Source organism: Dipodomys merriami, unplaced genomic scaffold (genome assembly GCF_024711535.1).
Source record: "Dipodomys merriami isolate MVZ:Mamm:240054 unplaced genomic scaffold, mDipMer1.0.p SCAF_1322, whole genome shotgun sequence".
Taxonomy (NCBI): Eukaryota; Metazoa; Chordata; class Mammalia; order Rodentia; family Heteromyidae; genus Dipodomys; species Dipodomys merriami.
The window spans coordinates 69,704-141,792 of record NW_027202630.1 but is presented as its reverse complement, the minus strand read 5'-3'; the positions used below and the strand labels follow the sequence as shown (position 1 = coordinate 141,792).

At 43.4% G+C, this 72,089-nt stretch overlaps 1 long non-coding RNA gene across 6 annotated transcripts; it reads left to right on the top strand.

Moving 5' to 3' along the window:
• Positions 1-25,539: 25,539 nt before the first annotated feature.
• LOC138825027 (uncharacterized) lies at positions 25,540-66,158 on the top strand. 6 transcript variants are annotated; one of them, XR_011371296.1, is made up of 12 exons: positions 25,540-25,572; positions 25,801-25,878; positions 27,284-27,646; positions 31,778-31,899; positions 33,405-33,443; positions 39,776-39,842; positions 40,103-40,206; positions 42,857-43,021; positions 46,780-46,942; positions 48,040-48,124; positions 64,354-64,574; positions 65,626-66,158. It is a non-coding gene; the product is annotated as an uncharacterized lncRNA (long non-coding RNA). The 6 variants fall into 6 exon arrangements; XR_011371298.1 differs by lacking the exon at positions 33,405-33,443; XR_011371299.1 differs by lacking the exon at positions 40,103-40,206.
• Positions 66,159-72,089: the final 5,931 nt, after the last annotated feature.

The following is a 72,089-nucleotide window of genomic DNA, read 5'->3' as shown; positions in this document are numbered from 1 at the left end:
CCTAAGACTACTTTTCATTTCCTTAAAGAAAAGACCTTCTTTAGACAGACTCTCTCCCATGGTTAGTTGACAGCAATCTTTACCTCAAGACCTTTCCGGGGTGGACGAGAGATGCGGTCCGGACGTCTCTACCTCGCGTGTCAGGAGCTCCTTGTTTGTCCGCTGTCCGGTAGGTCACCGTGTCTCGGGCCCCACGTTGGGCGCCACTTGACCGGTCCAGCAGGCCAGGTAATTTGGTGGGGGATCCGAGAGGGCACCTCCTAAAAGAACCAAGGGGGGCGAGAGAGGATCGAGACCAAGCGCATAAAGAAATACAGGGTCAGTCTGAGTCGCGTCAAGGTCTCATATATTGGCAAAGAAACTTAGGCTTTTATAAGGAAAGAAGGGGAAGTACTGTATGGAAGGGAGGGGCGGACGGAAATTTCTTTACGGTGAAGTCAGGGCAGGGTCTTTTTGGTCCACCGGTTTCGGTAATTGGCCCAGCCTGTTTTAGGAAGTAATTTAAATGTACACCTTGGAATTCCCAAGAACGGCTATTTGTCATGGCTTAATCAGGTGTTTGAAAAAGGCCAGAGCATTCTCAGGCAGGTTTCAGGTCTCCAACACATGATCATCCATCTAGAGAAGGACTCGTGTTCTGTCCACTGCATCCTGTCTTCCCTTCATAGTAGAGGACGGATATCCTTCTCCACTGTGGTCACATTTGGGAGGGATTGCTTTGTGGGGAGTGGAGGCATGGTGTAACAATGCTTTGTGTATGAAGACAGCAAGCTATTTTCTCTTCTGGACTCTGTGATCTGTATCATGGTTTGATTGGCTAGAAGCCAGTGTCAAGCGAAATTCCTACCCTATCCCACCTCCCCTTGGAATACAGAGGTCATTTTGTGGTACTAATTGTGCATTTCTGTATTAACTCCATTCCTGTCTCCATTGTATGCTGCTATCCATACCTTTCTACTTTCCCGTTCTCTCCTACACCTAGTTTATCAGAGCAGTTCTGGAATACAGCAAGTTATAAATAATTAAAATATAATTAAATTGCCTGGGCCTAGGGTGGAATTTGAGAGCTTTGCTTTGCTCTTCTCTGCTGCTGAGGGGCAAGCTTTCCTGTTGCTCTCCTGACTTCCACTCACTTGACATTCCCTAGGACCTCGGCAGTTTTTGCTCCTGGGTTTGCCATCCAGGCTGACTTGTGCAGAGCATACAGGACAGGCTTGGTTTAGGTTCTCCCCGAATCTTTGATAGTAACCTTGGTCTAAGGAGCCTGAGCGTCTTTTCCCCTGAACTCATACTTGAGTCATTTCACAGGTTTGTCTTGCCTTTCTTGTCTTCATAAATTGTAATTGCTTCTTTTGTCTTAGACACAGAGGTACAAGGAAGAGTTAAGAGCTGTGGAATGCTGGGTGCTTGCTCCCCAAATGATTCCCTATAGTCTGAAGCAAAAAGATAGATTAAATTTTGAAAATCTCTTTACAAGTCTGGTTGAAAATAAGAACCTCCTTACCTTTCTTAGAGGGATAGATCTGTCTGATAGTGACCCTGAGTTTGTAGCCAAAGGCGACTTTTAGAAACCCTGAGTGGTATTGGGCTCTGTCACTGACTGGTAACTCCAGGCTGTACAGTTTCCTTGTTCTCAGTAGAGTGTTAGCTCTTCCCCATAGTCCAGGGGATAAATGGTGAATTGTTTGGTATAATATCTAATGATCAATATATATAACTTACTATCATTAGCCTGCCTTCTGCTTATTTGTCACATTAGTTAGTTGGTCTATCTTCTGTAAAGATTATAGCAATTATGGTAATTACTATATCCACCATAAAGGAACCACATGAATACACACTTAATATCTTATTTTTTTTTCTGTAAACTCGCCTTTTATAAGTGCTCACTCCTTCCTTTCTTCCCTTCCCTCCCTGCTTTTTCTTCCCCTTTTTTGTACTTGAGCTGAGTCTTGAACTTATGGCCTCTTGCTCTTGTTTGGCTCTTTTGTTTATGGATGATGCTTAGTCCTTTGAGTCTCATTGACTTTATCTGTCAAGGACTTTGAACCGGGATCCTTAGATCTCAGCCTCATGAGTTGTCAGGAGTACAGGGGTGAGATAACAGTACCAGGCAACTCTTTGCTTTTACTTTTAAAAGCAATGTATTCTTTTATTTATTATCTTTAAGGAGTTATACAAAGGAGTTGCTATCTAACTCAGCAGTTTAGGAATACAATATATCTTCATCAATATCACCCCTTTCAACTGTTGTTTTGATTCTTCTTTACTTCCTTTCCCTTAGCACTTCTCATGACCAATTACTGTATATTCACTTCTGTGGATTTACTGCACACACATGTGTATGTATGTGCATGCATGTGTATGTCTGTGTTTGGTGTGCACACTCGGTTCCCACCACAGTCTTTTTAGAACATTGCTTGGTACGTCGTAGCCATGCAAATCTATATTCAATCAGTGAATAGTCTTCAGACACCACCACAGTTTCATTAATGCGGCTTTGGATGATACTTGAAACAGAAAGGGCATTCCTTTGACTGAAGACAGAAGCTCTTCCCAGGGAAGTGTGTGCTTGAAAGACCCAGGGAAGACATGGGCTGCATTACTCTTTAATGGGGCTGCTTGCTCAGGATTCTGTCACGAATTACCACTAGTCTTTTTGTCACCAGATTGTGGACTGCCCACTGAGAGCTAGGGAGAAACCAAATGGGAAACCTCGCAGGTGCCCACAGAATGATGTCCCTTTTGATTTCTGTGCAGGGACAACATTTTGGTAGGATCAATACATGTGAGTATCTTAGAATCCTCATATGTCAAGAGCATTTTTCAAAAGCAGTCTCTGATCTGCTGACCTCTCTGGGATTAAGAAAGCTGACTTATGTAAGCACATAGCTAACAATACCCTATGTCCTGATGCATAGAAGAATTCTAAGATGAAGTTGACTCAACACAGGTTCACACTGCATACACTATGTGTGGAAATTCTGCAAAGCAAGGCTGGGGTACCATGGAGCTACTTACCCCTGAGGGGGAGCAAGAAGCTGACATCCAGGGAAAGACAATCAAACCACTTCCTTCTTTCAGAGCTGAAGACCTTACTGTTAGGCAAGTGCACTTCCACTAAGCTAAATCCCCATCCCCCACTGCCTCTTGTCTCTATATTTCCTCAATATTTTCCTGACTCTTTCAGAATGTCTTTTGATTAAAAAAAATCTTAACTGAGGATCATTTCCTTGAGTATGCACAAGTAAAAGTGAAAGTTCTTATGTTCTGTATACTTCCGGAATTCTGAATGAATGCATGCTACCCTGCTGCACTCTGAATGTGCACGCTACCCTGCTGCACTCTGAATGTGCACGCAGCTTTCTCATCCATTATTTCACTGATGCTCTGCAGTTTCATTGTGAATCAAAAGTCACCAATTGCTAAACAGAGAAAGCAAAGCAGAGCGGTTAAGTTTTGCCCCAGGTCATTAGTGTACAAGTTCAGTAAAAGGAAATTATATTCACTTTTTTTTTTGGTTGTGGGGCCTGAACTCTGGGCCTGGGCGCTGTCCCTCAGCTCTTCAGCTCAAGACTAACGCTGTACCACTTGAGCCACTTCTGGCGTTGTCTGCTTATGTAGTACTGAGGAATCAAACCCACGGCCTCATGCATGCAAGGCAAGCACTCTACCACTGAGCTACCTTCCCACATTTACATTCACTTTTTATCTATTAAATCCTGAGTTCTTTTCCTCCCCTTTTTTTTCTAACTACATCCTACTTCCGCAAATGTAGAGGCTCTACTCTCACAGCAATATTATAGCATCCTCTTCGAGAAAGAATATTAGCAGCAGCCATTATATACTCAGGAAACATGGTCTACCCTACCCTGACTCCTACTGGTAACTCCTCTATGAGATGAGTTCCTGGGCAGGTTTTGGACTTTAAGCTACAAGTTAGTTCTGCTATGGCAAAGGGGCCACAGGCAGGACCAGGAAGCAATGCTGCTGTGCAGACTGTGGGGAGCCTGTATATGCTGAAGGTCAGATGCTGACCCAGGCAGGAACAAGATGAGGGGAAAGCACATCATCAGGCATTTGCTTTGCCTGTCTGCTTGTGCTCAGGACATCAATGAAGAAATAGATTCCGTTGTGCAACATATGTTTTAGATTATAGCCTGAAAGCTGTCTATGTGGCACCACAAATATCTTGGCCGGCATAGCAAATTTGAGGGTAGTCTCGTGTAAACAGTATGAAATTTGAACTAAAGAAGACATCTAAAATAAATGGGCTTCAGTTATTTTCAAAAACTTATATTGGAAACCTAAAATGATAAGGGCTCTAGGAAAGGTTCTGGTGTATTGCTGGTGGAGCCCAGCTATTTGGGAGGAGGTAATGGGAGGGTCACGGTCCATAGATCAGTTGGATAAAGCTATGAGAACTTACCTGAAAAAGCCAAATTAAAGCTGGGTGCTCGTGGCTCACACCTGTAATCCTAGCTACTCAGGAGGCTGAGATCTGAGGATCACGGTTCAAAGCCAGCCCAGGCAGGAAAGTGCATAAGACTCTTATCTCATATTTTCCAGAAAACCAGAAGTGGTGCTGTGGCTCACCTGGGTTCAATTCTTCAGCAACACATAAGCAGAGAAAGCTGGAAATGGTGCTATGGCTCAAGTGGTAGAGTGCCAGCCTTGAGCTGAAGAGCTCAAGGGAAAGTGCCCAGACCCAGATTTCAGGCCCCACAACTGACCAAAAAAAAAAGCCAGAAGTGGTACTGTGGCTCAAGTGGTAGAATGCTCACCTTGAACAAAAGACATCTGGAGACAGCACCCAGGCCTTGGCTCCAAGCCTGAGGGCAGACAAAAAAAAAAAGGAAAAGAAACAAAAAGAATAATTTTTAAAATTATGCTATGGTGGTCACGGGACGGAGATAAGACATTTACCAAGAAATGCCCTCCAACCAAGTCCATGAATTATTGAGAAAACCTGGAGATGCTGGTGGCTCATACCTGTAATCCTAACTATTCAGGAGGTTGGGCTCTGAGGATCGCAGTTCAAAGCCAGCTTGGGCAGAAAAATCCTGAAAGACACTTATCCACAATTAATCAGTAAACTAGAGGAAGCAGAGCTGTGGATCAAGTGGTAGAGCACCAGCCTTGAGCAAAAAGGCTCAGAAAGAGCACAAGACCCCAAGTAAAAGGAGAAGGAAGGAAGGAAAAAAGGAAGAAAGGAAGATAGGAAGGAAGGAAGGAAGGAAGGAAGGAAGGAAGGAAGGAAGGAAGGAAGGAAGGAAGGAAGGAAGGAAGGAAGGAAAGAAGGCAGGCAGAGAGGCAGGCAGGCAGGTAGGCTTATCACATGTCTTCCTGAACAGAGAGCCAGGCAAGGTGGTGTGTGTCTGTAATCCCAGCATTCATAAGGCAGAAGCAGGAGAATTATAAGTTCCAGGCCACCTGGAACTCCATAGCAAGACCCTGTTTAAAAGAACAGGAGAGGAAGCCAGGTGCTGGTGGCTCCCATCTATTAACCTTGCTACTCAGGAGACTGAGATATGAGGATCACAGGTTAAAGCCAGCCAAGGTAGAAAAGTCTGTGACATTTCCAATTAACCCAAAAAAGGCAAAAATGGAGCTCAAATGGTAGAGTAACAGCTTTGAGTGAAAAAACAGGGACAGCACCTAGACTCTGTTCAACCCCCAGGACTGGCATGAGTGTGTGCATGCACGCACGCACGCACGCACGCACGCATACACACACACACACCACACACACACAAACTCACACCACCACCACCATGACAACCACCATCCAAGCCCCTCAACAGGCAGACACTTCAGACAGCAAAATGAAGCTGCCATCACTAGTGCTTTCTCTGAAACCCACATTGCTAAGTGGCTGGGTGTATTTTCCAAAGATGGCTAAAAGAATAGTTTCACCTCTATACTGTTCCTTAATGTTTGTTTTGATTTTGAAACAGTGTCTCACTATATAGCCCAGACTGGCCTGGAACTTCTGATTCTCCTAATTACCAGCACATACCACCATACTTGGCTTTGAATAGTTTTTACCAAGACCCATATTAAGAAATGGTTAGGCCGGGCACATGCCTGTAATCTTAGCTACTCAGTAGGCTGAGATCTGAGGATCATGATTCAAAGCCACCCCAGGAAGGAAAGTCCAAGAGACTCTTATCTACAATTAATCAGCAAAAATCCATAAGTGGCACTGTGGCCCAAGTGGTAGAGCATTTGCTGTGAGCTGAAGAGCTCAGGTACAGAGTCCAGGCCCAGAGTTCAAGCCCCATGACCACCACCACCAACAACAACAAAAACACGTTTAGGCTAGGCAATGGTGGCTCCCACCTATAATCCTAGTTACTGAGGATTGTGGTTGGAAACCAGGCAGGAAAATCAACGAGACTCTTATCTCCAATTAACCACTAGAAAACTGGAAGTGGAGCTGTGTCTCAAGTGGTAGAGTGCTAGACTTGAGACTAAAAGCTCAGGTACAGCACTCAGGCTCTAAGTTCAAACCTCACAACTGACAAAAATGATAGAAAAAGAAAGATGGACGTTTAGGCCAGGTGCCGCTGGCTCACACCTGTAATCCCAGCTACTTAGGAAGCTGAGGTCTGAGGATCAAGGTTCAAAACCAGCCTTGACAGACAAATCTGAGATTCTTCTTCTTCTTCTTTTTTTTTTTTTGCTGGTCATGGGTCTTTCTTTCGTGTATGTGGGTGTATGTGTGTGTGTGTGCTGGTAGTAGGGCTTTAACTCAGAGAATGAGCTTTTGCTTGACTGTTCTGCTCAATGCTGGCATAGCACAACTCAAGCCAGAGCTATACATCTGGCTTTTTGGTGATTAATTGGAGATAAAAGCCTCAAGAATTTTTCTGCTCTGGCTAGCTTGGAACTACGAGTCTTACTTCTTACACTCTTGAGTAGCTCAGAAAACAGGCATGAGCCACAGGCACCCAGCTAGCTCCATGATATATTTATCTAGTTAGACAGTTTATGATGTTTCCAGGTTAGTTTTTGTTTTTTTGTTTTTTTTTTTTTGCCTTTTAAAAAGGATCTGAAATAGCACAGTGGTAGCTCAGTAATGAAAGCACATGCGATTCTTTCTACAGGGTGATTTCTTAGTGCTAGAATTTCTAGGCTAAAGGAGCAAATGCTTTTCTTAAACAAACAAACTTATTTTCTGGAGGCACCACTATAATCCGAGCTACTCAGGAGGCTGAGATCTGAAGATCACAGTTTGAAGACAGTCAAAGCAGGAATGTCCGTGACTCTTGTCTCCAATTAACCACCAGAAAATCCAGAGTGGCTGTGGCTCAAGTGGTAAGTGCTAGCCTTTAACTGAAGAGCTGAGGGACAGCACCCAGGCACAGAGTTCAAGCCCCATGACTGACAAAAAAATTTAATAACTCTATACACTTCAGAAACACACACATATACATATAACCTTACAATTTCAAAAGGGTGTTCTCATACTCTCAGTCACTAGTTCGTTCAATGCTCATGACTCCTCCAGAGGGAGGAGACCATTATGATTCACAATTTTTCAGAGAAAGCAAAGAGGTTTCATTGAGTGAGGCTATTCGCTTAGTGTGACACACACAACCAGCCAGTGGCTGAGCCTGCCTGCCCTTCATGTCACCTGTTCCACACCCCTCCATTCCACCACCTCATGTCCACTCCTCACTTCATAACATTCCTGTGATAAAGACCTTCTAGACCCTTCTAGATCCACAATGGATGGCTGACCTTGCAACCCCCATGAATGGAGCCAGAACAGTTTCTGTAAGATCAAATGGATCTTGGCCAATTTAATTTTGTAGGATGATGTTCAGGGGCTCCATTCAGCAAGAAGTAGATATTTCCTGGGGCTCAGATGGTTCTAGCACTGCTTTCAAGGAGCCCAGAGAGATCACTTTGGTCAATAGATCCTTGTCAGTTCACTAGTATAAATTAAAAATTCCACCATAAGATTTATTTACTTATTTATTTATTTTTCCCCAAAGAAGATAATTGTGATTCTGGTTAAAATGCAAACCTGCACAAAAGGGAACAGAGTCTGACCATTCACTTACACGCCTCGATCTCCTTCTAGCTGTCTTGGTTTACTGATTGTCAATGCTACAGCACTGGAACCATAGTACCTGTCATACATTACTGAAGGCAGTGCAGGTGTAGCCCTCAGCAAGGTGCTCACGACAGTCCCTAAGTGCTAAGTAAAACCAGGTCTTCTGGGTGCTGCTTGGTTGTGGTAGCTGCTGGGGAAAGAAGCTGCAGAAGGGTCAGGACCGAAGAAATAGCAGTGCACCTGGGAGGAGCAGCTCGTGGGCAGAGGAGGCCCTGGCCATGTGAGAATGGATGTGGCCCAGGTGGGAGAAGGTGGTTGGTAGAGAGGATAGATGGATGGTAGGAAATTCCAAGTGCTGTTGTCCTGTTGTCTAGGAAAATCATAAAGGTGACAGACCAAGGCTGCTTTCCTCTTTCCTTCCCATCTCAGCATGTGGGGCCTACCCTGGGTGGCAGGAGGAGGGAGGGGAGGAGGAGGAGGAGGAAAGCAATCAGGTTCTGGCTAAGTATGGGTTCACACTCTCCATGGAACTATAACATGGGCTCTAGAACAGCCTGGTTCAGAATGTGGAGCAGTGCGGCCAGGTGGGGTGCATGGCTGTGTATGATGGCAGGCGTGGGTGTTTTATGGCTGTGGTGGTGCAGGTTTGCTGGTTTATATGACTTGCCTTTTAATGTTCTGCATCTCAGGCATTGTTTCTGCAGTGCTCGCTCTTCCCCTCTCTCTCTCTCTCTCTCTCTCTCTCTCTCTCTCTCTCTCTCTCTCTCTCTCTCTCTCTCTCTCTCTGCTCCTGTCATCTTCCCTTTGTTTCTGATCTTTTGGAAATGCAGAGACATCACGTAGAAGGGCAGAAGCAATGCATTTCCTATGGCGTGCACCACACGTCTGTACACACAGGTGACCATTGTGGCCCACTTCATCCTGCAGCTCAAGGACATCCACACACATAGGACCAAGGATCAGGCTTTGTTATAGCATGAAGCAGGCTACTTGCAACTCAGACTTTGCCCTTCACCCTTCTCTCCTCCAAAGATCTATTAAATGTGCAGACAAAGAAATATGCTTATGCTGGCAATGAGGCTTGAACTCTGAACCACATGCTCTTGCTTAGCTTGTTTTGCTCTAGACTAGTGCTTTACCCACCATTCGACTGACCCCTTCAATTTTGACCTTTTTCTGGTTAATTAGAGAGAAATTTTCCATGGATTTGTCTGCCCTGGCTGGTTTTCAACCTTGATCCTCAGATCTCAGCCTCTTGAGTGGCTAGAATTAGAGACATGTGCTATTAGCACTAATGTGAGAAAAAGTCTTTTCTATCAAAGGAGTTTTCTTCATTTCTGTTAATATTGAGCGATTTTTCTTTTCTTTTTCCATTTTGTCCACTATGGGTCTTTAACTCTGAGCCTGGGTGCTGTCTCTGAGCTCTTCAGCTCAAGGTGAGAGCTCTACCACTTGAGCCATAACGCCACTTCTGGTTTTCTGGTGGTTTATTGGAGATAAAGATTCTCATTGACTTTCCTGTCCAGGCTTGCTTTGAACTGTGATCCTCAGATCTCAGCCTCCTGAGTAGCTAGGTTTACAGGTGTTTTTTTCTGAAGTGTCCCTGCTTTGGCCAGGTGGCTTGGCCCTTGTTATGTACACTTTACTTACAAACTTCCTTTTCCTCAGCACCTGAGAAGCTCCTTGAATTTTAATTACATCTACATCTCTTTCCACATTATGAGCCTGATCTCAGCCAATGGGAGCAGAGGGGTGGGGCCTCCTGGATCTGGGATAAAAAGGGAGCAGCCAGCCTGCCTGCTCTGTGCGGTTGCTTGCCAGCTTTTTGACTGATGGTGCATTCTTCTGCAGAAATAAACTTAGCCTTGGTGAGTTCCTTTCCAGACACCCAGGAACTGAAAATCCACTTTACCATCCAGGTCCTTAACCTACACAACCTGGAAGTCTGCATGTACACAGAAGAGGTAGGGCTTGCTGCTTGTCCTGAGCACAGCAGGGTTGCACTGTAACTGACCATAATGCAGTTGCACTGAGACGGGAGACAGCATGGGCTAGACTAGAATCTCCATCAGCTCTGTGACCTTGTTTCTGTCTCCTGGCTGTTTGTTTGCCCATTCAAACAATGGAGTTCATGCTTAGCAATCTCTATGTTCTTCTCCAGTCCCATTGGCCTTGTCCTCTTTCTTTTCCCACTCTTGTCCTCTTGCTTTTCTATCACTATATATTTAAAACATTTAAAAAATTTGTTTATTCCTGGTGCCAGTTATGAGACTTGAACTCAGGACCTGGGCACTGTCCTTTGTCTTTTACTCTCAAAGCTGGTGCTCTACCACTTGAGCCACAGCCTCACTTCTGGCCCTTTTTTTACTGGTTAATTGGAGATAAGAATTGCACAGTCTTTTCTGTCCAGACTGGCTTTGAACAGCAAGAGGTCTCAGCCTCTTGAGTAGCTAGGATTACAGAAATGAGATATTAGTGGCCAGCAATCAATTATATCTCTAAATGAAGTTAAACAAACATAAAATATTAATTTCAATGTTGGACAATAAAGTGCTAAAATGAATCCTCAATCTTAGACTGTCTCTTTGTCTAGCATATAACTTTCTACTCTGTCATGTCCCTTAATAATGGCAGCCTTTATGGTCAAATGGTTCCTAACAGGTGACGGCCTCCTCTCCCCCCCACCCGTGCACTGGGGAGGGTAGAGGGAGACACATATTTTGTAAGGCAGACATTCATACAATGGCACTCATTTGTGCCCCTAAACCATGTCTTTTCTACTTGCAAAACACATTAACTCACCTGGCTCCAGTGGCTCACACTTGCAATCCTGGCTACTCAGAAAGCTGAGATCTGAGGATCATGGTTCAAAGGCAGCGCAGGCAGGAAAGTCCATGAAATTCTTATCTCCAATTAACCACCAGAAAACCAAAAGTGGTGCTGTGGCTCAAGTGATAAAGTGCTTGCCTTGAGCTGAAGAGCTGAGGGACAGTGTCTGGACCTAGAGTTCATGCCCCATGACCAAAAAAAACCCCCCAAGAAAACAAAATAGATACATTAACTTCATCCTAGTATTCCCTATCCCTCCACCCACAAAAAAGTAAATTTCGCCACTTATTCCAGCATCAACTTTAAAGTCTAAAATCCCTAGTATGACCTAAGTCACATACAGACCAGCTTTAAATCATGCTCCTTCTGAGGTTGTATGCCAGCGGAACCCAATGTATATTTCTAAAACACAACGGCGGATTGGCATAGAATAGACATCCCCATTTCTAGAGGGCTACATAGAACAGAAGAAAGGAATAGCCATTAAGTCTCCCAAATCCAACAGAGTAAGCAACATTAAATCTCAAAGCTGGAGATGAGTCATCTTAATGAAATTCCATTTCATGGACACTCAAGGCCTCAGGAAGACTTTCCTTGGTCATGCTCAAGTTTCTGCTCATGCTGAAATTTCATGCCTATGACTTCTTTAGGTTGAGGCTGTACATTGAAGCTCTATGCTTGTTTGTGTGTGTGTGTGTGTGTGTGTGTGTGTGTGTGTGTGTGTGTGTGTGTGTGTAGCCGGTTTTCCATCAGTCCTCTCAATATTGTCCTAGCAGAGATCTTGATAAGACTCCAGTGTCACAGCCTGCTCTCTATAGCAGCTCTGTCCCTGAAGTAGGACCCTGCCTGGTCCTCAAGGCTTTTGCAAGCATCCTTTGAAATCTGGCCAGACGAAGCCATGCCTCCATAGCTCCTACCTTCAGATTGCCTTGGAATTCACTGTATGTGGACATTTTATAAACAAGGCTTGCGTTGTGGTGGCCTGAGGCAAATCTTGGCCCTTGGAGCCAGAGCTGGGAGTATGGCAGAGGAGTTCTGTGGCAGAAAGTGGGGATCAGAAACTAGAAAAACTCTGGGTAATGAGCCCAGTATGTCCCACAGGTACTCTGAGCCTGTGAGGGGATAGGTAACCCTAGAAATCTCTGGCATGCCTTCTAGAAGCTTGTTTCTATCTTTTGCTGATCTCCATATGGTTACTTGGTTACAACTTTGCTTTTCTCAGCACATTTGTGTATGTATGTGTATGTGTGTGTGTGTGTGAGTGTGTGTGTGTGTGTGTGTGTGTGTGTGTGTGTGTGTGTGTGCACGCACACTTGTATCCACGCATGTGTGCATGCTGGTCTTGGGGCTTGAACTCAAGACTTGGTGCTCTCATTTAGCTGTTTCGCTCAAGGCTGGTGCTCTGCCACTGGAGCCACACCCCCCTTTCTGGCTCTTTGCATGGGTACTAAGACTTGAACTGAGGACTTTGAGCTCTTGTTTAGCTTTTATGATCAGGACTGGTGCTCTAACACTTGGGCCACATCTCCACTTCTGAAGCAATTTTTTTTGTCAGTCGTGGGGCTTGAACTCGGGCCTGGGTGCTGTCCCTCAGCTCTTCAGCTCGAGGCTAGCACTCTACAACTTGAGCTACAGCGCCACTTCCACATCTCCACTTCTGGCTTTGCTTTTTGGCTTATTAGATGAAGCTAAGAGTCTCATAGATTTGTATACCCAGACTTGCTTTGAACTGTGATCCTCAGATCTCAGCTTCCCTGAGTAGCTAGGATTACAAGTATGAGCCACTAGTGCTCAGCTTGAACATGCTTTTATGTCTCTTTACATGGACTGTCTCTGAACTTTCCAGATGTTTCCATGCTCATTCCCTCCTGAGTGTAAATTCTAGGCTTCAGATCATTTGATCATTCCTCTCTTCTTGCATTTTACAAGAAGCTGTTCAGAGAAGCCACATAGGTTCCTGAACCTTTGCTGCCTGGAGAGATTTCTCCTGCCTGATTCCAGAGCATTACCCCACACATTCTGCCTTCTACAGCATCCGAGGAGAGGGACAGAATTCACCCAGCATCGTTGCAAGTTCACAGCAAGGCTGGCCTTTCCTCTTGTTTCTTTCTCACACTTTGCTCAGGATGTCTAACTGAGGGTCCATTTCAGCTGATTTTAAGTCCTGACTACATCTGCTGAGAACACATTTGTTTTCCCTCCCTACCACTTTATTCTCGCAGAACCCAGTGCCTAATAGCTTGGGCCCTGTATGCATTCCAAATCCACTTGCACATTGTTAGATATTTAGGAGAGCCTCCACAGTGTACCCCATGGCTCTGGGACCCATCTTTGTCGTCTTAGTCCATTGGTATGACTATAACAAAATACCAGAAGCTAGACACTATATTAACAAGAGAAACTTGTGTTTTGTTGCCTTGAAAATGGAGATTAGTTCATGGCCCAGTTGTCAGAGGCTCAATTGTCAGATGATGCTACAGTTGGCTTCCAACATGGTGCTTGGAACACAGCATCTTCTGGAAGGGGATGGACACTTGCTGAACATGGACACCAGGGGTCAGACTCCCCTTAGATTCCTTTCTGATAGCATTAATCTCTCCACAAGGTCATGGCCTTCCTGGCATAAACACCTCCCCAAGTCACCACCTTCTAACACTGAGAGGATGGGGATTACGTGTTCAGCGTGTGAACTCGTGTGTGTGTGTGTGTGTGTGTGTGTGTGTGTGTGTGTGTGTGCACTCATACCACAGCGATCTCACTTTCTGCATCTCTGATATAAAACATTCTGAGTACTAAGCAGGTAGATTAAGAACTACCATGTGAAATCACATGAGGACCAGGAAACAGGCCAGGAACTTTAGATAGAGGGAGAAGGGATGATGGCTAGGATTTTTTTTTTTTTTTTGCCAGTCATGGGTCCTGAACTCTGGGCTTGGGCGCTGTCCTTGTACTCTTCAGCTTAAGGCTAGCACTCTACCACTTGAACCACAGCACCACTTCCTGTTTTTCTAGTGCTTTATTGGAGATAAGAGTCTCACAGACTTTCTTGCCTGGGCTGGTTTTGAATCGTGATCCTCAGATCTCTGCCTCCTCAGTAGTTAGGGTTATAGGCATGAGCCACCGGTGCGTGGCTTTTTCTAGGATTTTTATCTCATTCTCCTGAAAAGAATTAAACACACTGTGAACAAAAGTGTCAGCTTGTCCTCTGTATCTTGTTATTATTTCCAGGCCATCATTGTGATTTCTGAGTACTAGAATAAAAAGATTCATGAAGCCAGCTTTCCAAATATATAGCCTGGAGCTAACAGCATAAGCTGTTATGAATTCTAATTTGTATTTTACTTAGGAATCACATGGAATTAGACACCAGACTAAGGTTAGTTATATGGAAATGAAATGGAAAGAACTCAGGTCTTCAAAATTATGTTGGTCAGCCATGCCCTGGGGGCTTATGCTTGTAATTCTAGCTACTGAGGAGGCTGAGATCTGAGGATTGCAGTTCAAAGCCAGCCCTGGTAAGAAAGTCGATGGGATTCATGAACCACCACAAAACTGGAAGTGGTGCTGTGTCACAAAGTGGTAGAGCGCTAGCCTTGAGCAAAAAGAGCTTAGAGACAGCATCCAGGCCCTGAGTTCAAGACCCATGATTGACCAAAAAGGAAAGAAAACAAAACAAAAAAACATGACCAAGGATATTAGCCAGGCCCTGAGTTCAAGCCCCAGGACAAGCACAAAATAAAAACAATAATAGATGCAATCATGGTTCTAATCTCTGAATTAGCTCTTACTTGTTGGAATTCTCTTTATGAAGCGATTGAGCTATTAGGGGATATTGAGTGGAAGTGAGGAGTACAAAAGTCAGGCCTTTCTCAAACTTCTTTTGTGACCCCACACTCATTTTTGAAACCTTGATGGCTGAGCTGTGGGGTGAGTTTTATAGTCCTTGCCTTCCCTCCAAGTGGTGCAAAGCATTTATTGAGTTCTTCAGGTAATGATAGTAGCGTGCATGCTCTTAGGAGGTATCCTCATCTCTATCATCATGTGAAGTAGAAATGGGGTTTCCACAGCCCTGCAAAACCACCTCCATCAGCACATTGACCCTATGGGAAGGTAAATATATGGGCAGTAATAACACTCAGCCTGAGTCTGAAGCTGTGAGACAGAGGGACTGCACCATGCACAGCTCCCCTAGGGTGGAAACCTGCAAGCTCGATTTCTACCTTTATCAGCAGAAGATTTGACATCCTACAGGGTCTTCTCATGACAGAGAGGGGGCGCTCCTGCCAGACTGTAGGGTCACAGATCAGCCCCACAACACTGATTGTTGATTTATAGTGGGTCTAGTAAAGAAAATGAGACAAAGCATTCTCCTCCCTTTCTTCCTTTCTTCCCTTCCTCCCTTCCCCCTTCATAGCTCCCTCCCTTCCTCTCTTCCTTTCTTCCTTTCCTCCCTCCTTCCCTTCCTAGCTTTTCTTCCTTCCCTTCCCTCCCTTCTCCCATCCCTCCTTCATTCTTTCCTTCCTTCTTTGTTTTTCCTCTTCCTCATTTTCTCTTCCTCCTCCTCCTTCCTCTTCCTGTTTCCTTTCTCTTCTTTCCTTCTTTCTCCTTCCTCCTTCTTCCTTCTCCTCCTCCTCCTTCTTTCTCCTCCTCCCTCCTCATCCCACCTTTCTCTCCTTCCTCTTCTCTCTTACTCCCTGCTCCTTCTTCCCCTCTTTTGTCTTCTCCTCCTCCTCTTCCTCCTCATTTTCTTCTCCTTCTCTTGTTCCTCCTCATCATCTTTCTTTCTGTGTGCCAGTCTCAGGGCTTGAACTCAAAGCCTGCGCCTTGTCCCTTCATTTTTTTAACTCAAGGCTAGTGCTTGCCACAGCTCCACTTCTCACCTTTTGGGTTGTGAATCTGAGATAAGTGAGTCTCACAAACTTTCCTGCCAGTACTAGCTTGGAACCATGGTCCTCAGGTCTCAGTCTCTTGAGTAGTTAGGATTACAGGTGTGAGCCACCAGTGCCTAACGCTCACATTAAATTTTAGCCCACTTAAAAAAATCTGAAGAAAGAATTTGGAATTCTCTCACATCTGTTTTTCCCCCTCTGTTTTCTCCCAACAGTGGCAGCTATGTGCTGCCTTAAATCAATGCCTTGTTACAGAGTCCTGGGAGAGAAGATGAGGCAACCTCCTGCCTGCTTCTTTGCCTCTGGTCTCCATGCACCTTCCAGTCATAAGCTGAGCATGGTTGCCAGACTCCAGTTTCTACAGCATCCTCCCTTCCTTCCTCCTAAGTATTCAATCACTCCCTATTGCCAGAATGAAGAGTGAACTGCAAAGTAAGTACATGCCAGGTTCCAATGTCTCTCTCTAATTTTCAATTTTTCATCTATCTATCTATCTATCTATCTATCTATCTATCTATCTATCTATCTATCTATCTATCTATCTATCTATCTATCTATCTATCTATCTATCTATCTATCTATCTGTCTGTCTATCTATCTGTCTGTCTGTCTGTCTGTCTGTCTGTCTGTCTGTCTGTCTGTCTGTCTGTCTGTCTGTCTGTCTGTCTGTCTGTCTGTCTATCTATCTATCTATCTATCTATCTATCTATCTATCTATCTATCTATCTATCTATCAATCTATCTATCTATCTGTCTGTCTGTCTGTCTGTCTGTCTGTCTGTCTGTCTGTCTGTCTGTCTGTCTGTCTGTCTATCTATCTATCTATCTATCTATCTATCTATCTATCTATCTATCTATCTATATTGCTTCTAGTATGAGGACTTGAACTCACGCCCTATATACTGACCCTGAGCTTCCTCACTCAAGGCTTGCATTCTACCACTTGAACCACAGTTCCACTTCTGGCTCTTTTGGTGGTTCAATGGACATAAGAGTCTCACAGACTTTCCTGCCTGGTCGCGTTTTGAACCAGGATCCTCAGACCTCATCTTCCTGAGTATCTAGGATGACAGACATAAGCCACGGTTCGCAGAAGATAATATTCATTTCTATTCTTACCTATAAATAGACTTATGGACTGTAAGATGGGACATAGAACATTGTCTTTGGAGTAATGGCTTTGCCAAGATCTAGGATATGATGGAAGCATGGCCTCTGCTAGCCAGCCTCTAAAGAAAACCCTTCTTCTGGCTTGCTCACACTAGAGATGAGAGTAGAGGAGCTCGAAATGCTGCTCCAGGAAGGACGCCATCATGTTCTTCTGTGAGGTGAGAGATGTGGCCCTCCATGTGGCCTTCCTGGGAGGACAAGACCAGCCCAAAGCCCAGGTAAACATCTACTTCTCCCACCATGCATCATTCTTGACTGCCAACAGTTTTTATGAGTGAATAGCTAGGTGTGGTGATAGTCATGGGAGAGCCTGGGAGAGCAAGTGAGGGCCTTTGGCCTTGTGTAGTCTAAACCCCATCCCCTTCTGATGGGGAATCTGAGCTCCTGAGAGGTGCCTCTGTTCTCTCATCTTCTCCTTTCTTAATCTGAGGCACTGCGGGGTTGAGATCACCTTGAGAAAGCAGAGGGCTGTGTTGACCTGCTCAGCCAGGGGCAGAGAACACTCCAGAAATACTCCTAAATCCAAGGAGAGCAGAAGCAGAGAGGAGAATAGGAGAGGAGAGAACAGGCATTCCTCTGGTTCAGAGAAATAGAGTGCAATCTCAGAGCAGAGACAAGAACAGGAGAGGCTTCAGAACCTATGTGAAAACTTCCTAGCTTGCTTGCTTCCTTCCTCCCTCCCTAACTTCCTTCCCTTCCCTACCCTTCCCTTCCTTCCATCTTTCTTTCTCCCTTCCTTCCTTCCTTCCTTCCTTCCTTCCTTCCTTCCTTCCTTCCTTCCTTTTTCTTTTTCTCTTCTTTTTTTTGGGGGGGGGGCGGTCAGTGAAGGGGCTTGAACTCAAGGCCCAGGTTCTGTCTCTAAGCTCTTTTGTTCAAGGCTAGCTAGCACTCTACCACTTAGAGCCACAGCAACACTCTGGTTTTCTGCTGGTTCATTGAAGATAAGAGTCTCAAGGACTTTCCTTCCTGGGCTGGCTCTAAACCACGATTCTCAGATCTCAGCCTCCTGAGAAGCTAGGATTACAGGCATGAGCCGCCAGCGTCCAGCCTAGAATTTCTTATTATAAGAACATAGTTAGGCACCAGTAGCTCACACCTGTAACCTAGCTGTTCAGGAGGCTGAGATTTTATGATCATAGTTTAAAGACATCCCAGGCAGGAAAGTCTGTAAGACTCTTTTCTCTAATGAACCAGAAGAAAACTGGATGCAGAGCTTTGGCTCAAATGGTAGCATGCCAACGTTGAGCAAAAAATACCCTCAGGGTCAATGCTCAAGTTCCAAGTTCAAGCCCCAATAGTGGCACACACAGACAAAAAAAAAAGAATAAATTAAGAAGTAGTGATTGCTTTCTACCGAAAACCTGAAAGGAATGAAGAGGTGAACCTTTTAGGAATCTGTGTACCAGAGTTGGAGGTGTGACTCAAGTGATAGAGTACCTGCCTGTCAAATGCAAGACCCTGAGTTCAAATCTCAGTTCTGCCAAAAAAGCATCTAAGCATTACTCTGGGCAGTATTAAGTTGATCAGAATGTTTGTCAAGGGGAGTGTTTGTGCCTTAAATCACAATGGGGGCAGGCATTCTCTGTCATTAAAATTTGAAGATAGATAAACAGTAAATATTGCTGGGGATAATTAGTGCAGTGTGGAAAGACATGGAAGTTCCAACTCTGGCTGGTCCAAATCCATAGGGCCATGGGTATTTATCTAAAGCGTAGCCAAACCGTCTGAGCTGCAAAGGTGAGGTACAATTTGGAAGGCACTCTTTTGACACAGTTATGTTTGAGAGGTGTAATAATAACAGTTTGGCTGGATGCTGGTGTCTCATGCTTCTCATCCTAGCTACTCAGATGGCTGAGATCTGAGTATCGAGGTTCAAAGACAGCCCAGGCAAGATAGCCAATAAGACTCTTATCTCCAATGAACCACCAGCAAAAGGAAGTGTATCTGTGGCTCAAAGTGATAGAGTGCTAACCTTGAGCAAAAGAGCTCAGGGACAGAACTTAGGCCCTTAGTTCAAGCCCTGAAACTGACAAAAGAAAAGAGAAAAGGGGGGAAGGGAAAAAGAAAGGAAAAAAGGAAGGAAGGAAGGAAGGAAGGAAGGAAGGAAGGAAAGAAAGAAAGAAAGAAAGAAAGAAAGAAAGAAAGAAAGAAAGAAAGAAAGAAAGAAAGAAAGAAAGAAAGAAAGAAGGAAGGGAATTATAAGAAGAGTTATTTTCATTCATAGAGGAAAGTGGCTTGAATGGCAGAATGCTCATCGGATGCAGACTTAACCATTGACTTTGGGAAATTACTTGATATCTCTGACTTTGAACGTCACCTTTACAGTTTGTGAATGAGCCCGCTGCATAGTCAGGATCATTGTGTGGATGGGCAGCACACAGTAGGCCTTCAGTTGATGGCTGTCCCTCCTCTCCAACTATCTGTTGTCCACAACCTTCCATCGGCACCTCTCTGAGATGTCTGTCTGTCTGTCTGTCTGTCTGTTGATCAGCTGGCAGAGAGGCCTCTCTGCCAACTTCCACAATGCTATATTATGGGATGCAGAAACAGCTTTCTGCCATTAAACCTGTGAGGAAAGAACACTTGCTCATTAGAACTGCTCAGTGTGACTCTCCCAAAGGTCATCTCAGTTCTGCAATCCAGACTTGTAGGTTCTTGACATAGACCACGTTGTGTCTCTTGACCTATATAAACGAAAACCTGCGAAAAACATCTAAATCCAGATCTAGGCTGAGGAAGCAATTTTCTTTTCTGGATGGATGGCACAGTTACAAACAACTGGAAAGCAGCAGTATTAATCAAGAATGGGGAACTTTTAAACCCACAGAAGTTAAAAGCAGGGGGAGGGAAGTTGACTGACACATGTAATGATAAAATCTAGACTATTTTGGCTTCAGGTATGGCTTGATCCAGGTACTCAATATCAGGATTTCTCAGCATTAAAAGTCTTTTATTTTATTTTTTTTGGTCGGCCGTGGGGCTTGAACTCTGGGCCTGGGCTCTGTCCTTCAGCTCTTCAGCTCAAGGCGAGCGCTCTACCACTTGAGCTACAGTGCCACTTCCGGTTTTCTGGTGGTTTATTGGAGATAGGAGTCTCACGGTCTCTCCTGCCCAGGCTGGCTTTGAACCGCGATCCTCAGATCTTAGCCTCCTGAGTAGCTAGGATTACAGGCGTGAGCCACCAGCACCCGGCTCAGCATTAAAAGTCTTATTGTACTTTTGATCACCCAAGGTAAATACAAATACTGGAATTGACCCATGAATTATTAGGCTGATGAAATTCTTCTGTGACAACCTGCCTAGATGATCATTGTCTTCCCAATTGATAACTTTGATGAGACCGCCTCCAGGTCTCATTAGAATTTTAGAGGAATCTCACTGTACAGAACCATAAAAGACTATGATACTAAGGTAGAAAAATGTCAGTGTACTACACACCCCCACTCCAAACTCCGATGACTTCCTAGAGGATTAAATCGAGACTTAAAGAAGTAGTGATTGCCTCTCCCACCCAAATATACAGAAATTCTATGACATATCTGGTGTTGTAATGTAGATTTCTTGATACTAATGGAATCGGGTTTTTTCTTCTATATTTTTGCTGCAACTGGGGTAGAGATAGGGTTGATAATAATAGCCTCTGGAAAATGAAACTAGTCTTTTTTTTTTTTTGCCAGTCCTGGGGCTTGAACTCAGGGCCAGGAGCTGTCTTTGAACCTGTGTGTGCTCAAGGCTAGTCCTCTACCACTTGAGCCACAGCTCTACTTCTGAGAATTTTTTGGAGTAGTTTATTGGAGATCAGGATCTCATGGGCTTTCCTGCTCTGGATTGGCTTTGAACTGAGATCCTTACATCTCAGCCTCCTGAGTTGCTAGGATACAGACTAGCTGTCCCATTTGGTTCCTTTGCTGAGAATTAGGACTCTTCTGGAAACTCTAAGCAAATAGGAGTCAGCTGTGGAGGGCAGTGTTGGCAGATGGCAGCAGGTGGATGTCAAGCTGCAGAGCACAGGGCCCTGTCCGTGATGCTGACCCTTCTCCTCTGTGAGCCAGAGGTTGCTGGATCCTGTGTGACTTGTTCCTGTTTGCAGTCTCCAACACGTCTTCCATTAAATGATAACATTGTCCCCACACCATCCATGGTGGCTTTGAACACTCAGATCTCGGTTCTTCTGTGCAGAAAGACCTGGTGGACTAGAATCTCAAATGTTGCTTCCATGTTGGTTTTGTTAGCATCAGGACTGAATCTCTTTGAGGGCTCACTTGGTCCTTTTAAGGGATCTTTTACTCAAGATTACCAGGCAAGAGAGACAGGTCTTCCTTCCCTCTTTCAATGAATTATCTTCCAGCCTTCCTTATCTTCTTGGGGCTCACACCTGTCATCCTAGCTACTCAGGAATCTGAGACCTGAGGATTACGGTTTCCAAACCAGCTTTGGTAGAAAGGTCCATGAGACTCATCTCCAACGAACCACTCAAAAGCCAGAAGTGGAAGTATGGCTCAAGCAGTAGAGTGACAGCCTGGAGCAAAACAGCCAAATGGAGTTGGAGGGCTTGAGTTCAAGTCCCAGTACTAGCACATACACACAAGAAAATTTGTCTTGTAGACTTGGCCACTTGTGTCTGCAAATTGGTTCTTCATGGGAATCTTGGGTCAAGTCTGTCTAGCCTTGGGTTTGCCTCAGGTTTGTCCTTTTGTTTTCAATGCTTGGCCATCATTTTGACTCTTAGATTTTAGATCTGTAGTTCCCTCAGAGAGAAATCGTATTTCATTCCATTGCAACTTCTAAAATACTACACAGAATGCCATATTCATCTCAGTCAAAACACCTTATCACATCTTCACAGGAAAAATGACTGCGTGAAGTTTAATTTGCTTCAAGTATTATTTGAACTGTGTGTGTTTGTGTGTATAAATCCTGGGGCTTGAACTCAGGGCCTAGGCACTGTCCCTTAGCTTTTTCTTTCAAAGTTCAGTACTCTACCACTTGAGCCATATGCTTCCCTTCTGCAGGGTTTTTTTTTGTGTGTGATTCATTCAGAGATAAGAGTCTTACAGACTCTCCTGCCTGGGCTGTTCTTTGAACTGTGATCTTCAGATCTACACCTCCTGAGTAGCAAGGATTACAGGTGTGAGCCACTAGCACCTCACTCTGGCCCCATTTGAACTAATTCTGTCTGAAAGAGAGAGAGAGAGAGAGAGAGAGAGAGAGAGAGAGAGAGAGAGAGAGAGAGAGAGAGAGAGAGAGAGAGAGAGAGAGTGTCAGAGGGAGACAGACATACAGACAGAAAGACAGAGACAGAGAGAAAGATAGAGACAGAGACAAAGCTAAAGAGAGAGAGAATGACTTTTCTTTTGCTCTACTGAGCCTTCTTGGGATAGAAGCAAAGTTTTCCCTTTTTGTTTTGATTTTGGTTTCTGAGGAATTAGCAATAGGTCTAATTAATGTCATCAAAAGGAGAGCATTTAATTAACTAAATAACATGTTGAGTCTAATGAGAACATACTTCAGCACCCACTAGGTGGTAATGGTCTCTGAGGCTAATTCCCAGGAGGCCTGTGATTGGATACAGAGAAATTTCTGTCCGCCAGTGTCAGGGTGTGTGTGTGTGTGTGTGTGTGTGTGTGTGTGTGTGTGTGTGTGTGTGTGTGCATGTGTATGCATAGGTGTGTGTGCACATGAATGTGTATACACCTTGCTTTGCACTTGCCCAGAACTCTCTATTTCCAGTCCTCTTGACCTGTCTAGCCATTTTCATACTTGATGGCCCAATCATTTATAACACCTGATGGAGGCAATCATTTTACCTTAGAAGTAAGTACATGAGGCCCAGATAAGGTTTGTGACTGTATCAGAGTCACACAGCCTCCACCACAGACAGAGTAGGCATTGTTTACATAATATGAAGTGGCCCTGTGGCTCAAGTGGTAGACTGCCAACTTTGAGCAAAAGAAACAAAAAAGCCAAGAGCAAGTGCAAGGTCCTGAGTTCAAATCCTAGTACTGGCACAAAAGACAAGGCGTTCTCTGCATCTCTATGTCATGGCGTCTCATTTACCTCAGAGATGATCGTTCTTAAGATTCCTGAGTGCTTACTTCAACATTTTATTTGGATGAATCTAATAAATTCTTTTCCCCCCAGTATTTTAACACAACAGTAATTAGGCCACTCATGGTGTGTGCAGACCTCCTCCATTTTTGCTTAACATTTTTACTTTCAGCACACAGGACTCTTGTATTTATCTCTTTTTTTGGCCGATTGTGGGGCTTGAACTCTGGACCTGAACACTGTCTCTCAGCATTTCAGCTCGAGGCAAGTGCTCTACCACTTGAGCCACAGCGCCACATCTGGTTTTCTGGTGGTTTATGGAAGATAAGAATCTCATGGACTTTCCTGCCTAGGCTGGCTCTGAACTGTGACCCTCAGATCTCAGCTTCCTGAGTAGCTAGGATTACAGGTGTGAGGCATTGGCACCTGGTTTTATTTATCTTTGATGGCTGCATGACAGATGAACTTTAGGCTATTACTCAGGACCAACAAAGTTAATCCACCAAAAAGCACAGACAAGAAACAGGGGAGAGATGGGAGAGTTCTTTCTCTGCAAATCCCTTACCTGAGCAAACCTAGGTCCTGGGGATGAATGGACTTGGAGGCATTAGAGTGACAGGGAGGAAGAGGAAGAGGTGAAGCTTCAGAGTGAAGCCCGCCTCCTACTTCCTTTTCCATCTTTCTTTGCTTTTTCTTCTTCTAAAATTTCTGTTCTCTGCAGAGACCCAAGCATCCAGAATAGAAGCTCCCAGTAGGTTTATCTACTCATTTATCCTTCTCTGGGAACAATTGCTTTGTTAGCATTGAAAAGATTTATTCATCCCATCTTTGTTTTCACCCTTGTGGGCTTTCTGCTTATTATTGGCTGTTTTTTTGTTTGTTTTCTTGCTTTTTCTTTTTGTACCAGTCCTGGACACTGTCCCTGAATTATTTTTTGCTCAAGGCTGGCACTCTACCACTTGAGTCACAGCTCCACTTCTGGTGGTTTCTTTTGTTTAATTTTTTTTTGGGGGGGGGTCCAGTGGTGGGGCCTGAACTCTGGGCTGTGCGCTGTCCCTCAAGTATAGCACTCTACCACTTGAGCCACAGTGCCACTTCCGGCTTTTTTCTTTTTGCTTATGTGGTGCTGAGGAATTGAACCCAGGTCTTCAGGCATGCAAGGCAAATGCTCTACCACTGAGCCACTTTCCCAGCTCCATCATGAGATTTTTATCTCCAATTAATCAACCCAGAAAGCCAGAAATGGAGATGTAGCCCGAGTGGAAAAGTGGTAGCCCTGAGCAAAACATACAAACAAGCAAAAAAGATTCAGGGACAAGCCCAGACCCTGAGTTCACGTCCCAGTGCCAGCCTCCAGAGAAGACAACAACAAAATAAAGCAGTATGCTACAGCACACTCTTCTACAGATTTGGTAGAGATGTGCTTGACCTTCATTCAAATGAAGAGAATCTTTTAATTTTCTCTGCTTGATGCTGCTCAGTGGGGCATTGGGGAACCTCTCCTTTCTCTGCGGGTGTCAACCATTCACATTGTACGGTGAAGGTTACAGTGAAAGTTTCCACTGGGTTACCATTCCTCGGCCAAAGCTGTCTTATATAATTGAGTTTTCAGCTCTCTCCAAATCTATTTTGAAGCTCTTCTGACCCATTTCCTCTCCTGGGAGATTGGTCCTTCTAGAACACTTCACCTGGATGAGTTTTGCTGGTTGGTCTCACATGGAAAGGGGCCAGTGAACTACTACACTTGAATGTGTTTGGCTGGGTTGGGTCGGTGGGAGGCAGGAAGGAGGCCTAGGCGCTTCTCTAGTGCTTTCTTGATTCAGTGTGACACTGGTAATCATCATGGGTTCCATCTTTGTGGCCCCTGATGGAGGGCCCCTGGTGCACAAATCTGACTCTCTGTGGACTCTGATAGCACTTCTTCTGAGCTTTCATCTCCTTTGACCTCGGGGAATCCACAGCTCTCTTTTGCTGCCAATCTCCATGTGGCTCAGTGGCCCTTGTTTATTCTTTAATCTCCTACCCATCACTTCTTTCTTCCAGTTGGTTCACAAAAGTGAACTGAATTTGTTTGTGTGTGTGGGGGGGTGTACAAGTACTTAGACTCTGAGTCTCTCTTGCTTGTTTTGATTTACTCAAGAGAGCTCCACTTCTTCCTTTTTGATCAATTGGAGATCAGAGTCTTACAGACTTTTCTGCCAAGGCTGGCTTCAAATCTTGATCTTCAAACCTCAGCTGCCTGAATAGCTAGGATAATAGGCATGATCTACTAGTACTGGGCTTTCCATGGGGCATTTGTTTCCTGCTGAGACCTGGAGCAGATGCTCCTGCTGAATTCACTCCTATGTGTTCCAAGTTGTTTTTTGGTTATTTCACAACTGATAGGTCCAGCCCATCACCAAGATTATCACATTTGCTGCCTTCCCCTGGCACACATCGTTGCCCCTCCCTGAGTTCTTGGTCAACTAGAATTGTGAGGTCATTATAATGAGGACATTCTTTTTGGAACTTGATTTCAGAACTAGGTTACCCAGGCTACAGGCCTGTCACCATCTTAAGGACTGTTTATGAGTAAGATCCTGTATTCCTTCATTCTCAACTTTCTGCTCTGTTAAATGAGAGCATCATAGCTTTCCTTTCAAGCTAATTACTGCCAGGATGAAGTGAATTGACATACATGGCAAACTTCATACGGGACAGTGCTTAGTGCTTCATACGGGTGGCCTTCATTGTCAAGGTAACCATGCTTTACATACAAGAGCAAACATTTGATCTAAACACAACACTTGTCTTTTATAGGATGTCGATTGTCTCATGGGCACTGCAAATAGTGATGCTGTGGTGCTTTCTGGAGCCAGGTATCTTGGGAAGGAAATGGTGAGCCATTTTGTGTGTGTGTGTGTGTGTGTGTGTGTGTGTGTGTGTGTGTGTGTGTGTGTGTGCGTGCGTGCGTGCACATGTGCACGCATGCATGCACGCAATCACGCACGGGTGCATGTTCTGGTCCTGAGGCTTGAACTCAGGACCTGGGCTCTGTTTCTGAATTTTTCTACTCAAGGCTAGTATACTACCCCTTGTGCCACAGTTCCACTTCTGGCTTTTTGGTGGTACATTGGAGATAAAAGTCTTAAGGACATTCCAGCCTGGGCTGGCTTTGAACCATGATCCTCAAATATTAGTCTCCTGAGTAGCTAGGATTACTGTTGTGAGCCATCAGTGCCCGAATTGTAATTGTCTTTTTTTCTTTTCCCCAGCCTTGTTTGAGTTTTCTCAGGTGCTCCCTAATGTGTGATGGAGTTGTATGTGAAAAGATGATTATAAGCAAAAATGTTGTGTGTTGGAAAATGTGTTTAATTCACCCTGACTACTGGATATCTTTGCCTAGCAACAGTGTGCTAGAGTGGTTAGTTATTAACTCAGAATTGCTGGGCTGATCTGAAGTTGTAGGTACTGTCTCTTCTCAGCTTTGCAGGAGAAAATCCCATTCATCAGCCTGAGAAAAGATTCACATTGAAAATTCAATATATGAGCCAAGTACTGGTGGCTCACATCTGTCATCCTAGCTACTCAGGAGGCTGAGATATGAGGATTGTGGTTCAAAGCCAACCCAGGCAGGAAAGCCCATGAAACTTTTATCTCCAATGAACCACCAAAAAGCTATGTGAAGCTATGACTCAAGTGGTAGAGTGTTAGCCTTGATCAAGGGACAGTGCTCAGGTCCTGAGTTCAATCCCCAGGACTGGCAAACATGTTTGCATGAGCTTACCCTCCAAATTCAAGATATGATTTCTACTAAATTTTCTGCAATCTATTAACAATTCAAAAGAAACCATAGTTGGGATAATATAGGCAGGGTAAGGTAATAGGGAAGTTAGAAAATATATTCAAAAAATTAAGCTGGAATTAGGAGTGAGGGTATAACCCGCCTAAAAAATAAACAGTCTGGCTGGGTGCTGGTGACTCACACCTTTAATCCTAGCTACTCAGAAGACATGAGAGCTGAGGATCCTGGTTCAAAGCCAGCGTGGGCAGTAAAGTCTGTGAGACTCTTATCTCCAGTAAACCACCAGAAAACTGGAAGTGGCACTATGGCTCAACTGATAGAGTGCTCGCCTTGAGCTGAAGAGCTGAGGGACAGCACCCAGGACCAGAGTTCAAGCCCCACATCAATAACAACAAATAATGGGCTGAACCACAAGAAGTTGAGTCAACTGTTTCAAAAACCCACAGAACTGCCTTCTTTCTAACACTTTCTTTTTCTTTTTCTTTTTTCCACATGTAGAGTAAACATTTCTGCCTCAGAGAAGTAAATAGGTATGGGAATAAAAAGTGACTCTTTCTGGTAAATCTATGACCAGAATGAATATCTTAAATAGGATCACGAAGAGCAGACTTCCATGTCACAAAACTCCTTTGCCAATCCAGATCCACTGTGCCACTCTTGCATAACAGTAGCAAAAAAAAAAAAAAAGAAGAAAAACAATAAAAGGATAATAGAGAAGTTGCTAGGCTACCCTTCATCCAAGTGACCAGTTTGTGAATGAGGAGCTCCAACCCACATAGAGACATGAAGGTCACTTACGAAGCCCCTAATTCTCTGTTTGGCAGAAGCCGTCAAATTCTCCCACTCCTGGCAACTGGCAAGGTACTATCAGCTAACTTGTGTGAGGTTTTGTGAATGACTTCAAGCTTGTATTGTTAATCTAATTTCCTCAAGGGTCACAGTGGGGCATGGAAAATCTAGTAGGGTTCCCTTTTCTTTCTTTTTCTTTCTTTTTTTTGTCAGTCATGCGACTTGAGCTCTGGGTCTGGGGACTGATCTTGAGCTCTTCAGTTCCCTACAACTTGAGTCACAGCACACTTCTGGTTTTCTGGTGGTTAATTGGAGATGAGTCTCACAGATGTTCCTGCATTGGCTGGCTTTGAACTGTGATCCTCAGATCTCAGCCTCCTGAGTAGCTAGGATTAAAGGCATGAGCCACCAGTGTCCAGAGGGTCCCTTTTCTATTTGGGAAATCTCTTTTCCACATACCTTCCCAGAGATACCTAAGAAACTACAAACAAAACTGGATTATTTTGTGGTGCTTGGGATTGAATTTAAGGTCTCACATTTACCAGGCAAGTACTCTACTATATTACCTATACCCTCAGTCCTGTTTACTTTTGGGGTTTCTTTCTTTCTTTGTTTCCCTCAGATAGGGGTATCATGTTTTTACTCCTACTGACCTTGGACCACAGTCATTCTACCTTTGCCTCCAGAGTAGCTGGGATTATAGTCATGCATTATCATGTCTGGATTTGTTTTTAAGTATTTGTATTATAGTTTGAATTCAGGGCTTTGAGGCTCAAGGCTGGCATTCTACCCCTTGAGCCACACCTCTACTTCCTGTCTTTTGCTGGATGGTTGGATATAAGACTCAGAGGGTTTTCTGTTTGGGCTGGCTGAGAATTTGACCTTCAGATCTCAGCCTCCTAATAGCTAGTAGTACATATGTGAGCCACCAGTGTCTTTTCCTCCTCCTCCTCCTCTTCTTCCTCCTCCTTCTCTCCTCCTCCTCTTCCTCCTCCTCCTCCTGCTCCTCCTCCCCTCCCCCTCTTCCTCCTCCTGTTCCTCCTCCTCCTCCTCCTTCTCCTCCTCCTCGTCCTCCTCGTCCTCCTCTTCCTCCTTTTTCGGTAGATTCTCACTAAATTTTGTCTTGGCTAGCCTTCCACTATGGTTCTCCTATCTCTACCTCTAGAGGAGTGAGTCAGCATAGCTGGAAAGGAAACAGAACTTTTGCCTGACTCACTGTGGTGACAAGATCAGCAGGAATTCATATCGTCTCAACCTTCTCTCAACCCTTTCTAATTCATTTCTTCCCCCTTCTAAACTCTGTGTGTGTGTGTGTGTGTGTGTGTGTGTGTGTGTGTGTGTGTGTGTGTGTGTGCGTGTGCATTTATAATTGTGCTAGTACTAGGGCTTGGACTCAGGGCCTGGAGCTCTCATTTGGCTTTTATTGCTTAAGACTGGTACTTTACCATATCAACCACAGCTCCATTTCCAACCCTTTTTTGCCAGTCGTGGAGCTTGAATTCAGGTCCTGGGCACTGTTCCTAAGCTTCTTTTGGTCAAGGCTAGTATTCTACCACTTGAACCACAGCGCTATTTCTGGCTTTTCTGTGTATGTGGCCCTGAGGAATTGAACCCAGGGATTCAGCCATGGTAGGCAAGCACTCTACCACTAAGCCACCTTCCCAGCTCCTGTTCCCAATTCTTTGCTGATTCATTGGAGATCAGGCTCTCACAGACTTTTCTGCCTAGGCTGGCTTCAAACCAAGGTCTCTGCCTTTCTGAAGAGCTAGGATTATAGGCATGAGCCACTAGCATCCAGATTCAGGCCATGGGTTTTTTGTTTTGTTTTGTTTTGTTTTGTTTTTGCTTCAGATCCAGATTGTAAACATGTCTTGGATGGATTTATATCCTGCTTAGGGCCATAGCCCACACAGTACAAAGTAGACTTTACCTTCACTTGAGGTGAATTCTCATGGGAATTTAGTGGTGAGGATTACATAGTGTGGGCTATTATAGGACCCAGGCAGTATGTGAGAAAATGGGAAAGCACACAGCAGAGACCTTGGCATCTCTTTGATGGCCACAGAAGGAAAGTGTGGGTTTCCTCCATCTTGACATAAGTTCCTTTTTGGATTCTCCAAGTGTGAAGTTCCTCTGAAGCGATCCTTCTTTGATCTCCAACAGAACGCACTTTGTAGATCATCTCCATCCTTGACCCCCTGTGCATCTCCTTCCCACAATAGCCAGGTGTTCTTCAGAGATAATGCCATCTGCACAATAGCTTTGTGTCTCCTTCATGTCCTTCAGAAGTGGGGGCGGGGAGGCTTCAATCTTAGAGACCTATAGCATCCCTGAAGGGCCTTTGTTGCTTTTCCTTGAGATAAATGGGTGCCGGTGTCTCTGGGCAAAAGGGATCAAACTTTGCACAGTGATTTTCAGATCCGTTCAGCCTCCCAAGTAGCTAGGATTACAGGTGTGTATCACTGACACCTGGCTGCATTCTTTTTTTTTTTTTTTTGTCAGACTTGGGGGTTGAACTCAGGACCTGGGCACTGTCCCTGAGATCCTTTTGCTCAAGGCTAGCACTCTACCACTTGAGCCACAGCCCCATATCCAGTTTTTTCTGTGTATATGGTCCAGAGGAATCCAACCCATGGCTTCATGCATGCTAGGCAAGCACTCTACCACTAAGCGACATTCCTACCCTTGCATTCATGTTTAAGGATGGTTTTCTTTCTCTTGTCAGCCCTCTTGCCTTCTTGTAGTTTCCTGAGAACCTCAATTCCTTTCTCCTGAACACCAACAGTTTCTCCTCCAAGTGGAAAAGAGATGGAAAGTATTCAGAGTTTCGTAATGCTTTCTTTTGGCTCTATTTTTCTTCTATTGATTTCTTTGTAATTAAAAAGGTCATAGAAATGTGTGGGGCTGAGAAGGTGACTCAGTGGTAGAGTGCTTGCCTTGCATGCCTGAGGCCCTCAGCACCACATAAGCAAAAAGAAAAAGCCGAAAGTGGCACTGTGGCTCAAGTGTTAGAGCGCTAGCCTTGACCTGAAGAGCTGAGGGACAGCGCCCAGGCCCAGAGTACAAGCCCCACGACCGAGGCCAAAAAAGAAAAAAAGAAATGTGAGAGAAACGGTAGAAAGATGGAAGGGATCCTAATAGATGAGATGGGTGGAATATGGTGAATAATGGTGAAAGCATGTGGTTGTAGGGAATGTGGACTGACAATCATTCCTTCAACCTGAGTTTTTGGGGTAGGGAAGCCAAAGGCCCAGGGAGGGGACTTGAGTGGCCTGTGGAATTTCTGTGGGCAGGGCTCTCAGCGAACAGCACCCCTGGTGGGCAAATCCAGTGTAGCAGAGCATGTTACTTTGGGAAGCAAAGAACTGTCTGGCCTTGGGCTCCCCACTCACCATGCAGAGATAGGAGAAATGAAACAACCGGGGGCATTTTTTAGATACAGCCGTAGAATGCATACATCTCTCTAGAGAATCAGCCTCTGTGGGCAGCTGCTGGTTTAGCTCAGAAGTGAAGGGTTGGAGAAGAAAGGAGGGAGAAAGAGCCAGGGATGTTGGTTTCTTGTTTTTAGCTCTGTTAGCGTCTTCTGTGCTACTGTTACTAAACCGTATCCTAGTAATAAACACTATCCTAGTGTTACGGTTATTAAAAAAATTAGTTCTGGCTCTAATCCTAGCTCAGGAGGCTGAGATCTGAGGTTAATTGAAAGCCAGACCAGACAGGTTATTTTTGATAAACAACTCAGAAAGCTGGAAGTAGTCTTGTAGCTCCAAGTGTATATCGCTATCCTTGAGAACAAAGAGCCTCAGGGATAGCTCCCGGGTCAAGCTCCAGGATCTGTAAAAAATAAAAAAAAATTAGAACTGGGTACTGCAATCCTAGCTACTTAGGAGACTGAAATCTGATGATTATGGTGGGAAGCCAGCTCAGATAAGAGTGTCTGTGAGACTTTTATCTCCAATTAAACACCAAAAACCTGGAAGTTGTGCTGTGGTTCAAATAATGGAGTGCTAGACTTGAGCACAAAAGGTAAGCACCCAGGCCTTGAGTTCAAGCCCTAGGACCAACACAAATACACACACACATACACACACACACACTCACACACACACACACAGAGCTGTGCTGGCATGAGCTCTTCAGTCTTTTCTCCTTATGAGATTTTTTTCATTAATATTTACACAATATTTTATTATTTTCATTCAGGTGAAATCTTTCCTTAACTCTCTGAGTGGAGAAGAATTAGAGGCTCTAATATTTGAATTAGAACAACTCAGAAGCATTTTCCCTAGCAGAATTTTTTGAGGAAGAGGAAGAAGAGAAAAAAGGTAATATGAAAATTCAGAATCGGAGTGGGAAGATGCAATGTATTTATTATTACTAGAGTATTTATTATTACTAGGGTATTTATTATTATTATTATTATTATTATTATTACTAGATTATTTATTATTACTAGAGTGATTTGTGTGTTTGTGTGTGTGCACGCACAACACCTGTGCTGGTCCTGGGGCTTGAACTCAAGGTCTGCTTGCTGTCCCTGACCTTCTTTGCTTAAAGTTAGACCTTTAAGGACTTGAGCCACACCTCTACTTCCAGCTTTTTTTTGTGTGTGATTAGAGATAGGAGTCTCACGGAGTTTTCTTCCTACGCTGGCTTCCAACTATGATCCCCAGATCTCAGCTGCCTTAGTAGCAGTCTGACAGGGATAGCCACTGGTACCCTGCATCTCTCTCTTTTTTGCAGTAAGAATTTTCATGTAGAATTTTTTTTGCAACTTTCCCCCATCTAGGTGTTCAAACACGTCAGCCTCTTGCTTATGTCTTCTTTTTTTTTTCCCTGTCAGACTTCTCTTATCATCCCTCATACTGATATTGTTCATACACCCCTGCCAGTGATTACAGTTAAAGATTGCTTTTTCAGAGTTTGTCCTCAGTTTGGCTGATGTTTCTTTATATCTCTGGATACTTCATCTGTGCCTCATGACTTGTGGGATCCTTAATTCCATCTTGAATTGAGGCAGAAAAGTTGGTAGTACCTAAAACGTGAGTGGCACTCTTCCCCCTCCCTGCCTCCACAATTTAAAGCCTGTATCTCTTAGAAAATATGAATGTTGAAGCTGCTCATTTTTTATAGTAATTAGGTAATGTGGCAGTTAGTATAAAATGTAATTTCTGGACAAATGAATCTTAAGGGTTGTTTAATTTTAACATTTAATTAGATATATTTCTAAGACATATTCTCTGCTAATTGGCTATTTTAAGAAAGTGGAATCCAATGAACTAAGTTTTGTCTTTTTTTTAAAGCTGGTCCTAGGATTTGAACTCAGGGCTTGGATGTTGCCCTAAGCTTTTTTGCTCATGGGTAGTGCTCTACCACTTGAACCACTGCACCACTTCTGGCTTCTTCTGAGTAGTTTATTGGAGATAAGAGTCTCACAGACTTTTCTGTCTGGACTGGCTTTGACCCATGATCCTTAGATCTTAATTTCCTCAGTAGCTAGGATTACAAGCATGAGCCACCAGTGCCTAGCCCATTTGTAGTGTTTAAATGAACTATTTACTTTGCCATGGAATGACATTTTCACTCTGAAGTATACAAGTGGTCATAGAGACTAGAATTTTATTTGGTGAACATTTCTTAAAAGTGAATGAAATGAGCCTTTTCAATGAGAAAAGCAACGATGTATGAGTCATGATACACATTCAAACTAAGTTTCAATTTTGTAGAATGTATTTATTGCTCTGTTGAGCTTTGTAGCTTCCCAGTGCTGTTTACAGACTATGCTGATGAAATCTGTGTTGATAATAACAGCTATATTCATTGATTTCAGGACAGTTGGTCAGCATTTGGAAGATTTGTGTCACTCGGTGTGAGTATTTTCCCATTATTTAATGTGTGATGTTAGCAAATCATGTACAGGCAAAAGAAAAGAAAAGACTAACTGATTTTAATTTAATACATCCAAGCAGAAAATCTTATGGTATAGCTTCAGGCTCATTGCTATGTATCTCATTACAACTAAATTTTAAGAGATGACCACTAGTTGAGTTTTAGTGTAATATTAAGGAGTATGCCAGCATTAGCTTTATTGATAATCTGAGAAGGCAACTAAAATACTTCTTCCTTTTCTAACTAAGTGACTTTGTAAGGTAGTTTTTCTGCATATACTTGAAACAACATAACCCAACAGACAGTATAAAAGCAGATGAGAGAATACAGGTGTCTTTCATTAGGCTAAAGGATGAAGAGATTTATTAAAGATGTAAAACAATGGGACTATTCTGCTGAAATTTTACCTTTTTTGGAAAATACAGTGTTTTTCAATAAGCGTATATTAATAAGTAGTGTTTCTTTTCTTTCTTTTTGGTGAGTTGTGGGGAGTAAACTCTGGGCTTGGGTGCTGACCCTCAGCTCTTTAGCTCAGTGCTAGTATTCTACCACTTGAGCCACAGCGCCACTTACAACTTTTTCTGCTTATGTGGTGCTCAGTAATTGAACTCAAGGCCTCATGCATACAAGACAAACACTCTACCACTGAGCCACCTTCCCATCCCCAGTGTTTTTGTTCTTAAATTTACAAAACTACCATAAGCACTTGAGTTCTAAATTTTCTTTTGTTTGGGTTGTGAAACTAGGACTCAATACCTGATGCTTTGCTCATTACCTGAGTTCTACTTTTTAACATATCTGTCTGTTTCTCTTGTGTGTGTGCGTGCACATGCTAATGCATGTGTATCCCCTATTTTTTATTTAATTTATTTATTTTTGTGCCAGTCCTGGGGCTTGAATTCAGCACTTAGGCATTGATCCGGAGCTGCAGTCTACCACTTGAGTTATAGTTGTACTTCTGGGTTTGTTTTGTTTTGTTTTCTGAGTGGTTTATTGGAGATAAGAATCTCATTGACTTTCCTGCTCCAGCTACCTTTTAATAGCAATCTATAGATCTCAGTCTCCTGAGTGTGTAGCCAGGATTACTGGTGAGAGGCACCAGTTCCTGGCTCTACTTACATTTTTTTTTGTCGGTTGCGGGGCCTAAACTCTGGGTCTGGGCACTGTCCCTCAGCTCTTCAGCTCAAGGCTAGCGCTCTCTCACTTGAGCCACAGTGCCACCTCTGGCTTTTTCTACTTATGTGGTGCCGAGGAATCGAACCCAGGACCTCATGCATGCAAGGCAAGCACTCTACCACTGAGCCACCTTACCTTTTTAATTAGCTCTTTGGGAGCTCTCAAAATTTAAGAGTATTAAGAGGTCCTGAGACGAGCATGTTTGAGAGCTGCCAGATTAAAATTTTCCAAATGTCAGTGCTTTTAAAGATGGCTCTCTGTTTTACTTCTTTGAACTGTCAGTGTGCTTGCCACTGATATCTCTAAACCTCATTTGATTTTTTTCTATTTCTCATCAACTGTAAAATAACTAGTCTTCAAGTTTTCTACAAAGCAAATATTTCTCAGTGAGAAACTTTTCTTACTCCTTTAGTATGGATTTTATGCAGACTGGGACATTTTCTTTTTTGTTTGTTGTCTTCAGCATCGTGTTTAAGAAGTCAGACTAGACAATTGTATAACATCTTACTAATAAATGATTCCTTAGTCTATGTAAAAGCTTGATTCCTGATTAGAAAATGTTTTCTGACCAGGTACTGGTGGCTCACACCTGTAAACCTAGATACTCAGGAAACTGAGACCCCGGATGGGTTTAAAGCCAGCTCACCAGCAAAGTCTGTGAGACTCATCCCCAGGTAACTACCAAAAGCCCAAAATGGAGCTGTAGCTCAAGTGATAGAGTGTTAGATTTGAGCTGAAGAAGCTCAGGGACAGCACCCACACCCTGAGTTCATGCCCTAGGACTTGCACAAAAAAAGAAAAAAAGATTTTTTGAACATAAGTTCTTAATGTTCTTCTGAAGTATTGAGATGGCAGTTAACTATGATGGGCTTTGGAGTTATCCACTGAGTCAAAATAAAGATCTGTCTTTTACTAAAGCCATGTGACCTGTGATACTGAGCTCTTTTCTCATCTGTAAGGTAACCCAATCTAATTCCTTACAGGTTGTTAAAATAAGTACTAAATGAAATACTTTATTCAGAGGCTGGGAAGGTGTCTCAGTGGTAGAGTGCTTGCCTTGCATGCATGAGGCCTTGGGTTCGATTCCTCAGTACCACATAAGCAGAAAAAGCCAGAAGTGGCACTGTGGCTCAAGTGGTAGAGCACTAGCCTTGAGCTGAAGAGCTGAAGAGCTGAGGGACAGTGCCCAGGCCCAGAGTTCAGACCCCGAGACTGGCAAAAACAAAACAAAACAAAACAAAAATGAAATAATGTATTCAATAAGTGGCATAATAGTCATAAGCAAGGGATGGTAATTATTTTAATGATTCCAAAGATATAATAGATTAAAAAATCTGCTTTTTAGAAGTCTTAACTTAGGAAACACATAAAGCCATTGTGATGTGTTTAGATAGTTGCATTCTTTCTAATTAGTCCTCAATATGACAGTTGTGTTATTTATAAACTTTTTTTGTGCAATTAACTGCATTTGTTCATGTAATCAGCATCTGTTTGGTGTAGGAATGGGAATCCTGAACTTTAAATACCATTCAGAGGACTCTGAAGGATTTTCTAAACAGTTGGATTTTTGTCTAATATATTCACCAGAAATGACTCTGAAAAGAGACTCCTGCCCAACTCCTCTCACTCTGTGCCAGCCCTCCTCAGTGATATTTGTTGAGAATTCAGCAGTGATGTTGGCATTTAATGATATCTCAATGAAGTACTATAAAAACGGATGTAGCTGACGGGGGATAAATGTAGGAACCTGCTGTTGCGGTAGTGTTGGTCATCTTTTTCTATCAGCATTTTTGGACACAGTGGCAAGTGTCTGTGATCCTAACAATGACAGGAAGATGAAATCGGTAATTGTAGTTCAGGCATGCATCCAGGCAGGAAACCATACTCTCCCTGAAAATAGTCAAGGGAAAGCAGGGCCCAAGGCATGGCTCAGTGGTAGAGTGTCTGCTTACTAAGTTTGAGTGAGCTGAGCTCAAACCCCAGTACCATCATAACAAAGTAAAACAATGGTGGAAGATCACTACCAAATACTTTCCACAGAATTAAGTATATATTGGGCAGGATTGTGGCCCAGTATTAGGCTAGGGGTGTAACTCCATGGTACAGTACTTGCCTGAGGCTTTGCATTTGGTGACTGGCATTGAGATGAGGAGAAGTTGCATCGAAATTATGTAGGATGGTGCTGGTGGCTCACGACTATAATCAGCTACTCAGGAGGCTGAGACCTGGAGGATGGACGTTTAAAGCCAGCCAGGCAGAAAATTCTGTTTAGATCTATCTCCACTTAGCAAGAAAAAGACAGACTGGTGTTGTGGTTCAGATTAGTAAGACATCAGCTGAGTTCAAGCTGTGGTCCTGGCACCAAAAACAACAATAACAAAATAAATAAATAAAGGAATAAAGTGTGGGCTTTGGAGGGACTTTGGAAAAAGGAAGGACTCTCCCAAAATCGGAAGATGCATGCCTGAACTACAATTACCGATTTCATCTTCCTGTCATTGTTAGGATCACAGACACTTGCCACTGTGTCCAGCCTCTCTGTTGAGATGGAATCTCCTAAAATTTTCTGCCCATGCTGGGCTGGAACTGAGATCCTCTTAATTTTGGACTCTCACATTAGTGTTGGAGGATGAGCACATACTAATATAACAGGCTATGGCTGAGAAGGGATCTCACAAACTGTGCTGCCAAGGCTGACCTCAAATTATAATCCTCCATTCTCAACCTCTCAAATAGCTAGGTTTACAGGCATGAGCCACAGCAGTGACCTGCCTCATTTTGTTCACAACACTTACCAAAAAATAAGTTTATTAACACTCAAACATAATACATTGTATATCTGAACATTGTAAATTAAATGTATATATTGGAATATTATTTACATTCTAAGTACACACTAAATAATTTTTTAGAACAGAATGAGATAAATATAAGTGAAAAAAAATTCTGCATGCTATTGGATCATTTTGTCAATATTTTGTGATATAGGTATGTCATTATATTTTCAGATTAATTTCTTGCACCCAGTAGGATTTAGTTGGATGACAACCTACGAGTCAGGTTTTAGATTTTTATTCATATTAGGATATAGTTAAATGTTGTTTAAATGAGTTACATTGGTAAGGATGGTATTAATGAGATCAGCTTCACAATCCATCTTATACTTGGGATTGCTAAGTCATTTTAATTCTTTCTCTTAAATGCCAAGGGAGAGGCACAAATGAGCTATGATACATTCTTCCCGCCAATCCCGGGAAATTTTGGGGACAATGGTCAGATAAAGCAGTAACAATTTGCCCTTTAAGCTATAGACTGCTGATTAAAAAATATATAGATTCTAAAGGCTAAAACCTTAGGCTGGTCTCAAAGTGAGTGAATGGATAGGATTTATTTGTGTAAAGAGAGAAGGAATATTTCCTGACAGTATGTTTGGCTGTCTTGATTATAGTTTGCTCTTGACTTACCCATATGTTTGCATGTTTCTTCAGTGAGGTGTTCTGCTTTCCCATCATCAAGATAACATTTTCCTTAGCACCCTTCCAACATTAATCCTTTCTCCCGCTGATTTAAACATCACCTTGCTCACTTGGATCATGGATTATTCCCTCAATTTTACTTCCTTTTTTGTTCCTAGATTAGTGCTGATCAGTTCTCTACTCAGCCACTAAAATTATCTTCCTTTGATTTAAATTTGATCTTACTTGTCTCTGTTCTAAAAATCATTCAGTGGTTCCTCATCTCTTCGTTAGAATCTTTGGAATCTTACTAGGGTGTAAAGGCCCAGTCTTTGCTGGATCCTACTTTGTTGTTTTTTTCCTTTGTTTACATTACATGCTGTGATCATACTAAACTTCCTGCTATGCTTTCACCCCCTAATCTTGGCACTCATTTTCTCTGCCTGAAACTCTTCCCATAACTTGAATTCCATTTTTTAAATTCTTTTTCTTTTCTTTTTTTCTGGTCCTGGGGCTTGAACTCAGGGCCTGGGTTCTGTTCCTGAGCCTCTTTGTGCTGAAGGCTAGTGCTCTACCATTTGTGCCACAGGGTCACTTCTGTCTCTTTCTGTTTGTGTGGTACTGAGGAATCAAACCCAGGGCTTCATGCATGCTAGGCAAACACTCTACTACTAAGCCACATTCCCAGCCCTGAATTCCATTTACTTTATACAATATCTGCTTCATACTCTCCATTCATTATTCTGTAATGTGACGCAAAGAGCATTGAGAGTGGAGGCCAAGGTTTAACTCCTAACCTTTGCTAAGAAATCTTGTGGAAATTCTTGACCTCTTCCAGCCTTCATTATCTTTATTGCCAACGTGTGATAATGCCCACCTCTCTTATAAGCCCATTAAGAACATCTATCGACATACTATACACAAAAAAATTCTATAAGCATGTCAGCCAAAGATGTTTGGTGTGGCAACGTTTGTGATGACAACAAGAATGATCCCAAGGAAGCATTTAGCTTCACTGCTCAGGTGACCTTCCTGAACCATCCAGGCCAAATCAGTGCTAACTATGCCTCTGTCCTGGATTGTCATTCAGCTTAAATTGCTTGCAAGTTTCCTGAGTGGAAAGAGAAACTTGAACAGAGATCTTGTAAGAAGTTGGAAGCTAGTCCTAAATTCCTGAAGTCTAGTGATGCTGTCATGGTTCATATGGTTCCAGCAAGCCTTGTGTATGTGGAGAGCTTCTCTGACTATCCTCCTTTGGGTCATCTTGCTGTTTGTGATAGGAGACAGTTGCTGTGTGGCATCAAAGCTGTGGACAATAAGTCTGCTGGAGCTGGCAAGGCCACAAAGTCTGCCCAGAAATCTCAGAAGGCCGAGTGATTATTATTATCCCTAACGCCTGTAGCTTCAGCTTAACCAGTGGTGGAAGAAAAGTCTCAGAAATGTTTGTCTTAATTGGGCATTTAAGTTTAATAGTAAAAGACTGGATAATGATAACAATGCATCATAAAAACTTGAGAAGGAAAGGAAAAAATTCTATAAGCACTCATATTCCATGCTCATTAAATTGTTATGCATACTTCTGCTGCATTCACTCCTCTTCCTTCTCACCTTTCTTGTGATCCTCAGCAGTTTTTCTGGAATGTTTTTCATGTAAAACTTTATTTTTTTTCATGGGATGAAGATTTTTCTGAAGAGATAACAGATGTTTTTACCAACACATCTCCTGCAAATCAGACAAACTGGCCAGGGTAAGTTATTACTTCTTGGTGATTGAGATTCATTTGTGACACTTCAGTGAATAAAAACTGAGATAGTAACCATTTACGATATGGAAGTAAGAGCGAAAGCCTTGCTCTTTGTTGGTGACTTGTGAGCTATGTGCATATCCAAGGTCAGAGTGGGCAGGGAGGTGCTATATCCAGAGAAATATTTAATACAACATATATTCCATTGCCTGCTCATGCACAGGACATGGGATGCTTTTTCCTTTTATCCCTATCTTTCCCAGGCTCAGGAGACATTCTGTAAACCAGTACGCCCCAGGCACACAATGCTCTCTGGACAGAGGGAACTGATATAATCAGGATGTCCTGTTTGCTCCTAAGTCCTAGGGTAAGGACCCTAATACTTGATCTTTTTGGTTGTTGTTGTTATTAGAAAATAAATTTTGTTATGGAATGTCTTGGGTAAAAGAAAGACATTCCTCAAGCAACAAAGTAGCAGAAAGTTCCAGGCCAGCCTGTTCTAGCAGGGTTATAACTCAAAAAGAAAAAAAAAACATAAAGAAATACATGTTTAAAATCTACTGAATGTAAGAAAAAAAGAGTACAGTTTCCTGTGAGTATATAATGTCAGAGAGTTTCCTGGAAACAGTAGCCTCTAAAATGGGATGATTTTTTTCTTTATAGGGAAATAGTAATAACATTTATTATTATAACCACAATTCAGTGACATTCAGTACATTTCCAGTATTGTAGAACCATCACCTTTATCTTATCCCAAACATATCCATCACCCTCGACAGAAATTTTGGGCCATTAAACCATTCATGCCTCTTTCCTTACCTCAACCCACAGTAGCCCTGAGTTATTTTCTGTGTCTGTGAACTTTCTTACTCTTGGTACTTTATTGTTGTAGTCTGAATGTTTGGATTTCCATAATTTTTCATATGGTAACACTTGATCTTTTATTCTTATCCCCTAATGTTTGCTTTCTCCATGAAACCCTCTCAGAACACTCCTCGGGAACTCATCTTCTGCAGTTCAAGTGCATCTCTTCACTATTCAATCTAGTATTGTTTAAAAATGGTCAAATTTAAGAAAAGTCATAAAAAGAATATAAACAGTATTTGTGTGCTTTTTATGAAAATTCACTATAGTTAACATTTTCCTTCTTTCGCTTAATCACTTATTTGTGTGTATGTTCTCTTTGTGGACATACATTTGAGATTAACTTGTATATATCATAGTCCTCTATTCCTACATATTTTAATCTTGCTCTCCTCAGGATAAAAATGTCCTGTTATTACATATCCACAGTAGTTACCGGCTTCAGTAAATTAATCACAATGCCATACTTTTGCTTAATCTTTGTCTATATTTCAGTCTTGACAATTGGCTCAATTCTGCCCTCTCATTTTTTTCTCCAGTACTAATACCAGTACATGATCATGAATTATATATAGTTGTGTATACTTGATCTCCTATAGTCTATAATAATTCTCTGCTTTTCCTTTATAACATTACTATTTTTAACAACACAAGCACCTGCTTCCATTTAGTAGCTAGGATTAGAGGTATGAGTGACTGCTGACTAGCAAATGTAGAGTTCTTGAGGGTTAAATTGTGTTATTTGTTTTTGTTTTTGTTTTTTACAAAGTATGAGGCCCATTGTAAAAATTGCTCAGTGTTGATGACCCTATATAAACTAGCTTATTATCCCAAATATACATGTAGATGTTCAATAAGCAGATATGTCTCTATATTTTTATACTAGGTAATTTGCTAGGTGCTAGGGAAGTAATGATGAGGACATAGAAAAATCACAAGAATAAAAGAAATCATGTTAATAAATATTTTTGAGGTCAATAATTCTCAATGTGGTCCCTATGTGGCAATTCTCAGAAGGCAGTTTTCAAATAATTGAAATTTCAAATAATTTCAAATTGAAATAGAGATACAGGATATAGCAGGGGCATTGGCCTGGTTGTCTGCACACTAAGGATGTAGGGAAATGTGCACTGGAGCATGTGGTTCTGGGAATAATTTTTTAATACTTTTGTTTACATTTTTTACCTTTTTTCTCCAGGCTAGCAGGCTTCATACCTTGAGCCACAGCTTAATTACTCACTTTCTTTTTTCTTTGTTCCTTTTTGCCGACCTTGGGGCTTGAACTCTTCTGCCTGGGCCCTGTCCCTGAGCTTCTTTTGCTCAAGGCTAACACTCTACCACTTCAGCCACAGCAGCACTTCCAGCTTTTTCTAAGTAGTCTATTATGTTTCTCGGACTTTCCTTCCTTGCATCAAACTGTGATCCATAGAACTCAGCCTCCTGAGTATGAGTAGCTAGGATTACTGGTGTGACCCTTTGGCACCTGGCTAGGTTTTTCTTATGTTTTGGTTCTGGACCTAGGGCTTGAACACAGGGCCTGGTCAGTGTTGTTTAGTTTTTGTTTTTTATTTAAAGCTGATAGTCTATTTGAGCCAAAGCTCACTTTCTGCCTTTTTGTTGTTGTTTTTATTCTTTGTGTTAATCCCAGGGCTTCAAAGTGGCCTGGCCAGTCTCCAGTCTCCATGCTTTCTCCCCCTCCGCCCCCCCCCCCAAGTTAGCAAGCACTACATCTTTAGCCAGTGCACAACTCTTCCTTTTTATTTTTGGTTGTTGTTTTTATTTCTTTGTATTTGGCTTTTATTTATTTATTTATTTTGGCTGGTCATTGGGCTTGAACTCTGGGCCTGGGTGCTATCCCTCAGCATTTCAGCTCCAGGTCCTCTACCATTTGAGCCACAGCACCACTTGCAGCTTTTTTTTCTGCTTATGTGATGTTGAGAAATCGAACCAGGGCCTCATGCATCCAAAGCAAGCAAGCCCTCTACCACTGAGCCACCTTCCCAGCCCTGGTTTTCATTTTTTATGGTGATCCTAGGGCTTGACCTGCCAGTCTTCTTGAGGTGTTGGGCTTTTTCCCCCCTCTAGGATGGAAGTTTTACAAGTTGAGCCATAGCTCATCTTTTTTTTTTTTTTTTGGTGGTTAATATTGTAAGGTCCGCTCCTGGATGGCAAGCAGACTCCACCCTCCTCACAGCAAAGTCTCCATCCAGTAACTGCATTACCTTGGGAACTGGGACACCTGGAAGAAGTCACATTTGCATCCACTGAGGTCATATCTGAATTTGATGTGGCCACACCTTTCTCTGCACGTACCCTAGGTAAGGCCTAGCCCAGGCCCAGACACTCTCTCTCTGCTCTCTCTCTGCTCTCTCTGCTCTCTCTGCTCTTTTCTAGCTCTTTCTTCTCTCATTCCTCTCTTTCCCAACTCTCTCTCATTCGAAGGCTTTTCCCAGCCAGGTGGAGTGCCAACCTTGCCTGGTCCCAGCAGGTCTACTGAATAAAACTAGTCCCTTACCTGAATAGCACATGCATGGTGCTGTTCTTACTCGGCTATCTCTTTTTTTAAAACCTAACAAGTGAGATAAGTGTCCTATGGCTCTAACTACTCAGGAGGCTGAGATCTGAGGACCTCAGTTGGAAGCCAGCCCAGACAGAAAAGTCCTTGTGAGACTCTTATGTCCAATTAAGCACTCAAAACCCAGAAGTGGCGCTATGGCACAAATGGTAGAGCACAAGGCTTGAGTACAAAGAGGCTCAGGGACAGCACAAAAGTCCTGAGTTCAAGCCCCACAACAGTCAAAAAATACAGAAAGAAAAAAAGTACTACAGGAAGCCAAGATGACTATCCAGACAGCTTGGTATTGGCATAAGAACAGACATCAGGACCAATGGAATAGAATTGAAAACCCAGAAATGAACCTACAGACCTATAGACATCTAATCTTCGATAAGGGAGCTAAAACAATAGAATGGAAGAAAGACAGCCTCTTCAGTAAATGGTGCTGCTAAAATTGGTTAACTACTTGTAGAAAACTAAAGCTAGATCCTTATATATCACCTTGCACCAGAATCAACTCCAAATGGATCAAAGACCTCGAAGTCAAAGTACACACTTTGAAAACATTACAGGATGGAATAGGAGAAACCCTAGGTCTCCTCGGCTCAGGCCAAAATTTTCTGAATAGAGACCCGGAAACACAACAAATCAAAGAAAGGTGGGACAAATGGGATTGCATGAAGTTGCAGAGCTTCTGCATGGCAAAGGACATAGCTAGCAAGATCAATAGAAAGCCCACGGATTGGGAGAAGATCTTCACTAGCCATACAACAGACAAGGGTCTCATATCTAAAATATACTTGGAACTCAAAAAATTAAATCCCCCAACAACAAATCCTCAAAGAAACAACTGCCCAATAAATAAGTGGGCTAAAGACTTAAAGAGAAACTTCTCTGAAGAAGAAAGAAGGATGGCCAATAGACACATGAAGAAATGCTCAACCTCCCTAGCCATAAAAGAAATGCAAATCAAAACAACATTGAGATACAACCTCACTCTAGTTAGAATGGCTAAAATCAAGAACTCTAACAACAACAGATGCTGGAGGGGATGTGGACAGAAGGAAACCTTACTTCATTGTTGGTGGGAATGTAAACTTGTTCAACCACTTTGGAAAGCAGTATGGAGGTTCCTCAAAAGACTTCACATAGAGATCCCCTATGACCCAGCAATCCCATTTTTGGGCATTTACCCAAATGTTTACAAACAAGACCACACTAAAGCTACTAGCACAACTATGTTTATTGCAGCATTATTTACCATAGCTAAGATATGCAACCAACCCAGATGCCCCTCAGTAGATGAATGGATCAAGAAAATGTCGTATATATACACAATGGAATTCTATGCCTCCATCAGAAAGAATGACATTGCCCCATTTGTTAGGAAATGGAAAAACGTGGAAAACATTATATTAAGTGAAGTAAGCCAGGCCCAAAGAAACATAGGTCCCATGGTTTCCCTTATTTGCAATATCTAGTATATGTATGAGTCAAGCGGAAAAGGTCAGATAATGTGATGTTAGGAAAATGAATCCTTAGATATGTATTCAAATGTTTTTTTTCCTTTCATGCATTTGTTTCTAACGCATTTATAAGATTATCTCTTTGTAGCTTTGTATGTCCCTCCCCCACAGTATAACCCTGCTTTTACTATATTTGATGTCAGTATAACTTGTGTAGGAGATGGGAAAAAACAAGTCGTTTAAGGATACAGGTAGACCTGTTGCAACAATGAGAAGTACAAATTGTCATGTCGAAAACGAGCTTTACAATGTTGGTGGGGGGGCTAGCGGGGAGGATTGGGTGGGCAGATGGGGGGGAGGCTGGGAAGGGATGTTAAGTGTAAACAAAGGAGGAGGCTGCAATGCTTGATAAGAAATGTACACATTAACCTGCCCATGTAATTGTAACCCCTCTGTACAGTGTGTTCACAAAAAAATAAAAATAAAATAAAATAAATAAATAAGGAAAAAAAAGAAAGTTGAGAGCCAAGGTTCAAAGCCATTCTAGGCATGAAAATCAATGAGACGTTTTTCACCAATTAACCAGCAACAGGTAGGAAGCAGTAGAGCTCTACCCTTGAGTAAAACTCAAGTTTTAGCCCAGGAGTAGCATAAATGAAAAGAATTCTCATTTACTTTCCTGCCCAGGCTGGATTCAAACCACAAATGCTCAGATTTCAGCTATTTGAGCAGGTAGGATTATAGGTGTGAACCATATTTTTAAAATCTTGAATTGGCTCTAATATTTTTGTCCTTCTTTTCATTAATTTATTATTCTTTTTCACTTTTTCATAAGTTTGGGTCATCCAGCTTATTATTAGGGCTGGCCACTGTTTCTGAGGTTTTTGTTTTGAAGTTTTTTTTTGTGGATTTTTGTCCCAACCTGCAGGACGTCAATGAGGGCGATGAACCTAAACGAGAAGGAATGAAGGGACAAGAGACATGAAGAATGACAGCAAGACAGGGATTCTGATCAAGCTGCAAATTTTTATTTTTCACACAGGGGTATTTATATGCTTGGAATAAGGAAGCTTTTAAATTGGCCATTAAGGAAGCTTTTTCATTGGCCATAGCAGCTGCAGGATGTTTGCGTAGGGCAGGGTGAAAGGGTGGTCATTAGCAGCTGCAGGATGTTTGCATAAGGCAGGATGAAAGGGTCGGATTTCTGAGAGTGGTTCTGTAAACTCAGCCACAAGATGTTCCAGTGAGATAGTCAAGCCTATCTTCATGTTGAGAGACTCCTTTTGGATCTCAACAGATTTTTTTTTTTGAGCTTGTTATAGTACTTGAACTCCAGGCCTGGTCATTATTCCTAATTTTTTCTCAAGACTAGTAGGCTTCCCACCTCAAGACAGTTCAAATTGTGGCTCTTTATGTATTTTTCTTTCTTTCTGCATTTATTTTAGGTGATGCTCTTATGGTTTGTACTCAGGACTTGGGCATTTTTTTTTTGAGTTTTTGTTGTTGCTGTATTTTTTTTTTCTTCATTGCTGGTCTTAGGGCTTGAACATAGGGCCTTAGCTTTTGCTAGTCATAAAATCAGGGCAGAGCCACTGTGTCTGAGGTTTTTCCCTTTTCTTTCTCAAGACTAGCAGCGTCTATGGCTTGAGCCACAGATAAAGTTCTGGCTTTATTTATTTATTTATTTATTTTCATTTTTGTTGCTAGGGCTTCAACTCATGACATGGCCACTCTCCTGAGGCTTGAAGTCAGGGCAGGGCCATTGTGAATGAAGCATTTTTTGTATTGTTTATTCTCAAGGTTAGCATACTTTAACAGCTTGAGCAACAGCTGCATGAATGGCTTTGTTTATATAATGTTCTCTACCACCCCCACCAGGCAAAAGTTGTAAAGTTCATTTTTGAAATAATTTCTTGTACATCTCATTGTTGCAATAGGTCTAGCTGTAACCCTATTTAAACAATTTGTTTTTTCCCTTCACCTTCACAAATTACCCCAACATCAAATACAGTGAAAATGTGGGAGTTATTTATTTATTTGGTTCTGGTCCTAGGGCTGGAACACAGGGAGTGGTGACTCTTCCTAAACCTGAAATCAGGGCAAGGTCACTGTGCTGGAGTCTCTCTCCCGTGTCCTGAGCAAGGCTGGCAGGCTCCAAAACTTAAGCCACATTTCAACATCTGGCTTTGTAAAACAAATTTGGTGATTCATAAGGGGTAAGTTTCTTATGGAGGAGCTGGGAAGTGGCTCAGTGGTAAAGTACTTGCCTTGAGCTGAAGAGCTAAGGGACACCATCCAGAGCTGGAGTTCATGCCCCACAACCCACAAAAACGAAAAAAGAAAAGAAAAAAAAAGCTGAGTGCCAGTGGCTTACACCTGTAATCCTAGCTACTCAGGAGGGTGAGATCTGAGGATTGCAGTTCAAAGCCAGACTGGGAAGGAAAGTCCATGAGACAATTATCTCCACTAAATCACCAGAAAACCAGAAGTGGCCCTGTGGCTCAAGTGGTAGAGCACTAGCCTTGAGCTGAAGAGCTTAGGGACAGTGTGCACGCCGAGTTCAAGCCCCATGACCAACCAAAAAAAAAGAAAGATTCTCATGGGAAGACAGGGACATTAGCCAGGTTCTAAAATCAGAGTATGGTGATTCGAAGCCAGCCAGGGCAGGAAAGTTTTTGAGACTCTCATCTCCAATTAATCACCAAGAGCATGGAAGTAGAATAGTTCTAGTCTTGTGCAAAACAGCACAAGTTCAGGCCCCAGGACTAGCACACATAAAACCTAGTGTCATGGAGCTTCCTGCCCAGGTTGACTATGAACCACAATCCTAAAATTTCAGCTTCCAAAGTAGCTAGGATTATAGGCATGAGCCACTACTTAAAAATATTTCATTGACTTCTCTCTTCTTCTTTTGCCTTCTTATTATATTGTTCATTTCGTGTGTGTGTGTGTGTGTGTGTGTGTGTGTGTGTGTGTGTGTGTGTGTGTGTGTGTGTGTGTGTGTGTCCTGGTGCTTGTTCTAGACCTTGAACTCTGGAGCCTAGCCACAGTCTCTGAATTTGTTTTACTTTTATTTTTAATGCTGTTTCTAGGCTTTGTATTCAGGGCCTAGTCCCTGTCCCTGAGTCATTCTTTTGTTGCTGGTGGTGGTGGTCCTAGGGCTTGAACATAGGGCCTGGTCACTTCCTGGGTTTGAAACCAGGGCAGGTCCACTGTGTATGAGGGTTTTTGTTGTTCGTTTTCCCTCAAAGCAAGCAGTCTCTGTGGCTTGAGCCACACAGATCAACTTCTGGATTCTTTTACTTTTTGGCAGTTCATGGAAGATAAAAATCTCATAGAATATAAGAGTACTGTATCAGCAACTGAAATCTGAGGATTGGGGTTGAAAGCCCGGGCAGGTAAGTCCGTAAAACTTATCTCCATTTCATCCCCCAAAGAAAGGAAGTGGTAGAATGCTACCTTTAAGAAAAAAGAATTTCTATTTCAAGCCCTGGGTTCAAGACCCCTACCTGATACATACTCACAAACTCGTAAGGGACTTTTCTGCCTGGGATGCCTTGGAACCCAGATCTTCAAATTCTGTCTTTTGTGTAGCTTGAGCTCCAGGTGTAAACCACCAATTCTCTTGGCTTTTGTGCTCATCTTCCACTCTGATTTTTATTTGTGTTTTGTATTTAATTGATTAATTATTAGTAGTCCTACCCTATGTATCTGGGCCTGGTCACTGTTATTTTGCTTTTTCATTCAAGGCTGTTGCTTTACCACTTGAACCACAGCTCTACTTCTGGCATTTTTGCTGGTTAGTTGGAGATTAGAGCCTCATGGAATTTCCTGCCCAGGTGGGCTTTTAACCACCATCCTGAGATTTCATGCTCCTAACTGGGATTACATGTCAGCCACCAAAAAGTGCCTGGCTCACTCAATTTTAATATTCTTTTTTTTTGTGGTTGGTCATGGGGCTTGAACTCTGGGTCTGGGCTCTGTCCCTCAGCTCTTCAGTTCAAAGCTAGCGCTCGACCACTTGAGCCACAGAGCCACTTCCAGCTTTTTTCTTTTTTGCTATATGGTGCTGAGGAATCAAACCCAGGGCCTCATGCATGCAAGGCAAGAGCTCTACCACTGAGCCAACTTCCCAGCCCTCAATTTTAATATTCTTAATAGGCTCTTACAGTCTTTTTATTCACATGATGATGATGATGATGATGATGATGATGATGATGATGATGATGATGATGATGTGCTGGTCATAGGTTTGAAATCAGGGCATGGGTGCTGTCCATGATCTTCCAGTTGAACCTCAGCTCAAGTCCTGGACTTTTCTTTATTTCTTTTTGCTTCTTTCTTGGTGGTTAATTTGAGAGAATTGTCTCATAAAAAACCTTGGCACTACTCAGAAGGTTGAAATCTGAGGATTATGTTTTCAAGCCAGTCCTGACAAGAAAGTCCAAAACACCCTTTTCTTTTTCTTTTTGTTGTTGTTGTTGTAATGACAAAGGTGAGGTGCAGTGGAGTTGCAGTTTCATTAACAGGTAAAAAGGATGTTTGCTTTTGAGCAATAGCCTCCCAAAGTACACTGCCTCCTGACTAGGGATGGTCCACTGATGGTTAGAATGACTTGTCTTCCTTCTATGACCCTATTACCCTGGTAACCGATTGTTTACAAAGATGTGATCCTGACACCTTAGCAACATGAGAAGGGACAATATCATTCCTAGGTTGGGATGAAAACCAAGTGGATCCCCCCATTTGGTGTGCTGCCTCGCTCTGGGGGGCCAGGATGATAGTGCACCCTTCTGTGAAGAAGGAAAATGACTTGAACAATTCTGTACTCTTTGTTCATTTCTGACAGATGAGGGCTGTGGATAAATTCATGGACTCACCTAGGGACAAGCAGGGAATTTTCTAGGATCTCCATTGTGTCTAGGAAGGAAGGGCCTCAGGTTTTGCTGCAGAGAGATGCATCCTACAGTGCGGTTGCAGCAGCCCTGGCTTGCTCCAATGCCAGTGATTTCACAGATCAGCAATATACCTGGACCCAGGAAATGTCACCTTATGCAGATGAAATAACTCTCAGGACATCTGTCCTGATGACCATGGAAGCCTATGCCAGTGCAAGCGTTGGTGACACAATTCTGCTCATGTGGCTGGGAGTATGGAAGTGGCACAGGTGTGGATTTGAGGTGTTGGATAGCACACGTGGTGTATGCTTTCTGCTCTGCCCACCACATGAGTAAAGGCAATGCTGGATTCTGTCTGAATTTAACTGGGGTCTGAGGGACTGTGGATTTTCTGGGATGCCAAAACTCCCAGGGGGACATAGGTTGAGCTGGACTAGGTGAAAGGGAGTGAAGGAAACCTCCAGAAAGAAGGAAGTCTTGATTCTCTTTAAAAGTTCCTTTAATGCTTAAATTTTAATGAAAACGGGAAATAAATGGAAAAAGTGATTCTAGATCTCAGTTTCCTGAATAGCTAGCATAACAGGTGTGACACTAGTACCCAACTCACTCTTTTGTATCTATTGAGTTTATTAGGTTCTAGACACTGTAGCAAGGAAAAAAAGAAAAGCTTTGTTTTGAAGGTCTATGCCTTTGTGTGTGGGGTTGGGAGAGTGTAGGGAATGTATACACATAAATATGTTTAAATATATGATGGAAAAAATATATTGAGTGATGTGCTAGGGAGGAATGTTAGCAATTTGCAGTGATGTATGAGTTCAGAAAAGCCTCATGTGGTAAAGTGACTTAGAAGAGATCAAGGCAACTCATCCAGGCCCCAGAATCAGGTAGAGTCATGAGCTCGAAGTATGAGCACCTACACCTGGGTCCCCTCCCATTTCTGGAGTTCCCTCCATACAACTGGCCCCTCCCTCTCTCTGCCCAGACCCACCTGGACTCCCATCTACCTCACTTCCTTTTCCCTCAGATCCTCCTGCTACCAGGATAGTGATGGAGGTCATGTGCTCCCTCTTGGGGGAAATATCGCTTCTCTAATAAACCTTGTAATAATCTTTCTCCTTTGCCTTCCTGCTTCTGCATGGTCCCCTTGCATGGATTTTTGTCTAATCCTCTTACATTGGTCGCCCCTGTGGGGATAGGCTCCCCAGTGGGTTTGATCCTCCCTCCACTTCGGAAGGAGGTTCAACCAGCTTCCCTGGGACCTATGCTGAGATCCTATACGCCAGCCACCAGAGGACCACCAAGGTAACTTTCTCCTGACTGAGCGCTCTACCAGCCCATCCAACACTGCTAATTAAGTCCCACTCCAGGGTAAGTGAAAAGTTTATCTGAGGTCTGCGTTTCTGATTCTGATATCTCAGTGGTAAGGGTACCTGGGCCTCTGTGACTTACCGAGCCCCCCTTCCCCTCATCAGAGCCAAACCTTGGCCAAGTGCCAGGGGCCTACCTTGGCCCAAGGACCCCTCCTCCATGGCCCAAGGAATGCAAATGGACAAACATGAAGACATTCTCCACTGGCAGGGCCACCACCCCCTTTAGGAGCCAACCTGTACTGTGGAGAACACTCTAATATAGGCCCATGGCATCAGGTCCGTTACCATGGGAAGGACACTAAATTTCTTTACATTAAGGCCACCTGGGCCTTGGAGGGCTTCTGAGCCCCTTCAATCAAATTTTGCCCCAAATTTAAAACTCCACTTCTGCGAGTGCTTGGGCAGATAGCTCTGGCTCTCTCTCTCTCCCTCTCTCCCTCTCTTCCTCTCTCCCTCTCCCTCTTTCCCTCTCCCTTGCAACTGAAGGTAAAAGTATGGATGAGTTTAAGTTTAAACTCCTCCTCTGTGTACTGCTTTTGCAGTTTCCCCTCCTCTGCAGTCTCCCCTGTGAGGCCCTCCCCTCTTTTGCGGCCTCCCCCACAAGGCACCCTCACTTCTTTGCCCTTCCCCACGAGGCACCCTCACTCCTGCGGCCTCCCAGTGAGGTATACTCCTTTTTGCAGCCTCTTCTGTGAGGCCCCCACCCCTGAAGGACTTCATCTGTGAGGTCCCCACTGCTCTGCGGGACCCCTCCTCTGCCTTTGTAGTGGGGGTGGAAGCTGAAGCTCCAGTTTTGCCAGAAACAATGCATAAAGCATAAAGTGACTCCATTTAGGGTATCATCTCTTATTCTTTTCCATGGTTTTCCATGGTCAGGACTGACTTTGTCCTGGCCATTGTCTCAACATCCATTGCTGGGATAGCTTGTCCCGGTTGGCATTTACGGTTTGGACTCAAGGCCTGGGCACTGTCCCTGAGTCCTTCTGTTCCAGGCTAATGCTCTACTACTTAGAGTCACAATGCCACTTTCAGCCTTTGGCTGGATAGTCCTGGTTCTGTGCTGATTAGTAGGGAGATGGAGTTTTAGAAGGATTTTTTTTGTGCCCAAGATGGCTTTGAACTTTCTTACAAAAGCTCTTTTTATTTCCAGCTAAAGCAACAAGGAGATCAATGAGATGGAGGTTACCTATAACTTGTTAACAATTGACTAACAATTACTTGTCAGAGATTTTTAAAAGAAAGCCCAGTAGATGCTTTTAACCTGAGACTGATTGGCACTCTAAGTACAGCCCACTGCCTCTGGGTAGCCTGTTTAAAGTGGCTTATAGACAACATTTAACCTATAACAAATGTACAGGCCTTTTCTTGGGCTACAGCAGCATAGCCTGTTTAACACCCTGGTTTATAAAAGCATTTTCTGTCTGGCAGAGGAATGCCTACCTATGTAGGCCTTTAGACAGATCTCAATAGGAACATAATCTCAGCTTTACAAGCTTTTCAACAGATGAATTTAACCAGCTCAAAAGTTACTGCCAATTAGGACTTTGAGCAGATACAGGGGTTTTGGGATTTACATTCTACAATCTTAGCTTTTACTACCCACTATCACAGATCTCTGGAAAGTTTTGCCCAGTTACACCAACATGGGTGATAGGAATGTTTAAAAACTTATCTTTCCATGACTTTCTGGCTTGATCAATTTTTTGGAAGACAAAGCTCAAGTAACTCAGGACCTGATACCACTTTTGTCATCCAAACATTTGTTTGTAATTGCCTCTGAATGTTTTAACATTGTCAGGGTCCCTGGAGTGCCTTTCTTATGTTGGGATAAATACATCTTTGGCACTTTCCTTGGTCAGTCGCCGGACTTGAACTCAGGGTTTGAGTACTGTCCCTCAGCTCTCCAGCTCAGGACTAGCACTTGGCCACTTTAAACTCCAAAACAACTCAGCTTTGAGCACTCTGTTGGCAGATTAGAGATGACAATCTCACAGGGACTTTAGTCTGCCTGTGCCTGGACTGGCTTCGAACGACAGATCAATGAGTTGTTTTTTTTTTTTTTACAAACAGTCACTTTGAAAAGACCCCAGACCCCAGAATACGTTCATCCATTGAGCTCTTTAAGAAAAACCACTGCCCCTTCCCCTACATAGCTAAGAGAGCAAGCAGGACGCAGGCAAGTCATTAACCACTGAGTCACCGCCTGCAGACCTCAGCATGACTCTAACACATGCCCTAAAACCAGGCATTCCTGAAAAATAGCCGACCCTCCCGTCCCTTCCTGTAAAACTTAGCTATAATGGCAGGGTAGGTCAGGAGGTAATAAATCACTTGTCAAAATTAGGGAACGAACAGTTTCGGTGCATGACGACCAGCACAGACTTGCCGGGGCAAGTACCGACACGTCAGCTTTCCCCCAACCCCACCTGCCCCATCTGGCCAGCTTAACCTGACCAATCCCCACCCTGAGCGTAATTTGAAATTAACCAATCAATACTCTGTAACCAAGCATCTTGCTTCTGTAACCTTGCTTCTGCTGTCCATAAAAAGAGGGTGCTTTCAAGCACTCGGCGCGCAAGTCTCCCGATAGACTATGTCGCCCCGGGTACCCGTGTAACCGGTTCTCAGACATTCAACCCGAACCTTGTGGATCTCGAGGTTGAGTGCACCTGGGAGCCGAGGGCTTGCCCAAATAAACCTCTTGCTGATTGCATCCGCACAAGTGGTCTCGTTGTTCCTTGGGGAAGGGTCTCTTCTGATTGAAGGACACCCCACGCCGGGGGTCTTTCATCTGGGGGCTCGTCCGGGATAGAGACCCCCACCCAGGGACCACCGACCCATTTTCGGGAGGTAAGCTGGCCAGCGTCTCTGTGTTGTCTGTGTGTTGTCTGTGTACTGTCTAAAGTCAATCTGTGTGTGCGCTTGCGAATCTGGTGAGTTCGGCCGTTCTCGTCTGCATCTGGCGGACCCGTGGAGGAGCTGACGAGCTCATACTCCCGACCGCAGCCCCCAGGAGACGTCCTGGAGGTGTCCGGGGCCTGAAACAGTGGCCCATCCGGGGTCTGAAACAGTGACCCATCCGGGGCCTGAAACAGTGGCCCATCCGGGGTCTGAAACAGTGACCCATCCGGGGCCTGAAACAGTGGCCCATCCGGGGTCTGAAACAGTGACCCATCTGCTTTCTGGAACTCAGTCCTCTTTAGACGCGTGATTTCTCTGGGAGACTCTCAAAACAGTCTCCGCCTGGTTTTTGCCTTTGGCTTATTGTCAAAACAGCGTAGTGAAAAAGTAGCGTGACCAGTATAATTGTGATGTTTGTTGTAGAATTTTGGTTGCTCGCACTGCTCTTGCCTTTGTGGTTTGTTTTCCTGTTGATCTGCTGTCTTTGCCTTCGTTGTGGAAACTTTGGGAGAGTGTGCTACTGTGAATAGTTTTGTAACATTCCTCAAAACCACACAGGTCTCTGCCAGGTTTTGCTTTCGGTTTACTAGCAACAGCGCGCAGCGAAGCTAAGTGTTGCCTGTATTGTATTGTTGTTCTTGTGTTCGTTAATAGTTTTAAAATGGGACAAACTGTCGCGACACCACTTAACCTTACTTTACAGAACTGGAGGGATGTGCAAACATCAGCTCACAATCTTTCAGTAGAAGTTAAAAAAAAAAAAAAAAGAAAATGGATAACTTTTTGTTCATCAGAATGGCCCACTTTCAACTGTGGCTGGCCACGTGAAGGAACCTTTAACCTAACCATTGCCTTACAGATCAAGGCCAAAGTTATGGACCCGGGACCACACGGACACCCAGACCAGGTCCCTTATATTGTTACTTGGGAAGCTCTTATTCTAGAACCTCCCCCGTGGATGAAACCCTTCTTATCTACCCCGGCCCCCCAAATCCCTACCCCCTTAACCCTTCCATCTGCCCCTCAGCTCTCTCCCCCACTCCTTCCCTCTCCAATTTCCCAACCTCAGCTTTCTCTCCTTCCCGGGAGTTTAGCCATGGTCGGCCACTCCCATCTGAAGTCGCTTTTTCTGTTTGGCGCCTGTCTGTTTTTGTGTTTCTGTTTAGTGTTAATTGTTTCTGTTGTCTGTTTTGTTGTCCTTAAAGGGATGGGGCAGCAACTAACAACCCCCTTAAGTCTGACTATAGATCACTGGAAGTCACAGCCTGAGCCGAGATTGTCAGGTTTTGGGAACTTGCTTGTTTGTCAATTATGAAATTGCCACTGACCATCTGCAGGTGGCCTCAGTTAGATCTCAGCCTCGGGCCTTGGCTCAGGGGGGTCTGAGCGTGGGGGAGAACCTGTCAGTCTGAGGGAACGGCCGCTAGGGACTTCCTTCCCTTGCCCTAAGATGACTGGGAATTCGCCTCTGCCTTGGAAGACCCCCGGGTCAACGTCTGCAGGACTCTAAGAGAAAAATCCTCCGGAGGTGAGTAGGGGGGTTGAGTCCCCTGGTAAGTGAATGGTGGTGAGATGTCGCCCTATTCACTGAGACTTGATTCTGTCTTTGTGGCCACATGTTTGTCTTGTTAACTTTAGTGTGTTTGTTTTATGGGGTAGGAAAGTTCTGGGTGAGTGTGGCAGGCTCACCCAGCAGACTCTGGATTCAGCTTGCTGAGTGGGAACAGCACAGAGTTCCGGTAGGGATAAACTGGGGCCCATTAGTCCCCAACTCAGCCTTCAGTTCTTGTCTAGTTCTGTTTTTAGAATTGGTACCAGTTTTAAATGTGGATCCTTGGTTTTTGTGTTTATCTGTGTTTTTGTTATTTATTTATTTAAACATCTCTGAGGGAATAAAAGTTCCAGCTGGGCCTAGTCACAGACCTGCTATGCCCACCCTCCCCACGAGGCATGAAGGGTTACTGGGCTAGTTTGGTTCCCTTCAAGCCTCAGGCTGCACCTTCTCCCAGTGGAGGCTGCTGGAGGACAGGTGAGGGCGTAGAAGGCTGTGTACCTGGATTGGACTTTTCAGCTAGTTCTGTCTAAAATTGGGTTAAAAAAAAAAATCAGGCCAGTTTAGTCTTAGGTGACTCCCTCCCTCAGCCCTCCTCCAACTCAGAAGAGATTCATAAGCCTTGCTAACAAGCAAGCTCTGTGAAAATGAAGCACAACAAAGGTACCTAGTTCTAAAAGAAATACTGTCTTAAATTTTTTTGTTTAAAACCTTTAGAAAGTGTACGTACAACTGATTTTGATTTTTGCGCGCTTTAAGATCTGTGTGTTTTGTGTGTGTCTGTGAACGTGTTCAAAGATAAAAAAAAAATTGTCAGCATGCTGTAACAATTGGGTGATTTAAATTTAAATTTCAAAAGGTTATGAGGTTTGGACATTACCAAAATTTTTAAAAATCTTCACATTGTTTTAAATGGCTTTTTAAAAGGTTCTTTAACTTGCAAATTAGAAAATCTGGTATTTTAAAAACTAATATTTTAAAATGCATAAGTCTGTTTATACTGTAATCAAGTTATCTGGCTTAACAAAAATGCATTGGCTGTTTGGGGTCTAATTCCCTTGGCTAAAATTTGGGGATAAAAATTAGAAATTTAAATGTAAAGGTTAGTTTAACACTGTCAAAGATGTTACCTGTTCTATCTAAAACTGTATTTCATTTGAGAACCAAGAGAAGAGACGGGGAAAAACTTAGAAACCAACAGAAGACCTATCTTTAGGGGTGAAGGGTGAACAAGCAGAAGTGCAGTTCAGCTGGTCATGCAGTGGGACAGGCCCTGGGAGGAGTCCAAGCATGATGAGGCAAACTGGCACAAACGCAGTTCATCTAACCCTAAAGAGTCAGATTGGGTGTGTGCCTGCCTATTCCATAGGAGGGGCCAAGTGGCCCATCATTGTTCTGTCTCTTTTCCCTGCAGATAGGCACTGAAAACATGATGGTTAAAATGAATGATGTGATGATCTGATTAGTATTACTAAAACTTTCCCTTGGATGTGTTAACATTAAAATTAGGAAGGCCTTAAAAAGAGGGTAAAAAGTTATTTGTATAATGTGGCTTACTTTCAATTATGTTCTGCAATTAGGATGTTTTTAAAAAGTTATAAAGATGTTAAATCTAGCTTTGTGGTATAGTAAAGGTGACTGTAATTCTTGCATTAAGGAAAATTGTCATTTGAGTTTAAAAATCTTAATGTGTGTCTGTTTTAAAACAAGCAGCCAAGAGACAATGAGTGACACTTGGCCTCAAGATTTCAAGGGATCTTTTCAAAATGCAAATAAAAACTAAAGTATAAAATATTAAAGGTGATTAATAAGAGGTTTAAAAAAATAGGGAATGGATTTTTGGATATAAAGTTTAAATGTAAAATCATTCTTGACATTGGCCTCAATGTGCAAAAAAAAAAAAAAAAGGAAAAAAGAAAAAATTAGGATTATCAAAATAATTGCTATTCTAGTTTGCTCTTCTAGGTTTTTTAAGTTTCCAGCAAGCCCAAAGCAAAGCACAGAGGATTCTTACAAGTTGTCAGATGTAACTTTGACTCTTAATAAGTTTCAGGTAAGAGCATGCTTAAAAGCTACTTCTATGTTGACCACCTTGTTGCTTTTAATTGGAGTAAAATGGCCTTTTGTAAGACTCATTGATCTGCAAACCGGTTCAAAGCCAGCCCGGGCACAAAAAGGTCCCTGTGAGACTGTCACCTCTACTCAGCCAGCAGAGTGCTGAAAGAGCAAGCAGAAATGCTTTGGGACTCACAGTGGCAGAGTACTAGCCCTGGACTGAAGAGTTAAGGGACAGCATTCAAGCCCCGAGTCTGGGACTCAAAGTGGCAGAGTGCTAGCCTTGAGCTGTAGAGCTGAGAGACAGTGCTCAGGCCCTGAGTTCAAGTCCAGCAACCAGCTAAGGAAAATGCCAATGAGGCATTTATCCCAATGTAGAGAAGACACTCCTGGGACAAAAAGCAATGGTGGAGCATCCAGAGGCAGTAAGCCACTGCTTGGATGGCAGAAATGTCAGATCCTAGAGTCATTTGTGCGTGGCCCTTCAAAACTGATCAGAGCCGGGAGGTCATAGGAAGATAGTTTGGAAGCATGCCTAATGTTCATGACTACCTTGTAAGGGACAGGAACTTGCCAGTCCTCTGTGATAGTAAAAAGCTAATGTTATAAAATGTGGGGGGTAGTTTAAATCTTAACCCCTTTATGTGCCAAAAGCTCTAATTGGCAGTAATATTGAGCTGACACCAGTTACATGAAATTCATCTTCTCAGGAAAAAGTTTGTAAACCTGAGAGTGTGTTTCTATTGATATCTGTCTAAAGGCCTGCAAAGGTAACTCAGGCATTGTGTTAGGGTTACTAAAGATCACATTCCTAAGTCATCCAGAAAGATGCTTTTACAAACCAGAGTGCTAAACAAGCTATACTGCTATAGCTGGAAAAAAGGTCTGTGCAGTTGTCAAAAGTTAAATATTGTTCTTAATGACTTCTAACCCTGATGGCCTCTTTGTAAAATAGGCTAAGGTTATAGGCTCCTGGCTAGGTAAGATCAACGCCCCTAAAGTCAGCTTGAAGAAGTTACAGAAGATGGACCTTCGCCCTTCTACCCCCATTTTAAGATCAAGAGTCCAGAGTCAGTTTTTGAAAAATGAGGCGAAATAGATAAAATAATTTTTAATAAGGGCATAAAAAATAGTGTTAACTGCCTTCTGTGTCTATTTACAAAAATATCTGGTTAGTAAAAAGTTGTGATTTTGGTAAATTGTCCTGAGCTATTGTTTAAAAGATCTTAAAAACCAGCAGGATCAAAGCCTGCCAAGCCTAGGCAATGTATCTTTAACCAGTCTGTGTAGGAATTTACAGCCCAGCATGAGGTGTGACAACAGTCCCTTGGAGCCACTGAGAGACCCTGCTGTTCCGGTTGCTGCTGCTGCTGCCTGACGGCCTGACAGTCACTTGGAGGAACTCCTGCTTGATTCCATCACCTAAGTCTGCTTCATGGTTGACTGCTGCTAAATCTAAGATCTTGTGGGACATTCTTTTGGGTGATATCCAGAAACCCTCTCTTCCCACAGTGGATATTGGGGACAAGGATATCACTGGCTTGCTTGTCTTAGGCACTCCAGTGCATAGTAACTGGAAATCCACTCTATGTTCACAGCCTAGTTTGACTCTAATATGGTAATAACCTGAGTGTGTTATCAATAGAGGTAATACTCTTAGCCTTAAAATCTAGCAAGCTTCTGCATCACGGTGGTGCCTTAAGGCTGTTCTAAGATAAAGGTTCCGCAAGCCAAAGGAAAATTGGGCAGTTTTAAACTACAGCCACAAAGATGGTCAAGAGATTGTAAAGAAAGAGGGTGGTAATGAAAGCCTTGGGAAAGGAATTGTAAAGAAAGAAGGAAGGGGGCCTATGTGTAGCCTTAAAGGAAGAATGTTGTTTTTATGCTAACAAAACAGGAGTGGTAATCAGGACCGCCTATCGGTCGTGCAGGCCCTAGTATTAACCCAACAATATCATCAACTTAAATTAACGGAGGAATCTCCAGTTGAATGAAGGATTTCATTCAGGCAAAAAGAAAATGGGGGAATGAAAAGACCCCAGACCCCAGAATACGTTCATCCATTGAGCTCTTTAAGAAAAACCACTGCCCCTTCCCCTACATAGCTAAGAGAGCAAGCAGGACGCAGGCAAGTCATTAACCACTGAGTCACCGCCTGCAGACCTCAGCATGACTCTAACACATGCCCTAAAACCAGACATTCCTGAAAAATAGCCGACCCTCCCGTCCCTTCCTGTAAAACTTAGCTATAATGGCAGGGTAGGTCAGGAGGTAATAAATCACTTGTCAAAATTAGGGAACGAACAGTTTCGGTGCATGACGACCAGCACAGACTTGCCGGGGCAAGTACCGACACGTCAGCTTTCCCCCAACCCCACCTGCCCCATCTGGCCAGCTTAACCTGACCAATCCCCACCCTGAGCGTAATTTGAAATTAACCAATCAATACTCTGTAACCAAGCATCTTGCTTCTGTAACCTTGCTTCTGCTGTCCATAAAAAGAGGGTGCTTTCAAGCACTCGGCGCGCAAGTCTCCCGATAGACTATGTCGCCCCGGGTACCCGTGTAACCGGTTCTCAGACATTCAACCCGAACCTTGTGGATTTCGAGGTTGAGTGCACCTGGGAGCCGAGGGCTTGCCCAAATAAACCTCTTGCTGATTGCATCCGCACAAGTGGTCTCGTTGTTCCTTGGGGAAGGGTCTCTTCTGATTGAAGGACACCCCACGCCGGGGGTCTTTCAACTTTTACTCCAATTAAAAGCAACAAAGATGGTCATTGGAAGTAGTTTTATAAGCATGGTTTTACTTATTAAATTACATTTGACAAACGTGTCCTATCTTTTACTGTGGGCCTTCCGGCAACTGTTACAAAAAACTTTAGGGGCAAACCTGAATAATCCTATTTTTTTTTTTTTTACTTTGAAATAAACCTTTAGGAAAATTTTATCTTTTAAACTTGTCTGGGAGGTCAGCCACTCCCCACAACTTCTCAAATTTTTACAAGGGGGATGTCATTTTAAATCCTTTTTGTGAAGTTATGTTAATTTGCATTTAAATGCATCATTGAAACACTGGGCTGTATATTCTTTGCCTGTAGGCTGTCCTGTGGGCAGTGAATAGAAAGAGTGGCCATATTTTTTTTCTGCAGTCTGAGTTACATTTAGGAATTTACCTCCAATTGTAAAATAGTATAGAAATCAATTTCTATCCTTTGCTCATACACCCTGTATGGTCTAACTTCTGGCGATTAACATTTACAGAACCAAATATCTAATGTGGCTTGTGTTTTACCCTTAATTAACAGGCTTTTGGTCATGTAAGATGAAGCAAGGCCAGAGTCTGAGAGAGACTGTGGCATCTCCCAGCATGTATGGACTGTTGCACCTCCTGTTGGTAACCTGCAATATTTCTACATATACTGGTTAGAGACCTGGTTTACATTGTCTTTTGCAGGCTGGTGCCACTGGTTTAGGCAGCTGTGCCTGGGCATAGTCACTCTGCTCCCTTGATCTTAATTGAAGTTGATCGGCACACAGGGGAGAAAACAGAGAATGAAACCCTTAGCTTTAGTTTACTAGCCATGGTCAGTGTACAATAGTTAACTCTTAGCATAGATGGACATAGGAATGACATAATTCACAGCCAACTTAGTTACCAATTTCATTTACTTTGTAAAGGACATTGTCTTTTTTAAGTCCTTTTCCAAGGTCTTTTAAAACTGCCTGTTTTTTCTTTGGCTTAGTCAGGTCACAAAGTTTTAAAGCAATTTAGATTAATTCACAGCTTCCATTGACAAAGATTTTTAGTAGGCAGAGTAACCTTGAAACCATAATCACTTACATATAGTCAAATAAGACACAGACAGACATGTTTGTGCACAGATTATAGAGCATGCTTAGATTTTAAAATAGACTTTTAAAGTTTTGAAATTTTAGTGGAACTACTTTTCTAATTATGAAGGAACCATGTGGTCAGTTTAAAATACAAAACTTTGCCAACAAGAAACCAAATGAACAGGAGGCAATAGGAACATACACTTGGCCTAGCATAATGGCACCACAGGACAGGGGAGGGGGAAGGGGTAGTACCAAGCTGAAGTACCAAGATGCCAATTTGGCACATCCACCACTTGCTCAGTGCTAGAGAGAAGATTAATACACTTTTGGTAATATCCAAACTTGTTGGCCTTTATTTCGGTGAGTTTAGACTTAAACTCACCCATTTTCTATCTAATGAGTAGAAACAAGCAATTACTGGTTACATTCTTCCAGGGCTTAACCAACGCGTTTAGCATATGAAATACTTGTGAAAGAGGTTACAAGCAGGTAATTTTGGCAAGAGGGAGAGTTTAAGGGGAGGGGGAGAGAGAGAGAGAGAGGTACTTGCTCAAGCACTCTCAGAAGTGGAGTTTTAAATCTGGGCCAAATTTAACTGATGGGGAACCAACAGCCCTCCAAGGCCAGGTGGCCTTAATGTAAAGAAATTTAGTGTCCTTCCCATGGTAAGTGACCTGAAGCCATTTGCCTACAGTAGAGTGTCCTCTACAGTGCAGGTTGGCTCCTGAATAGGTGGTGGCCCCACCAGTGGAGACTGTCCTTATGTTGGTCCAAGGTGGGTCCTTGGGCCATGGTAGGCCCCTAGTGGCTAATTCTAGCACTTGGCCAAGTTTTTGGTCAGATGGTGAGGGTGGGGCTCAGTTAGCCCAGAAAGGCTCAGGTGGCCTTACCACTGATATTGGAATCAGAAACCCCGACCTCGGACAAACTTGTCACTTACCCTGGAGTGGGAATTAATTAGTGGGGCTGGATGGGCTGGTAGAGCGCTCAGTCAGGAGGAAGTTACCTTGATGGTCCTCTGGTGACTGGAGTGAAGGATCTCAGAATAGGTCCCAGGGAAGCTGGTTGAACTCCCTTCTGAGGTGCAGGGGGAGCAAATGCACTGGGGAACCTATCCCAGTATGGAGCCACCAATGAAAGAGGATCAGACACATCCATCCTATGGGACCATGCAGAGGCAGGCAGGCAAAGGAGAAAGATTACAAGGTTTATTAGAGGAGCCATATTTCCCCCAAGAGGGAGCACATGACCTCCATCACCATCCTGGTAGCAGAAGTATCTGAGAGAAAAGGAAGTGAGGTAGATAGGAGTTCTGGTGGGTCTGGGTGGAGAGAGGGAGAGGCCAGTTGTATGGAGGGAACTCCAGAAATGGGAGGGGGCCCAGATGTGGGTGGAGCTGAGGACCAAAGGTGAGCAATCTACAAACTGCAGTTCAAAGCCAGTCCAGGCAGAGAAAGATTATCATCTCTAACTAGCCAGCAGAGTGCCAAAAAAGTGGGCAGAGTTGCTTTGGAGTCCGAAGTGGCAAAGCGCAATCCTTGTACTGGAGAGCTGAAAAACAGCACTCAGGCACTAAGTTCAAGTCCAGTGACCAAGGGAAATGTCAAGGTTGCATTTACCCTAACATAGAAAGAGGCACTGCTGGGACTTTGGCAATAATGTTTGGCTCTTCTAAAATTGATCAGAGCTGGAGGTCATGGCAAGCTAGTTTATAAGCATGCATAACTGGGCAAAAACTTGTCAACCATTTGTAATAGTTGGCTGTAAAAGGCTGAGTTTGTGAAATGTGGGGAATAGCTTAAATCCAAACTGCTCTGTATGTGCTTAAGACCCTAATTGGCAGTAAATTCTGGGCTGACACTAACCAAATAAATTTGTTTAAGAATAAAATATGAAATTGTTAGGACCAGATCGAAAGTAAACAGATAGGGTATTAATTAGAACAAGGAAGGAGAAAATTCAAATTTAACTGAGACAAATAAGTCCCAGGTAAGCAGAGAAACATTGGTATAAACACCAAAATAAAACAAAATTGTGGTCTGATAATTACTAAAAAGATCATTTATATCAGGATTTAGACCAAATGTTAAATTTTCAAAGATAAGGGCTTAAGTAGAGAGTTAAGCACCAGGAGCTACACTAAACATCTGTATGCCAAAGGATGGGCTGTCCCACCTAGGCTATTTGAGGAGCTAAACAATGCTTTCGCCCATTTGGGGAGGTAATGTTTTCCTAGAATTTCAAGGTAAGACTTGTCCCACCTCCAGGCCTTGAAGCTGGGTACAATGCCCCCATCTCCAGCCTAGATACCAGGATGTCTACAGGCAGTTGTTTGGACTCAACCACCCTATTTGCCTTAATGCAATTTGTAATCACTAACTGTTAGTTCTGCTTTTATAACTTGTTTGTCAATTACAAAACTGCCACTGAACACCTACAAGTGGAACTTCTTATGGATCTTACCTTTAAACATCCTAGACTATTTAAATCTTTTACAAACCAAAGTACTAAACAGGCTATGCTGCTATAGCCCCCCCCCCCCAACAGGGTCCATACAGCTATTAAAAGTTAAAAAATTATGTCTAAACTCTAGTTTGGAATAAAATGTAATTAGTAAAAAGTTGTCACCTTGACAAACTACCCCACACCATATTATAAAAGCCAGTGTACAACCAGAAAAATATTAGGGGAGTTTACTAAAGTTAGTCCCTAGGAAAACTTCTTTAATCAACCTGTGTAGACTAATGCCAACTGTTTACACACCCATAAAACATTTAAGCTTCAATTATAAAAAAAAAAAAAAACGAAAAAGGGGAATCCCCAAGGGAAACTTTTGCCTTCACCTTATTTAAATTTTTAAAATTTCACTCAAAGTGATCCTTTCACTAAAGCTGAAAAGCATTTTATCCCTCTAGCACCACCTCACTATCTATTCCCATATGGTTTAAAAAATTTAATCAATGAAGACTAAGAGTAATGCCCCATAAGGGAAAACAGTGTTTCTATCATTCCAGATGGATCCACTGGCAACATCTGGGTCCCTTTTTGACTCATCCGACCTCCAGAGAAGCAAAAACAACACAACACAACCCTGAGGAAGAAGATCTAGTACGCAGCTTCGCAGACCTAAGCTTTAAGTCCCGAGGAAGCCATCATCCTTATCTTAAGAAAACCAGCTTGACCCCACCAACATGGGGTCAGAATAAGGTGTTGACACAAGACCGAAGCCACCCTGGTCAGTACAAAAACCCCTAGAATACCTGAATATCTGTTTTGGCCGTGATTGCACTGCTTGTGAATACATCTGCAGTGAACATGCATATTGGGCCTATGTCCCTCACCCACCATTGTTAAAATTAGTGGATTAGCTAGACCAAGGTCCGGTGGCGTATACAAATGACAGCACGTATTTTCCGCCACCATGGGATCATGCAGACCCTACTCATCCAGGTGAGGAAGGAATACCTTATATTATTTCCTTAGGATTTGAGTCTTTACCACTGTGTTTAGGGACATCACCTTGCTTACCAACCAGAAGACAGGTATGGGCATACATCTTGCCTGATGATAAGATCAACAATCATATGGGGCTATTCAGAACAAGTTCCTTAAATTTTATTGGTCAGGATCATTCTTATACAAATAAGACTGGGCAACCACCTAACCTAGTATGCCAGGACATTAATTATTGAATTGGGTTTATGTTTCTATTCAGTGGTCTCAGTGTCAAAACCCTAGAGGAAAGATTATACAGCATAATGATAACATCTCATTTATAGATTGAGGTCCTCATGGATGTTTCATTGACAATTATTCTGAAAAGCATGTTGGTGATTGGTATACTAATAATTCTTCTGACGGTGACGTCTATACAATGGAGTTATAAATCATGTAGAACCCATTGGCTTGCTCACCTGACATGATGGAGGCCTTGTGCCTCGTAGGCCACATATAAATTTCAGGGGACACTTAGGGCCTGAGCAGTGGCATTTATAAAACTTGCCACCCAATTTTATACAACTCAGAATTGGATTGGTCACTTTACTAGGGCCCATGAGGCAAATTATACATTTTACAGGAACCATTCTTCTACTGTACAGGGTTGTATTAAACTTTCCTATGTACTAGCCCACAGGGACAGTGTCAATCAATGAGAACCCACGCAGCCAGGACTCTTTACATGCTTAAATCATACTATTTCTTTTAATATGCCTTCTCAGTCTCTCTTGATATTAAGATCTCGCTTAGGGGTCTGGGTGCCTGTTAACCTCACCCGACCTTGGCAGGAGAGCCCCACTGTTGGTTTGTTGAAAGGAGTCTTCCAGCAACTGCTGAAGAGAACTAGGAGATTCCTGGGTCTGAGTGTAGCTGTGATCCTTGAAATGATTGCTATCACCATGACTGCTGCGACTGCTGGAGTGGCCCTGCATTCCTCCATCCAAACCAAGGACTTTGTAGAGAAGTGGCTGGACTGTCACCAGCTATGGACTCATCAGCACAATATTAAACAGGACATTGATTCCCGTCTGAACACACTGCAACACAGGGTGCAGTGGATGGGAGACTAGATAATTGATCTGCAGAAACAGCTAACCTTCAAGTGTGATTAGAGCTCAATAAACTGTGCATCACTCCTACTTGATTCAACACTTCTAACATTACTTGGCAGGGACTTCACTACCACCTGCCAGTCTTGCAAGGAAATTTGACTTGGGACATCCACTAGTTACAGCAGGAAGTCATTGAGACTTTCTTGGCACAACTCCCTGGGGTGGGATATGAAGGTCTGGCTGAGGGAATTGCATCTGTGCTAAACCAATTGGACCCTCGTACCTGGTGGCACAGTTTTAAACATAGTGTTTCTACAGATCGATTGCATTATGTCTTGTCAAGATATTGCTGTCTACATTCCAAAATAGTTTCTGCAAATCCCTCCTGCAAAGGATCTCTTGCTTACAGTTGTACTTAAAAAACAAAAAAGGGGGGAGATGTCAGAGGCATTGACTGGCATAACCCCATTTGTTGCTGTTTCCACAGTGGGATCTGGGGACACGATGTGTGGTATAGGCAAGAAGGGACTACACCATGTGGGTATAGACAAAATTTATTGAAACATCACATGCTTATATACAGCACACAAGCAGGAGAAGTAAATCTTCAGTCAGGGGCAGAGAGTTAAACAGTTTTATGGGAGCACAGGCAATGAGAGTTTAAACAGAAAAAGCTAATCCTTGTCAACAAATGTGGAGCAGTTCCACTAATCAAGGTTGTAAAAGTAGGTAAAGCACAGGTGATTACACATAGGGGGAGTCTCCAGGCATTGTTCTACGTGGTTAAGTAGATGAAGCAGGAATGGTACTTTGAGCAAACCATTACCTGAGTCTTGCACCGGGGGCAGAACCTTTGCCCAGCATGGAGGAAGGGGTGTCCCTTCCTCCCCGAGAAGAATTGGAAGTGGTCCTGTGGCTCAGGTGGTAGGGCACTTGCTTTCAGCTGAAAAGCTGAGGGACAGCGCCCAGGCCCAGAGTTCAAGCCCCACGACCAACAAAAATAAATAAATTGGAAGGAAAGAATGCATGCCTGCATGCACCCTCAGGGCACACAGGTGCTCAGATGGGGTTTTGTAGGCCTATGCCTCCAACACCCATCTGAACCCCTCTCCTTTTGCTCCAGATCCAGCTCCCAGATCTTAGGCCGATTGGGTGGAAGGGGGTTGTGTCAATCCTGGAGTTTTTCTCCGCCTCTGGCTGTGCCTGAGCAGCTGCAGGAGCCCTGGCCCATGCTGCACGAGGCAGCAACAACTGCTGCAGTCGCTGCTGCAAGTTTGGCCATTTGGCTCCACTCCTGCCTGGTTGCCCTGACACTGGAGGAGTCTCGCTGACTCCTTTGCTGTTTCACACTGCACCTCCAGCCTAGGGATGAGCCCAGGAAGCTCGGCGCTGGAGCCTTTGAGGCCTGAGGTCAGCCACTGGAGGGATTTGGAGGGGCTTCCCTGACTGCAGGGTCTGGCCTGAGGAGCCTGTGCCCCAGCCATGGCTGCTTGCTGCTTCTCACTGTTGCTCAGAAGAAGCGGCGGTGGCGGCGCTGGCCTGTAGCCGGCTTGCTTGCTCCCTCCGAGGCTCTTACAGTAGTGTTACTGGCAGAACAATATCCCAACTGCTCTAGTACTATTTTATTGTATTTTAAAAATAAAAGACTTCATGGGCCCCATAAGTGCTTTATAAAATATGACTGGCAGCCGCTATTTAAATAAATGTGAGAATTCAGGAGGTTTTTTTTTTTTATCTTCCTAAGTGATTTTTTTTGTCTGTCTTGGGACTTGAACTCTGGGCCTGGGTGCTGCTGTCCCTTAGCTCTTCAGCTAAAAGCTAGCACTCTACCACTTGAGCCACAGGAACACTTAGGTTTTTTGGTGGTTTATTGGAGATAAGAGTCTCATGGTCTTTCCTGCACTGGTTGGCTTTGAACCAGATCTCAGCTTCCTGAGTGGCTAGGATTACAGGCAGGAGCCACTTGCGCCCAGCTCTAAGTGATCATTTTAAAGGCTAAGCATGATAGATCACTCCTGTAGTACCATCGACTTGGGAGGCATAGATTGAGAGGACTGCAATCCAAGACCAACCCAGGCAAAAAGTGAGATCTGATCACAATCATCAAGCTGGGCTGATTCCAATAATCTCAGCTAGATGGGAGGCTGGTCCTGGGATGGGAAGAAAACAGGATGCCCTAACTTAAAAACTAAAGTACAAAAAGGCCGTGGTGTGGATTAAGAGTTAAACACCTGCCTAAGCATGAAATCCTTTGTATAAACCCTAGTACTGAGAAAAGGAGGGAGGGAGGAAAGCAGGAAGGGATATAGGGGAGGGAGAGAGATGTTATTTCATTAATTTTACATTTTTCCTAACACCATTCATTTTGAGTTTCTTTTGCTCAAGACTAGCACTCTGCCACTCAAGCCTCAGTACCACTTCCAGCCTTTTCTCTTTATGTGGTACTGAGGAACCAAACCCAGGACTTCATGTATGTGCTAGGCCAGCACTTTATTACTAAGCCACATTCCCAATCCTTCTTTTATTTTGTAAGATGAGGTTTGGTTTTGTGTTCTTCTCTTGGCATGGAACTTAGGCTAGTCTCGACCTAACTTCTGACTCAGCCTCCTAAATTCAGAGATTGCAAACATAGACCACCATGCTCAGCTCAGGATTCCTTTGAGAGAATCATCTTTTCAGAGACAGAGTTATTCTGTCTTCCTTGGATTGGATGGCCTTTTGCTTTTGGCATTGTGTTAATCCCATTTCTTGTCCTGATATATTTCTCCTCTTAGATCAATAGAAAAATTTCAGGTTCCCAACTTGAAGCCTATTGGTGTCATCCAATAATATCACAAAACTTGTGAATACCATTACCTGGCATCATGGGCATGCCAGCCAGCTAAAACTCAGCTATCAGATGGGCTTGGGCTCCAACAATGCAGGCATTTCTCTGCATAATCTGAAAACTGTCATAGATAATGTTGGTTTATCCCATCCTGTTTTCAGCTGCTTGCCATTCTGAGCTTTATATGTTTTTGCATTCTTTTATTTATTTATTTATTTATTTTGAGTCATGGGCCTTGATCTCTGGGCTTGGCTTGGGTGATGTCCCTGAGCTTTTCAACTCAAGGCTAGCACTCTATGACTTGAGCCACAGAGCCACTTCTGGTTTTCTGCTGGTTTATTGGAGATAGGAGTCTCACGGACTTTCCACCCTGGGCTGGCTTTGAACCACGATCCTCAGATCTCAGACTTCTAAGTAGCTAGGATTACAGGTGTGAGCCACCTGTACCCGGCCCTGACTGAATCTTGAAAAGAGAAGACAGGAATAGGTCAAGAGACAGACAGTATCAAAAAGGGGATGGGAGGGATCGAGAGTCCTGACTGAGCAGTGGATCCATATAAAGTCTGATCAGACTTACTCCAAACATGAAGGAACATCTTCAGTCTGGATGTGGGATGCCTATAAACATTGTCAGGGACATGAAATGAGCAGGGCTGGGATGAGGGTTTTAGAGAGCACTGTGGGATGAAGTGTCATTAAAAACTCTCAGCTCTGGGGCTGGGAAGTTGGCTCAGTGGTAGAGCGCTTGCCTTGCATGCCTGAGGCCCTGGGTTCGATTCTTCAGCACCACATAAGCAAAATAGAATAAGCCGGAAGTGGCGCTCTGGCTCAAGTGGTAGAGCACTAGCCTTGAGCTGAAGAGCTGAGGGACAGGGCACAGGCCCAGAGTTCAGGCCCCACAACCGGACCCTCCCCCCCAAAAAAAAAACCCTCTCAGTTCTGACAGCACAGATCAGGTGTATGTCTTGGGAGTCCCCTGTTGTGCCGTGGCAATGCTCTTCCTGTGTATGTCTGCCTAGAGGGGGAGGTGTTTGCTCCTTATTTGTCATTAATTCTAGAGGACAGAGGAGCCCCATGAGTCCAGTAAACAGATGCTTTCTGGCAGCTTCTCACAGTGTTTCCTCCAGGCAGCACCAGGCTCTTTACTTGCTCTGATGAGGCAGCTGCATATGGGTCTGCAGGAATTTCTTGTCAAGAAATTAGAGAGTCATTCATTCATTACTCTAGAACAAAGAATGGCAATGCCTAACTATAGGTTGCTTTGTTATTCCAATGTGTGTGCTACTGGCACTGGCTTGTCTCTTCAGTCTGCACAGGCTCAGGACAATACTATAGTCAGCTCTGACACACCAGCTTACACCCAGTCACTACTCAGAATGTGATGTCAAAGCTACGGTAATAGATGACAAGGCTGTTTAAGTCAGAATAATATCACAGCAGAATGCACTATGATATCTTTTTGCTCCTCTGATTTAACAGCTTCTAAGCTAGTGTTTCCTGGCTTTCTATCCTTGTGGCCTAGTATGAGAGCCATCTAGGTTGATGCAATGCATCAGCCAGGAGAAGGGTGTCTATAGTCAGAGTATGACACAAAAAATAGCATCTGTGGTGGAGGTTAGACTTGGTGTTGGATTATAATTAAGCGCTTGCTGCAAAGCTGGGAACCATGGAAATGGACTGCCATTGTGAAATGGACATGGGATAATTTAGGAGACAACAAGGATCTGAGTAGCTCTCACCTGTAATCCTAGCTACTCAGGATGCTGTGATCTGAGTACTGAGGTTCAGAGACAACCTAGGCACAAATATCAGATAGTTACTTTCTTCCAATTAACTAGCAAAAACTGGAACTAGAGCTGTGGCTGAAGTACTTACTAGCCATAAGAAAAAGAGCTAAGGGTCAGCACTGAGCACATGCTAGCATGAAAAAAATGAGAAAGATTTAAGAAGGAAAATTACAAGAAACTTACTGTGAACAATTAGACCTCTAATTATCTTTCTTTTTATTAGCAAGTATTGGTTGTACAAGGAGGAGGTTGTGAAGTTCCCATACATGTATACAATGTATCACAGTCATACCCCCTCCATAACCTACCCAGTCTTATTTCCAGTTAACACGAAAAAGCCAGAAGCAGTGAGGTAGCTCAAGTGGAAGGGTCCCAGCCTTGAGCAAAAAACTGAAATGACATTACCAGGTCCTGAGTTGAAGCCCTAGTACAAGGACCACCACACCCAACAAAAATAAAACATTCCATGGGAATGAATGTAGATCTTGTAACATACAACTACAGAAAATAGTAATGTCTGGCATTGAGCTTCCTTAAATTATAAATAACATGAGGAAACTGTTAGGTTTTTAAAAAGAGGTAGCCGAGTAAGAACTGCACCAGCACGCACGTGGTATTCAGGTAAGGGGTAGTAGACCTGCTGGGACCAGGCAAGGTTGGCACTCCACGTGGCTGGGAAAGGCCTGGGAATGAGAGAGAGCTGGGAAAAGAGGAAAGAGAGAGAGAAAAGAGCCAGAAAAGAGCAGAGAGAGGGGTAAGAACAGTAGCACTCACGTGGTATTCAGGTTAAGGGGTAGACCTGCTGGGACCAGGCAAGGTTGGCACTCCACGTGGCTGGGAAAGAGAGAGAGAGCAAGAAAAGAGCAGCAAGAGGAAGAGAAGAAGAGCAAGAGCAAGAGCAAGAGCAAGAGAGCGTCTGGGCCTGGGTTAGGCCTTATGTAGGGTATGGGCGGGGAAAGGTGTGGCCACATCAAATTCAGATGTGACCTCAGCGGATGCAGATGTGACCTCTTCCAGGTATCCCAGTTGCCTAGGTAACGCAGGTACTGGGTGGAGACTTTGCTGCGAGGAGGGTGGAGTCTGCTGGCCATCCAGGAGCGGACCTTACATTCCAGCCTTTTAATAATCATGAAATAGGGCGAGGATTCTCTCTGGCTACTTCCTGCTGACAAGGGGCGTCGACAATAGGGGTAAAAGGCTGGAATTTGGTCTCCTCCCAGAGAAGGCAGTGAGCAGCAGCTGTCCCTTGGTGGCGTGAGTCCTTAGATGAAATCTGGAGAAGTCTCATGAGCATTGAGGGGCTGGAAAAAAATACTAGAGAGCAAATAAATGGCAAGGGGAAGGACTTGGGCTGAAAATGTTGTTAGAAATGTCCCTAGTTACTTCTGACATCTGGCGACTAGGTAGAGAAGTCAAGTGACAAAGGCAAGAATATAAATTCCTGTTCAGTTAATAGGTAGACAGGTATAGACACTGGCTGGGTAGGCTTCTTACTTCTACTGACCTCCAGGCTCAGGTTAATTTTGAAAGGGCAGGCACAAAGTAGGTGATGTGACATCATCTCCTCTTACTCCTTTCCACGTTCC